The following is a 66,357-nucleotide window of genomic DNA, read 5'->3' as shown; positions in this document are numbered from 1 at the left end:
TATTTTTTTCGAATCCTGAGATAACTAATACCTAGGTATTTTTAAAAAATTTAAACCCAAAATAGAAGACTACATTATTCCCGAGGGCAGAAAGTCCCTTATAATGAACAAAAAGTTTCTTTTGTAATATATATTTAAAATTAAAAATAAGACTATTTTTTTTTCACCCCTGTGACTTATTAAAATAAATATTATAGAAGTTCTCAAGGACTTTCGACCATGGATAATACAGTAATATTTCTTTCTGCGTTTAAATTTTTTAAAAATACTTAAGGTTTTCTCAGTATTCGAAAAAAATGAACGCATTTAAAAATAATTCGAGCGAAATTTTTGCGCATATGCTCTCAGAAAGGCTTAAAATACTATAAATTTTTGTAATCAGTATTTCAATAGTTATTTATGATATAAGTGTTAAAAGTACACGTTTAAGGCACGCATGTGAAAGTTTGCAGAATGAGCGACAGCGAGTTCTGCAATTCACATGAGTGCCTTAAAAATGCACTTTTTAACACGCATGTCATGCAATATTTTTTCTACAAACGTAATTACCGGACAATATCTACAAAAACTTTTACTTGAACTTGACTGACATTCCATTTTTATATTTTTTTAACATTACATCAAAATTGCCTATACGATCAATACGAATTGCAGTGCCATAAAATTTTTAAAGCACTAGTGCCTTAAAGCAGCGCCGGATAAAGGGGCGGGCGAGCAGGGCGACCTCCCGGGGCGCCAGAATTTGGGGGCGCCAAATTTTGAGAGACGCTGATATATAAATATAATATTTACCCCCCTCCGTGGCTCAGTGGTAAGAGCGCCTGCCTTTGGATCGAAAAAATCCGAAAGGTTGTGGGTTCGAATCTCACCAGGGTCAGAAATTTTTCATTTATTATAAATTAATAAATGAATATAGTTTCTGTCCTCGTGGGATCGGTTCTCACCGGAGGGACCGCAGACGTTCGGATACAATTAGCGTCTCTTTGCAAAGACAATGACGTCGACATTGCAAAGTAACAAGCCACTTACTCAACACACACACTACTTACACATGACACTAGGTACCTAACTGTTCAAAATTACCGTACCTACCATGCCAATGGCCATTAGTTGTCGAGGCATTAGCTAAACAAAAAAAAATATAATATTTTTTACATTCACTATTTTTTTGGACTTTAAAGATTATCTTTGGGCTAAGATTACTCCTAAGACAATTAATATTAAATAATTGTAACAATAAGAAAACTATTTCTAGCTCACAAAAATTCTCTAATAAAAATAATGCAACCTAAAAATTGTTATGGCTTTTAAAGGTCATTTGTCAGGTAATACCTATCACTTTTATGGTATTACAATGTTATACATACATACTTAAAATACACGAAGATCAGATTTACGAAGTATCAACAAATTTATGAATAGTCAGTGATATTATTATACTGCTGCTTGTCATTATAGCCTCAATGGTTAAATAGTTTTGTCTTCCTGTTCTGTAAACTTTGCTTTATCAACATTGTCGTGTGTCCGTGGGTGTGTAATTTGAAATAAAAAAAAACAAACCAGGTATATCTATATGAATTAGAATTGACAAGTTCTTTTTCATAATATGAATATATAGAAATTTATTTCGAATACTTTGTACGCGTTAAGATGTTTCACTTTTTGCATAAAAACGGCACGAACGACGTATGAAAAAAAGGAATAATAGATTTTTGTATATATCATAAATTGAACGAGTAATTCCAAAATGATTTGTTATTTGAAATATCTCAGTGGCGTACTATGTTTTTCTTTAAAAAAATTCACACCATTTCAACAGTAGATATAAAATTATTAATTTTATGTCAAAAAATGCGCAATAATTACCTCTTAAAACACATCAAATTTCATTTGCATATCTGAACCGGTTTTAGAACAATAAAGAAATCGTCAGTTTGTAAAAAAATGTCAACACCCCATATCTCGGAAACGAAGTATTTGCTGACATACGCTTATAGAGCAAACTGTCATTATTTTTTCATATAGAATTACCCTTTAAAGTTTGTCGCATTTATTTAGAAACATCCTGTTTTTTCTTGACCACCCTGGATTTCCATAGTTTTTCCTGTATTATTTCACTTGACCGTTATTTTCAGTTCTTTCTGTTTTTCCAGTCCTGCAGGTTTCTTTTCTAATACTGCTTCGTCCATTTTATCTCTAAAAGATTTTCGGGGTCTGTCTCTCTTCCTTCTTCCTATCGGGCTCCAATCTGTTATTCTGCTTATCAACGATTTTGGTCTGCTCTTCTGCCATGTCCATACCAGGTTAATCTCTTTTGTTCTATGTTGTCTATTATCCCTTGAATTCATTACCATTATTTTCTTAATCTCTATGTTATTTATTCTATCCCTTCTACAGCTTCTACTTAGGCCGCGTTCAGAGTGGACGAGCAAAGAGCAAAGAGCAAAGCGGAGAAATCAAACTCATACTGGGAAATGGAGGTACACAGAGTGCTAGCAAAGAGCAAAGCGGCGAAACCAAACAAGTTTGATTTCTCCGCTCGCACTCTTTGGTCCATGTTGTGAGACCGCTCCCGTCTGAAAAAAATGTTGATTCGGTTTCTTTGTCAATTCCTATTCAAAAATGTCCCCTTTAAACAAATCTGAAGAGCACCGGGCGGAATTTTTGGGCAGAAATTGTTTAAACAATTTTATCTACTGTGTTATATTGTGTGTAAGTTTTTAGTTTGTGAAAACTGTCATTCTAGATAGCAGTGCGTGAAGTGTTTAAAGTGAGCGTGAAGTAACAATGTATTTTAAATGGGACTTACTTTTTCGCACTGTAACACACTTTCATATAATCAAATATCCTTAACTTTGGCGTTGTCATGGTGATGACATAATGAGCAATAAATTACGACAAAAGTTTTTACAGTTTTGTGGTTTGAAAGAAGTTAGAATTTTTAAATATCAAAGTTCTAAAAATTGTAGAATAGAAATGAATTCCAGTGACGAAGAGTTACAGTTTTTTTATTTGTTTATGGTAGAGTAGATAAAATATTGTATGAAACTGTGCGTGAAGTACTTTTTGCGAACTTACGCGATGTATAGCACTCGCGCCGCTGTCGCTCGTGCTCTAAATATCGCGTGCGTTCGCAAAAAGCATACTTCACGAACTGTTTCATAAATAACTATTTTTAAGCAAATACAAAAGATCACGTTTTTTGCTCCGGAACATATATTTTTAGGTTTTTGGGTTATTCTAAACAAAAAAGGTATATATCTTGTAATTTTTCCCAAAAATTAATAGTGTTCGAGTTATAGGCGATTTAAAATCTGAAAAATGCGAAAATACGCATTTTCGAGGCTTAAACATTCATATTTCAATTAGTATTTTTGAGGTTGCCAGATACTTAAATTGATGATTAAACATTCAGCTTCGATTCTGAAGAGTGATCGCGTCTAACCTTAATTTATACAGTTGCTTTTAATTGTTAAATATGCGTGTTTATCCGATATTTTTGCCGGTGCGGCGCGCTCTATTTCAAAAATCTCCTATTTCCTCCGAAAATTATTTTTTCTAGATTTTTTGGGACATTCCAAATAAAATAAGTTTCTTGACATTTTTCTCAAAAGTTAATAGTTTTAAAGTTATAAGTTAATAAAAAACTCATTTTTGGATTTTAAATCGCTTATAACTTTAAAACTGTTAACTTTTGAGTAAAATGTCAAGAAACTTATTTTATTTAGAAAATCCCAAAAAAACTAGAAAAAATAATTTTCGGAGGAAAATAGGAGATTTTTGAAATAGAGCGCGCAAAAAAATCGGATAAACACGCATATTTAACAATTAAAAAGCATCGGTATAAATTAAGGTTAGACGCGATCACTCTTCAGAGTCTTGAAGCTCAATGTTTAAACTTCAATTTAAGTATCTGGCAACCTCAAAAATACTAATTTAAATATGAGTTTTTAGGCCTCGAAAATGAGTATTTTCGCATTTTTCAGATTTTAAATTGCCTATAACTCGAAAACTATCAATTTTTGAGAACATTTACAAGATACCTTTGTTGTTTAGAATGACCCACAAAACTTAAAAATATATGTTCTAGAGCAAAAAACGTGATGTTTTGAATTTGTTAAAAAAAATTGTTTAAACAATTTCTGCCCAAAAATTCCGCCCGGCACCCTTCAGATTTGTTTAAAGGAAATTTTAAAATATTTTTAAATAGGAATCCACAAAGAGACCGAATCGGAAATTTTTTCAGACGGGAGCGGTCTCACTGCATGGACTACTGTGAGAGTAAAGTATCCATACTGCCGAGTGGAAAAGAACTAAACTCTCGTCTAGCGTAACTACCCGCTATTAGCACTTCTTTGCTCTTTGCTCTTTGCTCGTCCACTCTGAACGTGCACTTTGCCCTTTGCTCTTTGCTCGTTGCTCTTTGCTATTTGCTCTTTGCTCTTTGCTCTTTGCTCGTCCACTCTGAACGCGGCCTTAGGTATTCGATCTCTGTTGCTCTTATTTTGCATTTGGTTTTCGTATTTTTTATTCAATTTTCACACCCATTATTCAGAATACTTTTTGTCATGGTGTTATATTATATTCTTCTTTTTCTTTTTATACTGATGTTCTTATCCCACAGTACCGGGTTTAATTTTAGTATGCAGCATATTGTTTGTCCTAGTAACTCGATACCTAAAACCATAGCTTGGTTCTATAGGTATCGAGTCATAGAGATAATAAAAAGCTCATGAGATAATAAAAAAAAATAATGAATGATTTTATTTGAATTTGCATAGATGATTGTAAGGCCAAGGATATCACAACGGCTCTAAAAGGAAGAGAAAAAATAAAGATGTACAAGCTCGCGTTTGCAAAGAATATCCGCATGCTATTTTATGCCACTCCCTCAATTTAGTTATTGGGGATGCAGCTATATCTTGCGCACAATCAACATGTTTTTGGTCTTGTAGAAGATTTATACACATTAAATGATATAATTGAGTCAGATTAAATAAATTATTAGACGAATTTTTTACTAAGCAACAACATTTTTGTTTAATTTAGTAGTATTTTGTATTTTGACAACGACACCCGATTTGGGCGTCGAAACGATAATAAAATTATTTTTTTCAATTTAATTGTGGCTTATTTTCCATCTAAATAGGTATTTATACACATTTTTTACTGGTTGTTGATAATGTGCATTTATCTTTTACCTCGCTTCTTCGTCGCTTGAACTTAAAATGTGCTCGCTATGCTATGCCCTATGTTGGATAAGTTATAAGTAATAACTATCCTACTATTTTTTAAATAAATATATTTTTACATAGTTCTTTATGGTAAAATTTTGATTTTTTCCTATTTTTTTATATTTGCAGTAAATTTGTATATTCTTATATGAAGGGGCGCCAAATTTTATTTTGCCAGGGGCGCTCAGAACCCTAAAACCGGCCCTGCCTTAAAGTAGCATTTTTAACGCAGGTATGGAGTTCTAAAAATTGCATTTTTAACACGGTTGTAGAAAAAAGCCTTTAAATGAGGTGTCACATGATGTACTTACTTTCCTATTTAAAAAAATCAAAGTTGTGCCTGTCACCTGAAGAAGAACTCTCCACTCGAACGCTCACTGTCCACGCTGCGCTCAAAAGCCACCTCCTGGCCGCCCACGAGGGACGCAGGCTCGCCTGTCGTTGTACAATGGTTTCTAGGGAGACTGGTCGAGAGCAAAGCACGGACAGTACACGTAAATGTCTATGGAACCAACAACAATCCATCAAAACTTTCTTCTCTGTTGACTTTTAGCCTTCTGGACACCACCGTCCGGCATAACCAAGGAAAAACACCAGGACACGACACTTGCCCCAGTGTGTTTTTCGGACTGTTTGCTTTTACTGCCACACAAAACATTCACGACAAACCCTGAAGAGGACAAAATCCTAAACGGGGACACACATTGAACGCATTTCTTCTTAGCATTTTATCTAAACAAGCAAATCAAACAATGTAGTAGTAGTGAAGAAGAGGGATCGCGTAAAGTTCGAAACATTGACGCTATAATATACTATGATTATTTTAAAAATCGACCTATCCGAGCGTTTTTCTTATGTGCTAAAAATAAATAAGTTAATAAGGGGGGTAAAACTTATTCCAGCGAACTGTATTTGTAACAACCAAGGTAGGGATGGCGGTTGTTGAACAAAAAACCGGTTTTCGGTTATACCGGTTTTTTACTTACGGTTTAACCTGGCGGTTATAACTGGTCAAAAAAAGCGGTTGTTCCAAAAACCATTTTTCGGTTTTTTTTAATCAGAAGCAAATACTCGATAGGTTAGGATAATGTTAATATAATGTTATATGTTACATACATTTATATTGCAATTCAGTTTGCTCAATTTTTCTCCCGAAAAATTCCCCAACCAATTCAACCTATAAAAATTTTCCCATGTGCTTTCAAATTACCCTAAAAATGGGCGAAAGTACCCCAATCTGGCATCTCTGATTCGTCGCTTGTTGTAGACGGCGTCGGTGTATATTGCGTTGTCAATTGGGATATTCCCAAAACTCCCAAAAGTGATGATCCTACCGATCTACCGACATGTCCCTAGGATCTATCGAGTTTAAAAAAATATCCAAATGACATATTTTAACAGGAAACATAAGAGGAAACAGTAGCGATCAACAGGTAGCGAAAACGCGTTCCAAGATTGCGGCTGTAATTTTGAATATTTTTTCGAGATATGTGGCACACGTATTCGTAATATAATAAAGAATGGCGGTACAGAGCCCAATTTAAAAAATATATTAATATGTGGAAATTACTCTGTAATTAAATACAATATTAAAAAAACGAGCCTGTACCGCCACTAAGAAGAACAAAAAAATACACTTTCTTCAAATAAACTTTTTTATCCGATGCCTAGATTTTATGTCATTTTGGAACTACTAAAATTTTTTATTTCATTAGTAGTTCCAAAATGACACAAAATCTAACCCGTGTTGAGCTGCCCCCCCCCCACTTTCAAAAATTAAAAAACAAATAGCCCTGATTTATGAGCTATTTATGAGCTCTCATATTCCGCAAACTAAAAATTTTGAGCTCGTTCCACTGAGCAGGACTTTAATACCCTAGTGGGGGGGGGGGGGGCTGATTAAAAATAGGAATATTGAATCGGTTTTTGCGGCAGAATTACGAGCTATTTATGAGCTCTTGAAATTATATAGTTTCGATTTTTGAGCTCATCCCCTTCACCCCCAAACAACCCTTTAATTGATTTAATTTAAGAGAAAGATGCTGAGAAAACTTAAAATATATCGTATTGCGGATATAATTCCTATAGCTTATATACTCTAAGAATAAACTATTATATCAAGAGCATTTCGATTATTGAGCTACAACCCCTTCGCAAGAAAACCACCCTATCTTCCCGGCTTAAGAGAAAGTTGTACTTAAAATGCGTTAAACTAATTATTTGGCGACTACATATCATTTAATAATTTATAAGCTTCCAAATTACGCGCATTTAGATCAGTAAATTGCAATTTATTTTGTATAGTGCAGTCACTGAAGGTAAAAATCAACGATTACCTTCAATTTCGGTGAACCTTCATCGATATTTACGAAAATTGGTCACTGGTTAGAGGATACGTCAAGAAAAAAAGGTGACATGGTACCGCCTTGCGCCTTTACCCTGAGGGTGGATACTGCCCCTTCTCGGGGGTGAAAATTATTTTATAAAAAATAACTGCACAAATCAATAAAAGAACAAATTAAAGGCAAAATTTATTATATAAAGTTAATAAAATAAGTCAATACTTTTTAAGTTATTAAAGATCAAAGATTTTAATTATTTGTGAAAAAAATGCATGTTTTGAAGAGGTTTTTTGTAAATCACTGAAAAACTGTAAGTTTTTACAAAAAAATTTAATAGTAGTTTAATTCGTATAGCTTATATTCTAAGAATAAACTCTTAAATCACACGCCTTTCGATTATTGAACTACAACCCCTTCGCAAGAAAACCATCCCATATTCCCGGCTTAAGAGAGGGTTGTACTTAAAATAATTTAAATTGATTATCTGTCGACTATATATTGTTTAATAATTTATGAGCTCGCAAAATATACGCATCTCAATTATTGAATTGCCATTTTCTTTCTATAGTGCAGTCACTGAAGGTAAAAATCAACTATGACCTTCGATTTCGGTAAATCTCCATTCATTTTCACGAAAATTGGTGAGCGGATTTTGATACTATAAACTTTTTCTGGATCTTATGTTTGATAGGTATTTCTAAGTACTTTGACAAGTATTTAGTACCTAAGTGTTATAAAATGCATCTCTTTCCCGTTATTTAAGCTTGAACCCTTAGATTTGAACAGTCGCGGAAAAAAATATACATTTAATTACCAATAACTTACTTTAAATTAACATTAAAGGGTTTTTCAAGTAAGCAATTTATTATATTTTTTATTAGCTTCAATTTTAGTTATGAAAACTTTTTTGTAAAAACTTACAGTTCTTGAGTCATTTATGAAAAATCGCTCTAAAGCATGCATTTTCTTTCCAAAAATTAAAATATTTGATCTTTAATAAATCAAAAAGTATTGATTTATTTTAATCACATTATATAACAAATTTTGCTTACAATTTGTCCCTCTCTCGATTTAAGGGGTTATTTTTAATAAAGTAATTTTCACTACCGAGAAGGGGTGACATATACCCCAGGTTAAAACCCCAAGTTGTTATTGTCAATTCGTGAAAATAAATGGAGATTTACCGAAATCGAAGGTAATAGTTGATTTTTACCTTCAGTGACTGCACTATAGAAAGAAAATGGAAATTCAATAATTGAGATGCATATATTTTGCAAGCTCATAAATTATTAAACGATATGTAGTCGCCAAATAATTAATTTAAATTATTTTAAGAACAACTCTCTCTTAAGCCGGGAATATTGGATGGGTTTCTTGCGAAGGGGTTGTAGGTCTATAATCGAAAGGCGCGTGATTTAAGAGTTTATTCTTAGAATATAAGATATACGAATTAAACTACTATTAACTTTTTTGTAAAAACTTACAGTTTTTCAGTGATTTACAAAAAACCTCTTCAAAACATGCATTTTTTCACAAATAATTAAAATCTTTGATCTTTAATAACTTAAAAGTATTGACTTATTTTATTAACTTTATATAATAAATTTTGCTTTTAATTTGTTCTTTTATTGATTTGTGCAGTCATTTTTTATAAAATAATTTTCACCCCCGAGAAGCGGCGGTATCCACCCTCAGGGTAAAGGCGCAAGGTGGTACCATGTCACCTTTGTTTCTTGACGTATCCTCTAACCACTGACCAATTTTCGTGAAAATCTATGAAGGTTTACCGAAATTGAAGGTAATCGTTGATTTTTACCTTCAGTGACTGCACTATACAAAATAAATTGCAATTTACTGATCTAAATGCGCGTAATTTGGAAGCTTATAAATTATTAAATGATATGTAGTCGCCAAATAATTAGTTTAATGCATTTTAAGTACAACTTTCTTTTAAGCCGGGAAGATAGGGTGGTTTTCTTGCGAAGGGGTTGTAGCTCAATAATCGAAATGCTCTTGATTTAATAGTTTATTCTTAGAGTATATAAGCTATAGGAATTATATCAGCAATACGATATATTTTAAGTTTTCTCAGCATCTTTCTCTTAAGTTAAATCAATTAAAGGGTTGTTTGGGGGTGAAGGGGATGAGCTCAAAAATCGAAACTATATAATTTCAAGAGCTCATAAATAGCTCGTAATTCTGCCTCAAAAACCGATTCAATATTCTTATTTTTAAGTAGTGGGGGGCTGACTCAGCCCCCCCACTAGGGTATTAAATTCCTGCTCAGTGGAACGAGCTCAAAATTTTTAATTTGCGGAATATGAGAGCTCATAAATAGCTCATAAATCAGGGCTATTTGTTTTTTAATTTTTGCAAGTGGGGGGGGGGCAGCTCAACACGGGTCAAAATCTAGGCATCTGATAAAAAAGTTTATTTGAAGAAAGTGTATTTTTTTGTTCTTCTTAATGGCGGTACAGACTCGTTTTTTTAATATTGTATTTATTTACAGAGTAATTTCCACATATTAATATATTTTTCAAATTGGGCTCTGTACCGCCATTCTTTATTATATTACAAATACGTGTGCCAAATATCTCGAAAAAATATTCAAAATTACAGCCTCAATCTTGGAACGCGTTTTGGCTACCTGTTGATCGCTACTGTATCACCTTAAAAATAAATTCGATAAACCAATTCATCATTTATTGCCATCAAAAAATTTCAGTAGGTAGTATTTTTTAACACGTTTGTATAATACCTTTCATTTCCTAAGAATTATGTATTATTTAAAAATTACATAATGGAGATTCCTAATCGTATTTCGGTATTCACATTTCATACAAGAGTCTCAAAGTACTCAAGTATAAACAATTTTTAGATGATTTTGGGAATATCGATTTCAAGCAGATCACTTACCTTTTTATGTAAATATTCATGTGTTTCATAAAAGCTGATGTGACACTTTCGTCCAGTTCTTTATTAGTAAATAAAAGTTGAATTATGGTTGTTTGGGTTAATAATTACTTCGCATGCTAAATGTGCAGTCACTCGAGCGCTTTGGGGACCTATTGGGTTGTGATTATTAGGTTCTAAAACCAAAAAAGTTAAGTAAAATTTTCCATTTTAGTGGGGACTTTCCATATTTTAATTTAATTTCCCATTTCCAACACCCGAATCCAAATCTGAAATAAAAAAAAGGAGTTCCTATTTAAGATTTTAAAGTAACCCCCCCACCCCGCCCCCCTCCACCTCCGTGGGGGTCGTGTTTGGTACCATTCGATAAATTTCAGAAAAAATATTCAGAAATTGTAGTGTATTACCTATAAGAAGTTACCGTTAAGCCGGGTCCAGACTATGTAACAAAACATGTTAAATAACAAAGTTTTGTAACTTGTTACAAAATTTTAAATAAACAAGTTTTAAAACACAGTGTTGTATAACATTTTTCTGGTTATATAGCATGTTTTATGTTATCCAACAGATGTCGGTAAACATCAAAGAAAGTTATAAAACCGCACCGCGACTGATCTACACCTAAAAACATGTTATTGAAACATTTCTCTGGCATAGTACCTACGCGAGCAGCAACCGTTGGAGTAATATCGCCTTGTTCATTCTGGAGTGATTGTGCTAGATTTTTCTTTGCTCTGTTCACGTAGGGTTATTTACGCGATGAAATTGTCGAAAGAACTGACTACTCATTTAATTGAGCTATTTCGTAAGTAACGAGTATTATGGGATTGCTATGGGATGAGCTACATTTATTGATTTAAAAAACAAATAAAAAACACGATGAATAGACTGAAATAGAAGTGAAAATAGATACAGAAACTGTAGTTAAAACTAATGCACGTACGCATATAACTCAAGCCAACAAAAGAAAAGCAGTAAGCGGAACCTTAACAGCAAATCGGTGCAAATCAACTCTAAATTTGACATAAATACTATTCTCTACAGAGCAGAGTGTTCAGACATAAAACCTGTAACATTCACTTCATTCGCTACACAGATGCAGACTGCTTCATCAGCTACTCAAACAAACACTCAATCATACAATATATCTGAGCCTTTCTATTCCGTCCACTACACCTACATCCGCTACTTCTCCAGCTACACCAATTCAAACAGACAGTGACACTCAATCATGAACAGGTGAAGACGATAATACTGAGGAATTAAATTTTACAGAAATGTTATACTTCCTCTCTGAAACAATGAGTAAAAAGTTTAAAAAATATACTTTGCTAATAATATAACTGTTAATCTTTCTCTTACTGGAATTGCATCTCGAAATGTCTTTCCTGCCTATTTTATGGCCGATTTCATTTATAAGAAATTCAAAATCAGAACTTTCTATTCTTAAGAAGTTTTTAAAACTGCCATCACATTTAATGTCTCCTGTCGATGGGTCTATGTTATCTCTTTCCAGATCAGCTAAAAGAGCTGTACCACTACCTATATTTTGCTCGAGCTGCTAATGAAGGACACATCCAAAATATTAATTTAACACGCCGGTGTCGCCTCCACAATATTACACAAGCTGCTGTTGCTATGAAGAGATCCTCCATACTTATATGACGCAATTTTATATACTACCTAACCTACCAGCTATCCATCTAAAATGCTGCAAAATTTATGCGCATGTTGTTGTTTTGTTTTTTGTTATATAGTCTGGATACTCATGCTATATTATAACAAGTTACATAACAAAGTTGTACAACAAATTTGTTGTACAACTTTGTTATTAGCATGTTTTGTTACATAGTCTAGACCCGGCTTTAAAAGTTCCCCGTTTCAGGAAAAAATATTGTCTAAGAGCGATAGCCTAGTGACCTAGTGGGTAGACCTCGGATCTCGGATTCGTAAAGCAGATGTTTCGATTTCAAATCCGGGGTGTGGATCTCCGATTTTTTTATTTATTGTTACTGCATTCATGTCTGTAGACAATGTTGCAATCTATTATGAGCACAATAAAAAAATATAGTAATAAAATAATAAATAAATATTTCAAAAAAAAACAAGAAAAAAAATACAATCACTGGAAGCGAAACTAAACAATACGGAAGAAATATAACCACTAGATTCGGAACTGGATATGGAACTGGATAATATTAGAAAACTGATATTATAATATGTAAGCACTACGAGCCTAGTAGGCCCATGGCTTGATGTACTATTCTTTTCCACTCCCTTTTGTCAGTCGCTTTTGTTTCCCAGTTCCTTAAGTTAATTCTTCTCATATCTTCTCTAACTCCATTACTCCATCGTGACCTCGGTCTTCCTCTTCGTCTTTTCCCTGCCAATGCACTAGATGGTACCATTCTGGGAATTCTAGATGGAATCATCCTCTGCACATGGCCCAACCATCTAAGTCTTTGCGCCTTAATTACTGCTAGTATGTTAGGATCTTGATAGAGCTCAGTTAGTTCCTTATTTGTTCTTCTTACCCATTGTCCATTTAAGTTTTTCCCACCGAAGATTTTGCGCAGTATTTTCCTCTCCCAAACTAATAACAACTCTTGATGTTTTTTTGTTGTGACCCATGTTTCAGAAGCATACGTTACTATCGGCCTTATTACGGTCTTGTAAGTTCTTAGTTTTGCTCTTCGTGATATATGTTTACTTCTTAACAACCCATTAAAAGCAAATATAGCGCGGTTGCCCGACATAATTCTCTTTTGTATTTTTTCTTCACAGTTAGGATCTCTTGTGAAGACAGTTCCTAAGTACTCAAATCTCCCAACTTCTTCGAATTTATACTGTGTTCCTTTCGCTGTTGTCATTGTTATGTATTGCCCCCGAACGAATTGCTTATTTGTTCATTCCATATACTTTGTTTTTGCTTCATTTATATACAATCCTTTGGTTGCTGCCCTCTCCTCGAGTTTCATGAGTGTTTCTATAAGTTCTATTTTGCTCCTAGCCAAGATTACCAAATCGTCTGCGAATGCAAGCACTGATGTTTTTTGTGGTAGATCAGACCTGTTCTATTAATGTTTGCTTCCTGTATAACCTTTTCTAGTAATATGCTAAACATTATAGACGATAATGGATCACCCTGTCGCAGTCCTGGTTTGACCTCAAAGCTTTCTGTTATAGTATTGTTTATCTTGACTTTATCATACTGATATATCATACTGATATTGTTTAAAAACACTAATAATATTGATATAAAATGTTAATCAATTTTATTTATTGTTATAAGAATCAAAGGTAAATATGATTAGGCGAATGAAGCCTTAGGTTTCGCAGTCAATATCCCAACCACACACACATGTTGCAATCTATTTCAATACGGTTTATAGTACAAACTATACATTTAATATCAAAATAGTGGGATATATTTTTTTAGTTGAGGACACTTGGTCACATTGCATTGTTTTAGGATAAGGTGAAATATCTTCAATAAATGGAAAAAAGCATGTATGTCATATATTATAATACTTTCTATACTCTTAATATGTAGTCTCGTATAAATTTGTAGTGACATGATTTTAAGTATAAGAACAAGAAGCTTGCAACAATTTTCAGAGAAAATAGAAAACTAAAACTATTTTAAAATGATTATTCGAAATAAAACATATGCACATATTCACTGTATTTGCCATCTAGTGGAATAACTGTAAAATTAAGTCAGTAAAAAAGGTACATTAAGTTTAATTAAATTAAGTAAATCATCTTGTATACTAAAATTAAGGTTGGAAAATTGTCGTTTCAAAATGAAAATCGACAGGGGCAACAGTACCTATACTAAAATACACTCTGTATAGATAATTATGTCAATGTTAGTAATACCGGATAGAGAATTGAATATCCTTTCAAATGAGCTAGCACACGCCCCTCTTCCCTATTTAAAAATAAGGGGTGGGGGAAATGGAAGGGAGGGGGTTGACAAATGACAGATATGTATGTACCGTAAAAACTGTGTTACCCTTAGATCAAAAGTCGGGCTTTTATATTTATATGTTAAGTTCAATATAAATTTCACATAACTGAACTATCACTGTATCCTCCATTTTGATTATTATTGTTCTCAACTAACGCTATTTTCAAAATTCTTGCTTTCCTATCCATCTTTAACGTAAATTATTAAAAAATATAAAACTATTTCTTTATTAACGCTAGTCTCCGATAAGGCTACCGTGATTTAATGCTGAGGTACTAAAATGTTATAAAATTAACAAACAGTACGAGCAAGAACAAAGAGTCCACATCCTTCTTATAACTACAAGTGACTGAAACATCGAAACAATAATAATTCTTACTGTGTTATACAGAAAAAGGCAGTAGAAACGATTAATCTCATATTTATCGACAACACTGTATGGTCCTCACTTGATGAGCTGTAAGGAAATATACACGTAAAGTTGTCCTCACTTTGTGCGCATAACGAAAAAGTATATACAGTCTCACTTTAATAGCTGCGTATAATGGCCTCACTTGGGTGGCAATATACTTGAACAATACGGGGCACATATACGTAATTTTTTTTGTGTATACTCGTCATTTTTTAATTGCTATTTACTTGTCAAGGTCACTGTGAAGAGTTGAAACGATTATGTCTACGTTTTCTACCGGTCCTCACTAAGTGCGCGTAATGTCAGGACCTCACTTTGATATCTGTGCATAAATATATACATACATACATACATACATACATACATACATACATACATACATACATACATACATACATACATACATACATACATACATACATACATACATACATACATACATACATACATACATACATACATACATACATACATACATACATACATACATACATACATACATACATACATACATACATACATACATACATACATACATACATACATACATACATACATACATACATACATACATACATACATACATACATACATACATACATACATACATACATACATACATACATACATACATACATACATACATACATACATACATACATACATACATACATACATACATACATACATACATACATACATACATACATACATACATACATACATACATACATACATACATACATACATACATACATACATACATACATACATACATACATACATACATACATACATACATACATACATACATACATACATATCGATGCCTCAGAAGCCAATAGGTGTAAGTCAGTAAATCTTTAAAATGAGATAATAAGATGTTTGTTAAAATAGTTGCAGAAAAATAAGGAGTCATTAGAAATAAGTAAACCGTCTTTATTTATGATAATATAAGTACTATATTTATAAATACAAAGAAGGAAACTAAAAAACTTTCATTATTTTTGAAAAATAACCACTTTTCACCAAAAATATTGACTTACGTGAAATGTCCACCGAAAATAAAAAAAATTAAATATTCTTATGACTTAACTTAAACAGCTACACTAAATAGAACAACCACTGAGTACATATTGTTTAATCGATGTATTCTTCTGCATCTGATAATAATTCTGAATCGTTTTCTCTTGCTGAGGCAGCTCTCGTTTGGTTTATTGTTGGCAACTTTCTGTAGAATGAGTGATAATGTGGTGGAATATATTTCAAGAGATCAAACATGTGTTTCTTCTTAATTTGCTTCACTGGTCTTCGCTCAGAATACAAAAGATCTTGAACTATATTAGACAAAATTTGAGGCCTTCCCTTTGATGCCGGTTTTGAAATATCAATTTCATCGAATTCAACCCATTCCTGCAATGTTTGTTCATAGAATATAGTTTGGTTTATTTTTGCTGAACCGTAACCATTTTATTTGTAACCACTTCACTTTTTGACCATTTATATCAATTTTTCTGTTGGTAATACGATCCTCCAATTTTTTTGTTGATAAAAACTCTTCCCTCTTCCTTTCAGCGACCAGAAACGGACTTTTGTTTTTAGAATTTTTTACAATATCCACCCAGTCACTTGGACCATAAATAAATTCTTTCTTTTTTGTTTTTTTTTTCAATCATACCAAAATCAGCATCATTTGGAAGATAGCTAGCTGTGTCCTGACACAAGAAATTTGTGATCAATATGATCAACTTTCATATCAGAGTCTTGCACAAGTTTGTGGAGAGTTAAGGATAATTTTATATTTCGATTCTGCCCTGTACAACAATAGGAATACATGATTATGTGTTTATGTTTAGATGCATTTTGCTTAAGGTGCTTTACAAGGCATGCTGCTATTTCCTGGGACCCTCTAGAACCCTCAGTTTCATTCCACATGTACATAAAACCCTTATTGTTATTAAAACTATGAACGCCCAGGTTGTAAACATACATGTTCAGTTTGTAATAAGCCAAATTTGTACACTCAATTTTGGAAAAGGAAGTGCCTTTTCTAGATCAAACGTAAAAACATAATTTTCTTCACTTGCCTTCAATTTATTTCCATTTAAGAAATTTCTTGCACTGTCTGCCTTCCGGAAATGTAGTTCCTTCTCGAATTTTGCTCTTCTTTTTTCTTCCTCAGACTGCCCAAAAGTTAACTTATTCTGTAGTGAATCACAAAGCTGACATGTATCCTTTGATGCAGGTTTAAATTGCAATTTGAGTAGAGTAGAAAGACGTGGTAGTACATCTTCTCTTTCACAGGAATTACGGCTTCTTGTACACACTTTTCTACATACATATTATACATTTTTTTAATAGTTAAGTCAGGTTGTAGGTATCTCCTGTTAGGTGTATCAGATCTTGTGTAATGGCTCTGATATGCCGGAAATAACTTTATATGCTCTTTTACTTTTGACACATCAATTTTATTGCTTGGTGCCCTACCCCCCCCCCTCTTGTCAATACACCCTGATGCTTCCGAACAGCAAGATATTTTATAGATTCGATGATCACTTACTTGAAATGTGTCCATAAAGAATTTTTTGCAGACACGTATAGACATGTTGGTTGTTGTTACGAAATATTTATACGATTTTGCTTTTGGAACCCTAGAGCAGTTCCTTGTACGGCGCTGCTTAATTTTCGTAGTGTGAACGAGTACTCGAAGGTAAATGTTTTGTTTAATATTATCACTCAATCCATAAAATGACTTAAAAATAATCTCCCTTTCTTCCGGTTTAACATTTTGAAAACAACGTCTTGTACAGTTACAATCCATGTTTTTGAATATTTTGGCGCTTACAATATTACCATTTCTATTTACATACTGTTTGCCACAACTTCGTTTAGACTTGTTAACTGTCCTTTTCCATTCATTCTCATTACGCTTCCGCTTTCTTCCTCGAACTATATCTTGCCCATTTTCTTCAACGTTTTCCAAATCATTTGCAACGTCCTCTTGGTTTGTTACATGTTCTTGAGAAGAATCTGAAAAAACGTTGAATTTATATCGAATTTTAATAATTCTAGAGCCACAGTAACGTCTAATGACGTTAATTAACGCATTTTTTCCCATCTCTGCAATGCAAATAATGCGTTAATTAACGGCATTAGACTTTACTGTGGCCCCAGCATAATAAATTAATCTAAAACTGTCAAATTTTAACTCAAGTACGTAACCACGTAACTTTACATAAAATTTTGACATTAGAATTTAATAAATAAATACTTACCATCATTAGAAGAACTTTCTTCACTTTCTAGTTCATATTCTGAACCACTATCGGATGAATATTCTGATGAATATCTGATGAATATTTATTTACTGCAGACATTTTTTTCTTTAAATTAGTACAATTCTTAGTAATTAATAGAGCTGTGAACCACAAATTATCTAAATACTTCAAAGGTCTTTTCAATCAAGCCGATAGATGGCGGTACCTGTTGTGCCGTCATATTAATTTTAATCTGACTTCTGAAAATATTAGAAAATTAATTTATTAATTATATAATAATGACTTACTTAATCTGGGCCCGGATTACGTACACTCGATACGCATCGTATCCGCCATGTTTTACTGTAGCGCCTTATGGGAAAACATGGCGGATACGATGCGTATCGAGTGTACGTAATCCGGGCCCTGACTTCTGAAAATATTAGAAATTTAATTTGAAGCCACATCATATACCGCCATCTATCAAAAAAATCTAAATTAGTGACGTATATGTATGAACAACTGAAACGTTCGACCATTTTATGTGTGTTACCTCTCCTAACTCATTTTTAGGGAGAATGTGACTTACACCGTTTGGCTTCTGAAGCATCCATATCCACAAACATTTTCCTTTTTTTAAATAAAAATTGACTCATATTTCTGAGCTTGGTAACTTTTGAACGGTATAACCAATATTCAAAATTTGACATGCGTTGCAAAGGTAATGATCGCTTCTATTAGAAGCCGCAAAGGTCGGAGTTAAATTTTTGAAGTTTTTGGGAGTTTTGGGGACGAGAACGAAAAACAGACTCTAAATGGGAAGGGCCATAAAATCCACATCCTTGGACCAAAATGGAAGGTTGACATATGAATGGGTGATTCTTTTCCTGAACTTTAAGGTGGGAGTGGGCCCAATTTTCAATTCAGTCAGATTTAGAAAATCGAAAATTTCGTGTATATATAGTGTCGCGTGTAGGGGGTGCAGGTGTGCGCAACTGGCGAGAACTGCCGTTCTCTGGTAATTGATTTAAATATTTATGTTTCAACTATTTCAACTCGTATAATAAATAGCCCGATCAAAAACAATCTGACCCAAAAGAAATAAAGGATGAAAATTTGGGAATAGCTAGTTGAAATTCTCTATTCTTAATTTATTATATAACAAAGAGTTTACAATTATACATCCCCTCTATTTTACAAAAATGGAAGGGAATACCTCCTTCTCGGGGGTGAAAAATATACATTCAAAATAAGTCCGGAATTAGATAAAATCACTAATTCTAAGCAGCTTTTGTTTTATAGAGTTTTCTCACTAAGTCAATACTTGTCGAGTTATTTGCGAGTGAATATGTTCATTTTTAACAAGGAAAAACATGTTTTTGGACGGTTTTTCGCAAATAACTCAAAAAGTAAGTATTTTATAAAAAAAAATATTCCTAACCAAAATATAGCTCATAAAAAATTTAAAAAAAAATTGTGTATGCACTCAGTCTGTAGACCCGGGAGAAGCAGAGTTGTAGTTATTTAAAAGTAGGTTCTTAATCGTCGGAGCACTTTCCGGGGAAAATTCATTATAACTTTTTAAAGTGTTTAAAAAAAGGTTTTTTTTTCAACTTCTATAATTAAAAGAAAGTGAGTTACACCCAAATATAGTTGGTCGCTTTTATATTTTGTTAAAAAAATCACGAAAACTACCCCCAACTGGCATCCCAAATAAAATTAATAGTTACCGCTTCACAAGTTACTTTGCTTGTGTATTCTTTATAATATAATCTGTACGTTTCATTGGTTCAAAGTGTTCGTTTTTGAAAAAATTTGTTTTAAAATAAAAAAACCTAATTTTGAAAAAAATTCGGTTTTTTTTCAAATTAACTTAAAAATTTTTAGTAATACCAAAAATCTCAAAGAGTAATAAAATGTACGTTTTGCTTTTCTGAATATTTTTGATTTTTTGTTTTCCTGATAGACAAAAATTGGTACAAAGTAACTCGTGAGGTGGTAACGATTAATTTTATTTGGGATGATAATCAGGGGGTGATTTTCAAGATTTTTTTACCAAAAAATAAAAGCGACTAAAAACATCTTGAGCATTACTCACTTACGTTTAATGTTAGAAGTTTTTAAAAAAAGTTGTAGTGAGTTTTCCTCAAAAGTAAACCGTTATTCGGTTATCTCACGTTGAAATATTCGATTTAAAATTTGACGAAGAACCTACTTCTCATTAGCTAGAACTCGACTTCAATGGATCAGGAGACTTCAGGCATGCAATTCCGGCTTATTTTGAATGTATATTTTCACCCCCGAGAAGGGGGAATTCCCCTTCATTTTTGTAAAATGAAGGGGGATTACATTTTTGTAAAATGGAGCGGATACAGAATTGTGAACTTTTTCCTATAATAATAGACAATTTCAACTACCTATTCCCAAATTTTCATCCTTTCTTAATCTTTTTGGTGATTTTCGTAAAGTTTTGTGTTCCTTGTTCGGGCTATAACTGCTAATTTATATTTACATTTTTTAGATTCACAAAACAATTCAATATTGCAATGAACCCTCTGGAGTTGTATCAGTTATTTGTAAGTATATTTGGTCTATGTCTTGGCGCCCTTGGGATTGCGAATTTGGTTAGTATTTTTTTGTAAATAAATATACTTAGTCTCACAATAAAACACTGAAAACTTTTGTTTTCTATATTTCCACAAAATTTATTATTTACAACTATGTGACTACAGTGTTGCGGCAGAGTGCCTTTCTCAAGTGATATAATTTACAATGTGTTTGCCTTTTTAAGTCTCTAACTGAAGAGGTTGAGGAGTGGGTAGCTGTTTGTCTTGAGTTGGTCATTCAGAATTAAATCTGTATTTTTCAGTTTATTAATTTCCATAGATTCTAAAAAAGATAGCTTAAGCCCTTTATTTTGGATATGCAGAATTTGAAACTCTTGAAAGAATGATTATGATCTAGAAGGTGAAGTACGTATGTAGAAGTGTCTGTTTTTCTATTGTTGAAAGCCCTTTTGCGTTCTGCTATCCGTTTGTCAACAGTTCTGCCAGTTTGACCGATGTACGTTTTCGGACAGTCACCACAAGTTAGTTTGTACACACCACTCTGTAGTTGCTTTCTCTTTCAGCTTTTATTGTTCTTAATATATTTGCTTAAGTTGTTGTTAGTTCTGAAAGCTGGTATTATTCCTTTCTTTTTTATGTATCTGGCTATTTTTGTTGTTCTCTTGCCAGTATATGTGAGAGAGCAGAAGGTACTGGGTTCTTTCTGTGGTGGTGGATACACTAATTTCAGGGCTTTCTTATGGAGTTTTTGATTTAAAATTTTGTTAACTGTTTGTTCGTTATAGCCGTTATTTACTGCTATTTGTTTAATGATGTTTAGTTCTATCTCGAAGTTATTTTTTGTCATGGGAATTTCTGTCAGTCTATGTATCATGCTATGGTAGGCTGCTAATTTGTGTTGTGTAGGATGGGTTGATGAATTGTGTATAGTTGTGTCAGTATGGTTAGGTTTATGATATACGGAGAACTCATGTTTGTTGTGTAGTCTGGTAATCGTGACATCTAGAAAGTTTATGGTTCATAAATATATCTGATAATAATGGGCTTACAGGATTACCCATAATAAGTCCTGCACTATTGTTTGTGTATATTTGATTATTGAATTCAAAATAGTCTTGATTTATGCAGTGTCGGATTTAGGGTACTTGCGGCCCTAGGCGAAATTACCCCGGGCGGCCCCCGATAACCTCAAGATTATGTAATTAAAGCATAAAACACATTTCATATTAATACATACCGTTTGCTTTAATTTTACTTTTTAAAATTGGTAGGTACAACGTACAGAGCATACCATAAATGCATAGAAATTCCACTAATGTTCTATTTGAATACGGTACATAAATAGATTGAAATGTTGTATTCGCTAATTAAATAATCTTGGTTTACAAATTTGGCTAAAACCCCAAAACAGCTCTACCAACAATTTATATATTTATAAAAACTATATAATTCAAAAAGTTACCAAACAGCTGTTATTTGAAAAATTATTAATAAGTATTGCTAAAATTATTATATTATTTAGTATTGCAGTTACTTATTAAAATTAAATATCATGTGTTTCTTTCGGGTGAAAAGTACAGGTGACAACAAAAGACTAAAAGAAGCCGAGTTGAAAAGACATTATAAGTAAAAGAACAAGCAAAATAATATGAACTGTAATAGTAATAGGATACGGTACTGAAAATTAAAAATATTAAGGATACAACAAATAAACTTCGAGATCGGTCAATTCTAACATTATTCTCTTATACTGAAAAATGTCAATGTCATGTTCTTAATTTGGATAAAGTTGGATTAGTGATTAACATTGATACTCACTCCACTCCATACTCATAATAGATCTCATATCTAAACTCTAAACACTCTAGCTTTTTTGGCTGCAAAATTTTTAATCAAATCGTTAAAGTCTAAGGCTTAAAAAAGCTCAGCATTTGAAACAAAACTAGCCAAACTGGACAATCTAGAATCTTCGTCAGAAGTCGAGTTCCTCAAGTAGTTTTTGATTATTTTTAACACGCTGAATGATCTTTCTCCAGATGCATTAGATGTCATCATGCATAGTAGAATGCGCAAAGCCGTGTCCATAGTCGAAAATAATGTTGTTAACTGTTTTTCACGAATGAGTTTCAGATACTCCAAAAGTGTATTCCTCGGAGCATTGGTAAATTGGTAATCTTGTTATCATGAGGTTCTCTTTCTTCATCAAATATACTTTCAACAAAGCCTTTGAACTGTACCTACACACTCTTCTCCAAAGTCGCCGTCTATGTCGATTCGATACATTTTAGCCCAAATAGAAGCTTTCCCACTGATTTCTTCATTGGAAATTGACGATAAGTTGTTTAAAATTCCAAATTCTTCATTAAGGCTGAAATAAACTTCGGTTCTTTCTTTCAATTCTGAATAAAGCCTGTTAATTACAACATTGGACATTGAATGTATTAATCTTTAAGTCTTCTTTGCCATTAAAGTGAGGTTCAGTATATTCATCTTCTTTGTCTTCGCCAGGGGAAGCTTTTATTTTAGAGCGTCTGTTTTTTTAAGAATATAGGTTTCATTTTTAGACAACTTTTTTTTTATAGAAATCAATGTTGTTTCTAAGACTCAAATCCTTTAGGGATTTGTATATGTTGCAAGTCACACTCAAGTCTGTAGCAGTCTTTTGCAATATTTTGGTACTCTTGTCAAAACTTTGTAAAATATCGTACCACGTGTATAGTAGAACAGCATTCTCTAATTTTAAAAATTGTTTACTGATTCTATTAGCTTCAGCTCGGCTCACATTTGTTTCCCCTGTATCGGCTGATATTTTTTTAATTGCATCGTAGTAGCTCCAATAGCTTTTACAGCATGCCATTTGGCAGCTCATCTTGTAACGTTTATTTTTTTTGGAAGGAGTTTCTTATCGTTATTGCTATTTTTGACAATGTTGTGACAATTTTTTTACCAAAAAAGTCTTTTTTACAAAACGCTGCGGCCCCTTTTTGCTTGCGGCCCTAGGCCGCGGCCTAGTCGGCCTAGTGTTAAATCCGGCACAGGATTTATGCAAATTTCAAGGAGGTGTAAAATTTCAGATGCAATGATCAGATTTGTACTATTATGGTCTAAAATATTGTTAACTAAAACAAAAGTTTCTGTAAGAGGAACACTAGGAAAAAGATTTTTTACGTCAAATGAAATTAGTCTGGAGTTGTTGGGCAATTGAAAATGTTGTATTTAATTAACTAGTTCTAGTGTATTTCTGCCCAACAACTCCAGACTAATTTCATTTGACGTAAAAAATCTTTTTCCTAGTGTTCCTCCTACAGAAACTTTTGTTTTAGTTAAAAATCTTTTAGACCATAATAGTACAAATCCGATCATTGCATCTAAAATTTTACACCTCCTTGAAATTTGCATAAATCAAGACTATTTTGAATTCAATAATCAAATATACACAAACAATAGTGCAGGACTTATTATGGGTAATCCTCTAAGCAAATTACTATCAGATATATTTATGAACCAACTTGCAACAACAAGTTCTAAACATCCCGTATTTAAACAGTTCTTATATTGGTGGAGATACGTGGATGATATACTAGTATGCTTTACAGGAACTAACAGACAACTTGACCAATTTCTATCATACATTAATTCACTTCATAGTAATATTGAGTTTACAATAGAAACAGAACAGAACCACTCCATAAACTTTCTAGATGTAGCGATTACCAGACTACACAACAAACATGAGTTCTCCGTATATCATAAACCTACCCATACTGACACAACTATACACAATTCATCATCCCATCCTACACAGCACAAATTAGCAGCCTACCATAGCATGATACATAGACTGACAGAAATTCCCATGACAAAAAATAACTTCGAGATAGAACTAAACATCATTAAACAAATAGCAGTAAACAACGGCTATAACGAACAAACAGTTAACAAAATTTTAAATCAAAAACTCCATAAGAAAGCCCTGAAATTAGTGTATCCACCACCACAGAAAGAACCCAGTACCTTCTGCTCTCTCACATATACTGGCAAGATAACAACAAAAATAGCCAGATACATAAAAAAGAAAGGAACAATACCAGCTTTCAGAACTAACAACAACTTAAGCAAATATATTAAGAACAATAAAAGCCGAAAGAGAAAGCAACTACAGAGTGGTGTGTACAAACTAACTTGTGGTGACTGTCCGAAAACGTACATCGGTCAAACTGGCAGAACTTTTGACAAACGGATAGCAGAACACAAAAGGGCTTTCAACAATAGAAAAACAGACACTTCTACATACGCACTTCACCTTCTAGATCATAATCATTCTTTCAATGAAGTGTTTCAAATTCTGCATATCCAAAATAAAGGCCTTAAGCTATCTTTTTTAGAATCTATGGAAAATAATAAACTGAAAAATACAGATATAATTCTGAATGACCAACTCGAGACAAACAGCTCCCCACTCCTCAACCTCTTCAGTTATAGACTTAAAAAGGCAAACACATTGTAAATTATATCACTTGAGAAAGGCACTCTGCCGAAACAGCTGTAGTCACATAGTTGTTATAATAAATTTTGTGAAAGTATCGAAAACAAAAGTTTTCAGTGTTTAATTGTGAGATAAAATTTAGTCGTTCATTTACCTCCGTGACTAGCACGCGGACTCAAAATCTACAGCGAATTTGTTTATTCAAATTTATTTTAATTTTCCCTGCCTATTATGTTCTTTTAATACAATTTTTTTCTTTAAGTACCATCTTTGCGACGAAGGTTGGCAATCATCATGGGTATTTTGACCTTCGAGGCAGCTGCTCTGAAGAGTTATCTTGAACTGCAACCAAACCACCCTCTCAGATTGTTCAACCAGGAAACGCGTCTCCTTTCTACGTTTCTCCTACCCTCTATTTTTCCTTGAATTATGAGTCTTAAGATGATATACCTATCTTTTGCCTCTTATCACATGTCCCAGATATTGCAATTTCCTTTCTTTTATTACGTTTTCAATTTCCCCCTCTCTGCCTATTCTCCTTAACACTTCTATATTCGTGACTCTATTTACCCTTGAAATCCTTAACACTCTTCTAAATATCCACATTTCAAACGCGTTAAGTCGATTTATTGCATTTCGATTTAATGTCCATGATTCTGCTCCATAGTAATTCACACTGTGTGATACAAATTACATTATCTAATTTTAGGAGTTAGCAGGTACAGTTGCTGAGCAAGGAATAAATTTTGTTTATTTATACGGATTTTCACTGCAGCTATTCATAGATTGTTTTTTTGGAACATACCTTTACCACCAAGTAAGTTGAGTACCGATGTAAACATAATATGTAAATATTATTTCATGATTATTATGAAAACACAATTTCGTCATCATAAAGTTTGCCGTTTAGTCCTTCTTCTTCTTTCGTTGTTTCTTTTTTCTCTTATTATATACGGTACAAAGAGATTTATTTATTTATATTTATTTATTTATTTATATTTATAGCACTATACAAAAGACCTGGCCTCTTGTGACTACTCCAGGTCGTTTCCTGATGGGATTACAGTAGTTTATCTTTACATTATTATTACTTTAAGAATTTTCTATATTTGACTAATTAACAACAAGAATAAAAAACCGCTAAACGCCGTAAAAATGAGTGGAGCATAAAATATTCCAGCTACAAAAGATCTGATATGAATGTTACGTGGCGCGAAAATGGATTTCCATTTGATGCAAAACAAAATTTTAGTTTTATTTTAAAATATTTTTCCATAATATTTGCTAAATTTGAGGTAAACGCGCCACAAAAGAGTAACTTTGATACAGTTTGAATTTTGAAACTCTTTTGTGGCGCGTTTACTTTAAATTTAGCAAATATTATGGAAAAATATTTTAAAATAAAAATAAAATTTTGTTTTGCATCAAATGAAAATCCATTTTCGCGCCACGTAACATTCATATTAGATCTTTTGTAGCTGGAATATTTTATGCGCCACTCATTTTTACGGCTTTTGGCGGTTTTTTATTCTTGTATCAGGAGTTTTTCAAAGGTATTTATAAATTAAATGTATGAAGTTGAATGCAATGTTCCTCTATTACACGTCAAGCTTTATAAATTGTCACCTTTGTTGCATTATCTCCCAAATGATCTAGTGCCCATCGAATGTACACTAGATTTTTTTCTATTCGAAAAAATATATTGAGATGGCCGGTAAATGAAGTCGGATTGCCCGTTGCCAGAACAAATTTAGCGTCGTAACCACTACAACTACATAAACCATTTGGGGAATAATCGTTAATTGGATTATAATTTTGTATCTTAATAACTTCTAAACGGCTTAACCGATTTTGATCAGTATACATGAGTTTGAAACGTATTAACCAGTAGTATCTGATGGATCTAAGGTCAAGTATGATAACTGAAGCTATTACAGGAATTATTGAGCTTTCGGAACCATTTTTCCCACAGGAAATAGATTTTATCATATATATGAAGCCTATAACCTAAAAATTCGAATTTTCCCGGATATGAGGTATACATCGTTAGATTCGTCTTGAGTCTTTCTACAAACGCTAAGTTATTGGCGCAATTCGTACGTTGAAATGTTGAGTAATTGTCGAAAAACCAAAATTTTCAAAGTTTAGTTTTTCAGTTTTTCGGCTATACTGAGCCGTGTATATGTCTGATCCTGACGGCTTGGCCACCATTTGAAAGCTTAAGTCAACACTATTGATTTGATGTATTTGCAGTTCTCCTGCTTCTTCGTGATCCGAATATATATACCCCCAAAAAATATGCCGTTTTGTACCTACCAAGTCCTATAGCTGGCTTATGGGTCGTCAAAAGTAACAAACTACACCGGTTATAAATCGGCCCTGACGCCCTCTTTAAACACAGAGAAAAATATCAAATCGGTTTAACTTTCAAACACACATACATACATATCCACAAACATTTTCCCTTTTTTAAATAAAAATTGAGTCACATTTCTAAGCTCTACAACTTTTGAATGGTATAACTAATTTTCAAAATTAGACATGTGTTGGAAAGGTAATGATCAGTTCTATTAGAAGCCGCAAAGGTTGGACAAATTTTTAAACTTTTTGAGAGTTTTGGTGACGAGAACGAAAAAGAGGCCCTAAATAGGAAGGGCCGTAAAATCTACACCCTTGGACCAAAATCGATGGTTGACATATAAATGGGTGAGCCTTTTCTGAACTTTAAGATGGGAGTTGGCCCAATTTTCAATTCAGTCAGATTTAGAACATCGAAAATTTTGTGTATATATAGTGTCGCGTGTAGGGTGGTGTGGGTGTGCGCCACTGGCGAGAACTGCCGTTTTCTGGTAATGTTCAAAATTAGACATGCGTTGGAAAGGTAATGATTAGTACTGTTAGAAGCCGCAAAAGTTGGACTTAAATTTTCGAAGCTTTTGGGAGTTTTGGGGACCAGAACGAAACACAAACTCTAAATAGGAAGGGCCGTAAAATCGACACCCTTGGACCAAAATGGATGGTTGACATATGAATGGGTGAGTCTTTTTCTGAACTTGAAGATGGGAGTTGGCAATATTTTCAATTCAGTCAGATTTAGAAAATTGAAAATTTCGTATATGTATATAATAGTGTCGCGTGTAGGGGGTGTATTTCTGCGCCACTGGCGAGAACTGCCGTTATCTGGTAATCTTTCCGATATAAAACTAACAGCTTCGATAACTAATAAATCGAAAACTATTAATTTTATCAAAAAAATGTATAATGAACATTTTTTGCTTATAATTAATATTTTTACCAGCATTTGCGGTCAAAATATAAAAAAAAAATTCCACCCTCGAGATGAGGTGGCAACCACCCCATGGTAAAAGCGTCTTTCGGCATCATATAGATTTTGATCCTTGGACTATCCACTACTAATTGTCAAATTTTTAAGCAAATCGATCCATTCTGTATAAATTGCGAAGTGAAAAATTTCCGTTCCTGGACTAATTATACTTTTGGAGCTCTATAACTTCTGAACGGCTTACCTGATGTTGATCACTAAACATGAATTTGAAACGTATTGACAAGTAGTATCTGATGCATCCAATATCGAGTATGATAACTGAACGTATTACAGTAATTATTGAGCTTGAAAAACCGTTTTTTCCCATAAGAAATAGATTTGATCATACTTATGAAGCCTATAACTTAAAAATTCGAATTTTCCCAGATATAAGGTATACACCGTTAGACGCGTCCTGAGTCCTTCTACAAACGCTCAGTTATTGGCGAAATTCGTAGGTTGAAATTTTGAGTAATTGTCGAAAAACCAAATCTTTCAAAGTTTAATTTTTCAGTTCTTTGGCTATGGTGAGCACTGCGTATATCTCAGCTTGATGGCTTAAGCGCCATTTGAAAGCTTAACTCAACCCTATTGATTTGGTGTATTTGCGGTTTTCCTGTCTTAAAAATTAGACCGGTTCTGAATCGGCCCTCACACCCTCTTGAAACACAGAAAAAAAAATTCAGATGGGTTTAAATTTTCCACACACATACATACAAACATACATACATAGCCACAAACATTTTCCATTTTTTAAATAAAAATTGAGTCATATTTCTGAGCTCGATAACTTTTAAATGGTATAACCAATTTTCAAAATTAAACATGCGTTGGAAAGGTAATGATCTATGCTATCAGAAGCCGCAAAGGTTGGGCTTAAATTTTTAAAATTTTTGGGAGTTTTGGGGACGAGAACGAAAAACAGGCTTTAAATGGGAAGGGCCTTAAATCCACACCCTTGGACCAAAATGGAGAAGTAACATATGGATGGACGAGTCTTTTCCTAAACTTTAAGATGGGATTTGGCCCAATTTTCAATTCAGTCAGGTTTAGAAAATCGAAAATTTCGTGTATATATAGTGTCGCTTGTAGGGGTGTTGTGCGCCACTGGTGAGAACTGCCGTTCTCTGTGGATAGCCCTAATCTACTACTAATTATGAAAACTACAAATTGTAAACAATTCTAATAAACAATTCTAATGAAGAAATAATAACAAAAGATATTGGTACAAAGAGATTTATTTATTTATTTTTATTTATTTATTATTTATACATATGACCTGGCCTCTAGTGACTAATCCAGGTCGTTTTTTCCTGATGGGATTACAGATATTTTTTTTATATTTTTACATTTTTTACTCAACTATTAAATCTATTTTTACAATTAACAATTTGCCATAATCTATTAATTACGTTTAACAAACAAATTTAAATAAACAATTTAAAATATTTTTGGTACTATCAACTCCCTTCTAAGTTATAAAAACAGTCCCTCTATTTTCAGAAGAGAGTTGGTAGTTTTTTTTTTGTTTCATGAATTATGTATTGAATTATTATTTTTATTTATTTATTATATATTGAATTATTATTATTATAATTGTAAATATCTATTTTTGAATTTATATTTTATTTTATTTATTTTAACTTTATCTTACTCAACTTCTTCAGGGTTGGCTTATTGGTTGTCTTCTTCTGTTATTATAGATTTCTTGTTGTTTTTTAGATATTATTTGTGTGAAATTGTTTAATATTTCAAAATATTCTTCATTTTGTAATATATCTCTTATTTCAATTCTTTCTAATCTTCTTCTCATTCCTCTATGTTCTTCATTTTCTATAGTATTTTCACAATGTAACACTATATGTTCTGGTGTACCTAGTTCTCCACATTCACAATATGTATCATCTTTTAAGTTAAATCTTTCCAAATATGTTGGGTACGGTCCATGTCCTGTTAAAAAGTGTATTAAACCTTGTTTTGGATTAAAATAATTTGGAATGTTTTCTAATATTGGTATAAAATTGTATAAACGTCTAGATTTTGTTGAATTTTCCCATTGATTTTGTCTTTTTCTATTTATTATTTCTTTTAATTCTCTGTTATGTCTTATATCTAATCCTATTATTTGTATTATTTTTTCATATTTTTCTTTTTTTAGCCAATAATTACATGCTCTTTTTTGTGTTTCTAAATGCATTGGCATTACTCCAGTTAAAACTGTGAGTGCCTGTGTTGCAGTTGTTCCAAATGCTCCCGTCATTCTTACAAGAAATCCTCTCTGTGCTCTATTTAATTTTTCTGCATTTTTTTTATTTATTAATCTATGTGCCCATACACTTGAACCGTACCCTACAATTGATGCAAGTATTGTACTTAGGTATATTCTCATCTGTCGGAACGAAATTCTATATTCCTTCTGTGCTAGACTAGCAATGCTATGCATGATCTTTGTTGCCTTGGAAGAGATATTGGAAACGTCTTTTTTGAGACCGCCTGTTGCTAGATCAGACTAGATGGCGCTCTTGTATACAGTGGGTGATCAAATTATTAGAGCCACCTAACAAAATTCAATGTTTAAGGAAAGGGTATATAATTGAGTTGTATAATATTTTAAAGCGTTTGTTTCCATTTAACTATCTTGTTACAATTTATGAAAGTGCAATAAATAGTCTGGCAATCGTGACAACACCTGTGCGTGCCAATGCGTGACCCAGATGCCATTGTATGTCAGGGATTCCCAGCCTAGCTTGCAACTCGTATGAATATCTATTATTTTGTAATCTTGTATTCTGACAGTCCTATATTATTTTTTGTGACTTTCGTAAACATTTCACGTTCGTTACACTAGTGGTACCAGTACCAGAACATTTTGGGAAAAGCCAAAGGCGACACACGAAGGAAAATAGCAGAAATAAAAACTTTATTATTCAACACAAATCACCCCAAAAAAGCATAGCATCCATTTCTAAAGTTTCAAAGGCAACTGTGGTCCGTATAAAGAAAAAACTTACATACCATTATTAAACAAAAAGTAAAATTTGAGGTGGCTCTAACAGGAAATCAATAGGATCGCCCACTATATTTCACTGAAATTGTAAATTTACGGGACACATTATTTCCCTCCTGGGTATGGATTCGTATTCTACTCTGGTGGCTGATGACGCCGAGAGACAGAAACATTCATGTATCACCCTATTGAATACCAATTCATAACCAGAAAGAACACGATGTGTGGCTGTTTTACCAATTATTTAAATAATTATTTATTTGGGATTTTACAACACAGCGTAGGCAGCGCTCTTTACGAAGCCATAATGCACCATTTTGTGCGGTACAAGAGATATAGGAACTATCTTTTTCGAGACGGCCTGTTGCACAGACATCAGAGTAAATGGAGCTCTTGTAGCTGTAGATTCACTGAAATTGTGAATTTCTAGGACATATTGGTTTCTTTCTGATTATGGATTCGTATTCTACTTGGGTGGCTGATGACACGGAGAGACAGAAACATGCATGTATCACGCTATTGAACACTAATTTATAACCAGAAGGAAAAATATGCATGTTCGTTTTGTAGCAATTATTTACTTATTTTAGAAGAAAATACCAAAAACTGAATCTTGTTTTTAGGCTAGTCTTCTACCAGATGCTATATTTCATAGCAATTGGAGAATGTTGGAGGATAAAGAATTAAAAAAAGATTTTGCATTTCTGTTACAAAATTCTCAAAGGATACCACAGTTTAACGCTTATAATCTCTATGATATGCACATGTATTCTTATGTTAAGGTAAGTAGTCCAAGAAGATACAGCGGGATTCTCCCTCTCTATCAGCCATAATTGAGTTAGGCAATCTTCGGAATTTCGTTGTTTCTATAAGACAACAGTTAAACGAGGCATTTTAAAAATATATCAGAATAAAGGAAAATGCTGAATATCCTGCACGTTTACCAGATTTGTCTTCATTGAATTTTTTGGTATTACTTAAAATTATTCATAGATACAGTTTTATTCATGAATTAATCTAACCGAATTACACTCGAGCGCTTAAAATTGCCGATTTGTATCGGCCTCGTCAAAATTTTACATTAGATACAGAGCTAAAAGTTTATTTTAATTTTCTTAAATGTGACAGTTTCCAAAACTAAAAAACTCGTTGTACCTAAACAGAAACAAAATCCTTAAAAATATTATCAGTATAACAATGTAAATAGATTATTGGCAATTTAATAATAATCTGATTGGAAAGAATTAAAGAATTAGATTGGAAATTAAAATCATTAAAAAATAATCGGGTATAATATCACAAGAGGGTGAGAATAAATTGAAAATAATGCGGCCAAACTTTATAAAAGAAAGAAAGAGACATGGATCTCAGATCAGATGCAAGAGATTGAAACAAATAATAGAGACAACAAAAAGTTGTTTGAATATATAAAACAACAATATAATGGTAACAAAGTGACCAGCAAAATAAGCAAAAAAGATTGGGAAAATCATTTTAAAAATATAAATACAAGCAACCAAGCAATCGACACAGAAGAAGAAGATATAACAGATAACCGAGATGAAGAAGAAGATGCACTTACCTACCAAGAATTTATAGAAGTAGTAAAACAACTAAAATCTGACAAAACTCCAGGACCAGATGAGATTAACAATGAACTTATTGCAAATGGAGGAGATGACCTTCTAAACCGTATATATAAATTAATGGTCAGTATATGGGAAAAGGAATACATGCCTGAAGAATGGAAGAAAGGACTCATTATACCAGTTTTTAAAAAAGGAGACCCAACGCTCTGCAGCAATTATAGAGCAATTACGCTATTAAATACAACATATAAGATCATGACAACAATTATAAGAAATCGGCTAACCAGATACACAGAAAAAAACTTAGGACCATATCAACAGGGATTTAGAAAAGGGAGATCAACAATTGATGCAATCCACGTTTTAACGCAAACAATCGAAAAAAGTTACGAACATGGCATAGAATTGCACATATTGTTTATTGATTTCCAGCAGGCTTTCAACAGCATCTACAGAAAACAGCTATTAAAAGAAATGAAAAATATGAATATACCTGCAAAATTAATAAGATTGACCAGAATGACAATGATGGACACAACAGCAAAGGTCAAAACAGTGGATGGTGAAACGAAGAATATCAACATAGAACACGGGGTAAGACAAGGTGACAGCCTATCGACAACGCTCTTTAATATAGCCTTGGAGGGAGTAATTAAAAACACGGGACTAACAAAAAAGACAATAATCCAAAGTTCTACACAAATAATAGGGTATGCAGACGACCTAGGGTTGATAGCCCGTGACAAGAGAAGTCTAGAAGATGCACTGCTAACATTGACAAGAGAGGCAAAAATCAGGGGGTTAATAATTAATCAGAAAAAAACAAAATACTTAATAAGTACGAGAAATCAAGACCAAGTAAATAGAATAAAAGAGATAAGAATAAGTGATAATGTATTCCAAAGGGTTGACTGCTTTAAATACTTAGGAGTGATAGTAGATGGTCAAAACAGAAGAAGCATAGAGATAAATGAAAGAGTTAAAGCAGGGAATAGGGCATTCTGGAAATACCACAAGTTACTTAAAGATAAAAACCTAAGCAAGAAAACAAAGACAAAGATATATAGAGCGGCAATTAGACCAGTCATCACTTATGGAGCAGAAGCAATGTGCCTTACAAAAAAAGATGAAGAAAAACTGAGAATAATAGAAAGAAAAATTATTAGAAGAATACATGGCCCAATCAAAACAGATCGGAGAAATGCGAGTTCTGATGAATCACGAAATAAGAAATCTAATGGAAGGAGAAGATATAGTGAGATTCATTAAAGCACAAAGGCTAAAATGGTTTGGCCACATCCAACGAAGAGAAGCAGATGCACTAATTAGGCAGATAACAAATTGGACGCCAGTAATAAACAGACCTAGAGGAAGACCGAAAATAAGATGGGAAGACCAACTGCGAGAGGATATATCCAATATAGAAATTACAGGCTGGAGAGAAAAAATACAGAATAGGAAAGAATGGAAACAGATTACAGAAAAAGCAAAAAAACACGAAAATCTATAAAGGATAATGAAGAGGAATTATGCGGACCAATCCACCGCATGAAATGGATTAAAAGAGCTCATGAACCTAAGCGACCTATACTCTATACTAGAGTGACCGGTCTATATATATATATATTAATGTGATATTCAAAGATCGGTGTGCTCAAAGCAATTGATTAGATAATTAACTAATTAATTAAATTTAATTTTAATGATGCACTTATGATTTAATCACACTATTTAATGCTCTAATCTCAGGGTTTTATATTCTCGTGCTTCAATATCTCCTTTGCTTTACATATGATAAATAAGGTCAAAGATTAACGGAATAAAACACATATATGGTACAAAAGCACCTATTGAAATAAATTCACCCTCAAAATATCCTCTAAAAATAATATCTCCTATTCTGATTATTGAAATAACCCTACCACTATCTAAAGTACTTATTGAAATTTGCGTTATGAATAATTCTACAAAAAAAATAAAACTGTCTCTCGGATGATGAGTTGTCCAAATTCTTGTCTCTGGTCGCCTACAATTTACTCTTAGCAGCCCCCTATGTAGTCAGCAATCTCGCAACAAATTATTGCAAGCCTATTGTCATTAATGACCCCCTACAGATGCACGTATCTTTCAAAAAACAATGCTAGCCTTTTCTCCTCTCGATAAACTGAATCTATTTCTCGTTCCGGCATGCAACGGTGACTCTTGGAATATAAGTAGAACAATATAACTTACAATGCTTTACGTGATGAGCCTCCGTCAGGACACTTATTTCAACAAACTCACAACTATTCACTTATCTGCCTTACTACTTCAGGAGACTCTTAGAGATCACCACTAGTCGACTTAACGATCATTTAACAACTGACTCTTCTTCCACCCTCTAACATTTCGCTAAACTCCCATTCTTCATACCTAGCCCCTCCTTTTTCCTTCTTCACCAATCCGAGTTCCTCAATTTTATCCCCATCTACCTTTCAGATAACAAACACCAATTTTCCCTACCATTAGAAATTTCCTAAAACTAATTACATGCCAATCGGTTTTTTTTTCCTTTCTTAATATCTAAACAAAGATTACATTCATTTAAATTTCTAAATACAATTATTCCCTCGCCGCAAAAGTCCATTTGGGAAACCCGGTCTCATTTTCCAAACACATAACCACTTTCTTATCATACTAACTGTACAAAGAAAATACTTAATCCCTATTTAAATTTTGTTTACCTACGGCCATCCAAAGATAATTGACTTTCATTTCTTCGAAATGAATTTTGGTATATTTTTATTATATGTTTTAACTTTTCTAAAATATTAAGATCGAAACCATATTAATTCAAATTTTACATATCTTAACAATATATATATATATATATATATATATATATATATATATATATATATATATATATATATATATAATATCACAAGAGGGTGAGAATAAATTGAAAATAATGCGACAGTTTTTCGAAAATTTGTTGTCTGGCAATAGACACGAGAGCCCGCAGGGCTCGAGTGGCTAGAGGAAAGGCACCAAATTTGAGACACTTTTTTGAAAAAACAAATATAAAACAGAATATTCTAAAGTTTTTAAAACATTTATTCCAAAAACTTAAATTTAATGTTTCTACAACACAACAAAAAATAAATAAAGCGAATAAGACATATATTTTTGCAAAAAAAATACATTTAATTTTTTTGCGACATTTAATATTAAAAATAAAAGGTCGCCTAATTTGAGATAGCCAGGTATCCAAATTTGAGACAGGTACCCCAATTTGAGATACTATTCAAAAAAGCCCTTTCCTTCGCAGAAAAGGCAAATGAACATGCTCGACTTTATTTCTCCACAGTCTTCATGTGCCCACCTGCCACATTGCCCATCGTTCTCCATATTTATCGTCGGAAAATTTTCCGGTGCAAAATAGATATTCCGCTTCGTTTTCTCCACGTTCGTCGGACGATAAATCAGCTAATGGAAAGTCTTCGCTGCTATCTGAACTTGAACGCGAAGAAACTTTCCGTTTTCTTCTTGATGTTTTGCCTTTTGATGTAGAAGGTTGACCTACATCTTCGTGCACTGCTGTTTCTTCTTCGGACGTTGCTGTTTTTTCTGATCTAACACTTTTTGTTGAATTATTTTTTTTTGAGCTAATAGTTCGTCACTTTCGTTTTGTGTTTCCAAGTGCTTTTGAATTCCAAATTCAAAGTCCCTAAAAGTATGGCGACAAATAGGGACTAGTCCCGTTTTTCGGAAACCATTGCAAGATATTTCCATCGTCGCAGCTTTGTTATATGCTTTACAAAAAATACTGGCAATGGTATAAGCCGACACAACACTCAACTGATTTTCTCTAAGCCAGTTTTCTATTTCTTGTGCGTAGTAAGTTTTCAGCGGTGCCATAAAAGCAACATCCAACGGTGCATTTTATGTGTAGAATGTGGTGGGAGGCAAATAATCGTCACATGTTTCTGTTTGGCCATTAGAGCATATTAGAGCAACGTTTCTCGTATGAGAATAGTGGCCATCAAGGACCAGAAGAACAGGGTCTGCAGCTAAAGGTTTAGTGAATTTTATGAAGTGTTGTAGCCATCTAGTGAAAATATCGGCCTGTACCCAACCTGACACATGGCATTCTGCGACTGCTCCAGTGGGAGCTCCTAGCATCAACTCTGTTTTCATATTTTTTCTAGGGAAGATTAAAAATGGTTGTACGAAAACTCCTGCAGCATTCATACATGTAATAACAGTAATCAGCTTGCTCCTTTCTGCTGAAACAGATGTTTGTGCTGAACAATTGTAATACCTGTTTCGTCTACATTGAATATAAGTTGTGCAGGGTTAGTAAGCTTAAGATGTTCTGGTTCATACAGGTCAAAGAACTTGGATACATTTTCATGAGTAAACGATTTTACTCGAGCAGATGACATTCCCTGAGGAGTACGAATTGAAAGCGTCGGATGCCTTTTCAGAAAGAGTCTCAACCATTTCTTTCCGGCTGATTTTTTGACAACGCTAAATGGATGTGGTATTAGTTTCGTATTGCAAGTTGAAATGCCAGTCGTTTTATATCACACGCTCTTAGCCCGAAATAACGTTGCTCCATAGTTAGGGCATACTCAAGTCGGCGGCCAATGGATATCCCGACTAGTTCTTCTGGAATCTTGTCTGATTTCACATATCGTTCTAAGGTACCTTTTGGTACTCCAAAAACTTTTGAGGCCTTCAAATAGCCCATCTCTCTATTTCTTACTGTATTTACAGCCCGTATCATATCATTTGCATTCCATTTTTTATTTTTTGGCGGCATCTACAAACAAAAAAATACATAAAAATAAAAATTTTGCACGGTGTCCTAATTTGAGACACTCTCAAATTTGGAACCTACAGGTATTTCAAATTAGGATTTTTCCGTCAAAAAATAAAACGGATTTTTGTTGGTTATGCATGCCAAACAATTACCCTTTAATTTGCATAAAATGTATTAACTAATATTAAACTACCAAAAAAATTACTGGAGTAAATGTAATCATGTGTATGATTGTATTGTAAGTTTTTATAAATTCTGAAAAACTTCGTGTATGGTGTAAATCAAATTAACGTCGACAAAACAACAACGATCACTTCTAAGAGCCAACTAAAAGCAGATCTACTACTAACTTTACAGAATGATCAGTTTTCAATATTTTCACTAGATGTCAACCCATAGTACACATATATACGACGGTGTCTCAAATTAAGCGCCTGTCTCAAATTTGGTGCCTTTCCTCTATTGCCCAATGACAACAAATTTGAGTAAAAATGAAGCATTATTTTCTTATTTATTCTTACTCTCGTGTGATCTTCGTAAGATTATTTTTTAATACATATATTATGGATATTTTCTTAAATGTGACAGTTGTCAAAACTAGGAAACTGGTTGCCATTAAACATAAACAATCTACTTAAAAAAAATCTATCGGTAATTTTCTACAGTAGATAATTCTCAGTATAATTTTAATCTGATTGGACAGAATTAAACACGTGATCAGATATCTTACTATACGTTTGGAAGTTAAAATCATCAAACAATAATCAGGTATAATATCACAAGAGAGTGAGAATAAATTGAAAAGAATGCGACAGTTTTCCGAAAATTTGTTGTCTGACAATAGACACGAGAGCCCGCAAGGCTCGAGTGGCTATTGCCCAATGACAACAAATTTGATTAAAAATGAAGTATTATTTTCTTATTTATTCTTACTGTCGTGTGATATTCGTAAGATTATTTTTTAATGCGTATATTATGGATATTTTCTTAAATGTGACAGTTGTCAAACTGGGAAACTGGTTGCCATTAAACTGAAACAATCTATTTAAAAAAATTCTATCGGTAATTTTCTACAGTAGATAATTCTCAGTATAATTTTAATATGATTGGACAGAATTAAACACGTGATCAAATATCTTACTATACGATTGGAAGTTAAATTCATCAAAAAATAATCACTTTAATTTTTATTTCTGTAGCTTTCTATTGGTCAGAATCTCCTATGAATGAAATAATCGCGCTAATTTCATTAAAACATGAACACAATAAGATAAATTTGAAATAAATTAGTAAATATTATCTAAATATTATTTTATTGCATGTAATATAATATATTTTTTTTCTACAACCACTATTCAAAGTGCACTTTTCTGCACGGTTTTATATTAGCAAACTTGATATTTTCTCACAGTATAAGATATTTGACATTAGTGTGCAGAAAAGTGACGTTTCTGTGCCGCAAAGTGACGTTTCTGTGCCGCAAAGTTCTTTTCTGCACAGTTGACTACCTCATTCTGAGTAACGTTATATTCTGTTTACATCCGTGGACTACCGCATTCTGAGTAACGTTATACAGTAGAACCCCGCAAATCCGAACCCCGCAAATCCGAACTTTCGGCAAATCCGAACCAACGGAAAGTGAAAAAAATTCTAAAAATTCAAAATAAAAATTTAAAAGCATGTTTATTATATGTACACAGAACCAGAAAATTTAACAATGTAAAATTAATAGGAATTTGGACATGTGAAATTTATTAAAAATAAATACACATAGTACATACTTATAAAAACTTAAACACGATCAATAAAGGAATGTGCATAATACGCATTTCCCATGGTATACTATGAACGAAAACATTGAAAAAGATAAGAAACATGAGAAACATAGTGTAATCAATATCCAGATTACAAATTAAATGAATCATTACATGGCCGAATTTCCATGTCCCGTGACGAAACAAAACTACTGGCGTTAGTGATTTAATATTTCAGTGATCTAAAGATTTTTCAGCTTTAGAATATTGGAGGATTGGAGGCATAAACGTGCGGATAAAGTTTCATAAAGGGATCGGTGGTAGACCATATCTTTTAAAAATCATCTTCCTTAGCTTCTTAGGCTAACTTTCGGATAATCCGAACTTTTCGGAATCCGAACAGGCTGTCCCCCCAATTAGTTCGGATTTGCGGGGTTCTACTGTATTCTGTTTACATCCGTGGTTAAACTTTAGACAAATATATAACCTATAAGAAAATTATTATATTTAACTATAGCATAGAAACTAAATTATGGATGTTACAACTGTTTTATTTTACAATTTTATTCTTATTAAACATTTTATAATTATCAAATAACCAATAAGGATTTAGCAACCTGTGCAAGAGACGTCGAATGAAGTAGGTTTTGTGTAAATCCGTGACTGCATAAATATAATGTCAATAATGTGTAATAATTGTTTAAATTTAAACAAATTAAGGCAGTGCATTAATTTTTTAACTGATTTCTGTGCAATTTATTTAGGTATAAGGAATTTAAATTGATTAGTAGGTATTCATTAAATACAGTTTAAAATTTATCACATAGGTACCTATTATAATTAATCGTCGTTTGGAAATTGTGATTTTTATTTTTAGGAAAAACTGTGCTTGTAGAAAAAGTATAGTGTGAAACACGTGCAGAAAGGTAATTTCTCACTCGTTTGAATTGCGGCACTCGCTTGCGCTCGTACCGCAACTTTTCAAACTCGTGAGAAATTAGTACCTTTCTGCACTTGTTGCACAATATACTATTATGCACGAAAGTAAATGAAAATTTACTTTCACGCACGTCGTGCGGGAAAGTGCAACTTTCGGAAACGAAATGTGTGCGTGAAAGTGGCTCTTTTAGCACGGCCGTAGAAAAATAACTATTTCACAAACGCATTTTATTTTTAGGTTATAAAAGTAGCCTTCTCGTTTTATACCATTTTATCAAAACTAAAATAAGAAAACAAGGATGTGCAACGAATAAGCAATTTTAGGTTATTTGGTTGTATTTGTAATTGGTGTTCAATAAAAATTATTTAACAGTACCTCTTTTTTTATTTAATTAACAGTCTAGTTGTTTATTTAAGGGGATAGGCGCAAAATTTTGGAACAACGCATTTTAAATATTTATACCTATTTATTTTTTTCGAATCCTGAGAAAACTAATGAGTATTGCTGAAAATTTTAAACGCAGAATGAAACATTACATTATTACCGAGGGCAAAAGTCCCTGAAAACTTCTCTAATGTTTATTTTATTAAGTTGCAAGAGTGAAAAAATAAAAAGAAAATTTAGTGTGATTTTGAACTTCAAATGTCTCATTCAAAAGAAACATTTTGTTTATTCTGTGACTCTCGACCCTCGCTAATAATACAATCTTTTAATCTGCGTTTAAATTTTTCAAAAATATTTATTAGTTTTCTCAGAATTCGAAAAAATGAATGCATTTAAAAAGCATTGGTCCGAAATTTTGCACCTATGCTCTTAAGACTTAATAATCTTCTTCTTCTTCCTTCTTGTATGTAGGCTTTAAAGCCTGTTTCTTCTTCAATATTAGCCTCCTAAATTGTTTAAATTATCGCACCATTTTTTCTTGGTCTGCCAATACTTTTTCGTCAATTTGGTGACTCATCACGTGCTCTTCGTATTATCCTATCCTCTGTGATTCTACGAATGTGTTCGTTCCACTCCAGTTTCCGTTTTGTCACCCATCCAACAGCTTTTCCCTGATATTCGTGGAAGTATTTTCATATCTGTTGTTTCTAGTAGTCGTCTCGTTTTAGATGTGTCAGGTCTTGTCTCCGCCGTGTATGTCAATATAGGTCTAATTGCTGTTTTATAGATTATTGCTTTTGTGTCTTGTCTTAGGCGTTTGTACTTCCAGATTGTGTCATTAAGTTATCCCGCCCATTTACTTGCTTTTAAGGTTTATTGTCGTACTTCCTCTTCAACAGCTCCGTAACTGATATCTATTCCCAGATTTCCAAACTTCGCTTCCTACTTTATTATTTTCCCATCAAATTCGATTTTAAATCGTAGTGGATATTAAGATGTTGTCATACATTTTGTTTTTTCTGCTGATATTACGTTTGTTCTAGCAAATACTCAAAGTAGTCAGAAACCGTCAGCAAACAGTTGGTCAGTGAGAGAACATAATACAGTCACCAGTGCTATCCCCTCTATTCGCGCTGGTCCGCTATTCGCTGATGGTTTCAAACCGGTTGAAACTGATGCTAGAACAAACCTATTATTATATTGTATTTCTTAGCTGTTGTACTGAATATGTGTGTTTGTGTTAATCTTTGGAGATCGTGTTCTGTCTCGGCGATTAATGCGGCGTCGTCTGCATAACATAATATTTGGATTTCTTTGTTCCCCATTCTGTATCCATGACCTTTACGTACTGCTTCTATTATTTCGTACATTATTATATATTAAAGAGAAGTTGGCTTAACGAGTCATCTTGTATGAATCCGCTTTCTGTGTTAGTTTTCCATTTATCTTTACCTGTATTCGATTATGGAACTAGATGTTTTCGATGGTTTGTATAATATTTATTGGTATGTATATACTATAGAGTAAGGGTAAGTCGTCTTCGACTTAGATGCGATCGCAAGCCTTCGTCAGGTCTATAAACATGGATATGCTGGTTTATTGTACTCGATGGCCTTTTCTGTGATTTGTCTCAGTCCAAATAAGGCGTCTACGCAGGATATTCCGGATATGAATCCTTGTTGTTAGTTTATTGATTGTGTTGGTTAGGACTTTTGTGGTTAGCTTAAGTGCGGTGTTCAGTAGATTTATACCTCTATAATTGTTGGGGTCTTCTTTGTCTAGTTTCTTGAACATTGATATCACTACGCTGTTTTTCGATGAGCAACTCTGCCGGTCCCAAGCGCGGAAAAAGGAGGGTTGATGGGCCAGGTTAGCATCCTACCTATTGTAAAAGAGGACAAGGCTCAAAGAACCGATATAAGCCTCTGAACCCGACGGAACCTAACTTGCGGTACCACGCAAAGAAAAGGAAAACGAAAAGAAAAAATAAAAGTTAATAATCAGCTGCAGAAAATATGTATACAGGGTGGTGAATCGTAAAACGGGCCGTAGGAAACTCAATGTAAAATTCTAAACTGTTGAATTCCTGCTTCCCTAATTATTTCACATCAAAAGTCATTAGAACTTATTTGTAAAGTATTGCAATATGTAGTAAAAACAAAAGTTGCAATTATTCTACGATTTAAACACATTCCAAAATTTTGAAAAATATAATGTATTTACCGCAGTAGGTATGTGTGGGCATGTTAGGCCACACGTTACTATTTAACTGACAGTGTGCACATTATTGTTAAAAGAAAATATCTTTATTATTAATACATTATCCTTAACTGAGGGTATCTTATCAACTTTATTACGTTTTAAACAATAAATGATAAAATAAATAAAAAATTGACAGTTCAAATTGCTAATATAATAATTTCATTGTCACCAAATGCAACCTTATACACAATATTGCACTGTGTGTGGCATAACTTTGGCGTATTACTCTGAAAATTATATTATATTTTTACAAAATTTTGAAAAATTATTGTTCGTAGAACAATTTTAACAGTTGTTTTAAATACAGATTTCAATCCTCTACAAATAGTTTCTGATGACTTTTGATGTAAAATAAATAGGGAAGCAGGAATTCAACAGTTTAGAATTTTACATTGAGTTTCCTATGGCTCGTTTTCCAATTCACCACCCGGTATATGTTCTTGTTATAGAGGTCCAATCTAGTCAAGCTGTGTATATAATAATAATAATAATAATAAAATTTCCTGTGGGAGTTTTTTGTCAGTTCTTCTATCAGGAGCGGCCCCCTGCGAATGGGGGATGCTTTCTGGGTATCCGTAGCGCCAATACTCAGAGAGTAGCCGGAATACTTGCCGTGGAACAAAAACTGACACCTGGCAGTAGGTATAAAATGCACACCCATGAGGATGGAGATTAATAATTTATGTTTAGGATCGCTGCCTGGGGATCGCCAGGGCACGTCTGGGCCGGCGCTGGATGTAACAGCATGCGAAACGTCGGTGGCAGGGTGTTGAGGAGGCGGGCCCCTGTCATACAATCAGCTACAGCCCAACCACAACCACAACCACAAGCGAGCCAAACAACAACAAGAGCTCCACCCTCCGAAGGTGCTGCACTGGAACATCAGCCGGCGTTCACTCGAGCGGGACGACCGAGGCAGCGCATGAAATGGACTGTGTCCATTAATAAAAACATTTTGCGCTTCTACTACAAGGTAACAAACCTCGGTTAAGAAACAATCGACTACCGACAACAGCTGTATGCTGAATTTTGCAGGACATACCCAGATATTCAAGTATCGGAGCAACGAGTATCAGACCAATACCGGGTAATTATAAGAAACAAATTTATCCCAGAGACTAGACGCAATACCTTCAGAAGCGAAGTCGAACGGGAGATTCATAACGATGTTGTAATTGAAGATCAAGTCTCTGTTGAAGTTCATGAACAGATTCCTGAGCTTGCCATACAAGAAACTCAACCTGACGATACAGAGCAGGAAAACAACGAGTTACGTGATAACCTAGTAAGCGAAATGGCACGTGCGGTACAGGAGTTTAATGGAACAAACTCACTTAGCAGACCACCGCTACCACGAATAAACTCTTGTAAGAAACTAAGGGCTCTGTTACAAATTGTGAACACTGAAGTCCTACACAATTATGTCGTAGAAGCCCACACATTAGAATATTTGCACATGCTAATCTACTGTGCAGCAACAGCAATTGCTAATGTAATGGGCGTTAAGATCAGAACAAGACGGGTACTAACACCGAAAGAACTTGTAACAGAATTGCACCCTGGGAAAAAAGACTGCTCGGAAAGATTGAATTAATACGTAAGGATATTGGTATAGTCACATAATACATACGAGGTGTAACAAGTAGAAAAGTCATCAGGAGAGCTGAAGAAATAATGCTGAGTACAACACAGCCCATCAGTGTCTGGATACATTAAAACAAAAACTCTTTATTCAGGGCGACAAAGGAGGTACAAAGTTAGTAACAACCGCAAAAGCGACAATACTCTTTTTGAGAGTTCTGAGAAGGCGTTCTATCGAAAACTTAATTCCACTGTAGAACGTGTCGATAAGACTTACCCATGCCAAGAAGAAATTCATGAGTTTTGGGGAAATCAACTTTTCACACCAGCTGCTTTTAACAACAATGCTGGATGGATAGAAGATACGACACAGAACTGCCAACACTACATTACCACCCTTCACGAACCGTCCACTACTGAAGAAGTCTTAAATATCATCAAAGAGTTTCATAACTGGAAATCTCCTGGACCAGATGGAGTTCAAAACTTTTGGCTCAAGAAGTTTTGGAGTGTTCATGAATGCTTATCAACATTAGTTAATCATGTTATTTCTAATCCGCAGGATATACCAGCATTCCTAACTCACGGTACCACTTATTTAATACCGAAGGATCAAAATAACACCCAAGATCCAGCCAAATACCGCCCAATTACTTGTCTTCCAACTTTGTATAAATTGGTCACATCCTGTGTAGCCCGCCGCATCTACCAACACTGTGCTCTGCACAATATCATAGAGCCTCAACAGAAAGGATTCGCTAAGGGTTCCATGGGTTGCAAGGAACAACTCTTCATCGACTCAGTCATTTCTAACCAGGCATATTCCAAAAAGAGGAATCTTTTGGCCTTTGATTCAGTGACTCATGAATGGCTTATAGATATAATGAGAATATATAAAGTCGATGATAATATAGTGACCTTTTTAGAGCATATAATTACGGAGTGGAAAACTAGAATTCACCTTCAAATACCTGGTGAAATTAACATCGAAACTGAAAATATCGCAATCAGCAGGGGCCTGTTTCAAGGAGATTCGCTGAGTCCTCTGTGGTTCTGTCTAGCTATGAACCCACTATCTCAGCTATTGAACTCCACAGACGCAGGTTTTAGTATCAAAAATAACAACAATGTGGTGGCGAAGCTTAATCATTTATTGTATATGGATGATTTGAAATTAATGGCTTCGACTCGAAACCAACTCGATGAGATGCTAAAAACTGTAGAAATTTTTTCTAATGATATTAGTATGCACTTCGGACTAGACAAGTGCCGTATTTTAAATATAGTCAGTGGAAAAGTACAGCCCGGAGGATTCGATATGCAAAATGGCCAGAACATCGAGGCCATGGCTGAAAAAGATATGTATAAATAAAATCAATGGAAAAATCCCAATAGTTGGCTGTATACCATAGTTTAAAAACCTATACAGAAGTAAAAACTTCAAATTGTATCTTGGTATAAAATAGTTTATTTAAAACTTCTAAAAGTCATCCACATGGATTGCAAAACGTTTTCGTTCTGAACAGAACATCTTCAGTGCATTCCGCAAAGTAGTTGTAACTAGCACACCAATGAAGGTGGTAACTTCAAAATATATGGCTTACATTATACCTTAAGATAAAATATTATGACTACAAGTCGATGTTACTAGATTAAAATATGTATGTGCCTAAAGAGCAACATGCTTCCCTGCTCGAAAAAACTAGGTACTTGCCATTTGAATTAGCACAGACCAACTCTGTTTTTCGAGCTTTTTCTAGTTTTTTCGAGCAGGGAAGCATGTTGCTCTTTAGGCACATACATATTTTAATCTAGTAACATCGACTTGTAGTCATAATATTTTATCATAAGGTATAATGTAAGCCATATATTTTGAAGTTACCATCTTCATTGGTGTGCTAGTTACAACTACTTTGCGGAATGCACTGAAGATGTTCTGTTCAGAACGAAAACGTTTTGCAATCCATGTGGATGACTTTTAGAAGTTTTAAATAAACTATTTTATACCAAAATACAATTTGAAGTTTTTACTTCTGTATAGATATGTATAAATATCTTGGAGTAAAGCAAGCGCGGAAAATTGACCATAACCAAATGAAAACAGAGATACCTACAGAGTTTATACGAAGGGTAAAACAGCTGCTTCGCTCACATCTTAACAGTAGAAATTTGTTTAAGGCACTAAACACCTACGCATGTTCCGCGCTTAGCTACTCATTTGGCATTGTTAAGTGGACAAAACGGACATAGAAAATCTTCAGCGAAAAGTAAGAACACACCTCACAAAGGCACAAAAACACCATCCCAAAAGTGTAGTGGAAAGAACGACATTACCACGGAATTTAGGAGGAAGAGGACTTATGGATATAGGTGAGCAATTAGACAAACAAATTTCTAACTTAAGAACTTATTTTCAGATGCAGGCCGAGACATCTACTCTACATCGCGCTATTTGCGCAGTAGATGACACAACACCGATCAAACTGAGGGAACGAGAAATGCGCATAAACCACCTCACTAAAGACGAAAAAAATGCGCACCTGGATGGGTAAACCTCTACACGGGCGACATCCCAATGAGGTCAGCCAAGACTATGTCGACAATACAGCGTCGAACTATTGGTTGACATCAGGAAGGATGTTCCCTGAAACGGAGGGATCAATACTGGCCATTCAGGATCAGGTTATACCAACCAGAAATTACCTGAAATATATCGTCGAAGACCCTCAGGTTAAAAACGACAGATACCTATATGGATGTCAAGTCCAAGAAACCATCCAACATATTACCGGGGGCTACCAGGCATTTGCTGCAACTGAATACAAGGAACGGCATAACTCAGTTTAAAAGATCCTTCATCAAGAGATAGCTATCAAACTGGGACTTCTCCAAACGGACCATCACCCATATTATCAATACGTCCCTGAGAGTATGCTTGAGGATGGCAACTACAAGCTATACTGGGACCGCACTGTGCTCACAGACCAAACAGTGGCACATAATAGACCAGATCTCATACTAGTTAATAAATTAACAAAACAAACAACACTAATTGATGTGGCGATACTTAACAAAAATAATCTTCGTAGTAAATTTACTGAAAAGATCGCCAAGTACAGAGATCTGGAAATTCAAATACGAAGGCAATGGAGAATGCAAAGTACCCAGACGATACCGATTATTATGTCTACTACTGGAGTCATTCCAAAGACCCTTCTCGAAAGCATAAAAAAGGTGGGTCTGAATGAACATCTTTATAAGACCATGCAGAAAGCTGTACTACTCGCGACGGCCAGAAGTGTACGAAAATTTTTGGGAGACACACCTGCATTCCAAGTCACGTAGGGCTCGATAACACGGAAAGAGTCCCACCAGAGCTCAATCCTTTTGATACCGTAGGTATCTGGGATGAGTCAATTTTCCCCTTAGAGGGAGTGTGAGCCGTATGGCTAAATCTGGAAATTTATTATACTTAAATACATAAAGTTTTGACAAAAAGAAATGTATAAAGCCAGTCAAAGATACAAGTTTAAAATGATGACATTTACATAAAAGTAAAAAAACCATAATGAGCAAGTGCACTACTTACATAAGTTTATATAGGTACATTTAGATATGTTAGTTCCATGTACTATTCATAAATATATTATATATATTCATAAATATATAGTCCAAGCTGTATCGTCGCGCGTCGGTCGCCCCCGTTAGGTAAATTATTCTAATTCGTTTTTTTGCATAAACTTACCCAAAAAAAGCTCCTTATAACAAATCCACAGGGTGCCGGGAGGTGCCGCAGTCGGAAAATTGTTTAAACAATTTTTTAAACAAATTCAAAAAATCAATTTTTTCAATCAACTATTTTCAATGGAAAATAAACCACAATTTTACCAACAAAATTATTTTATTAACGTTTCGGCGCCCAAGTCGGGTGTCGTTGTCTAAATAAAAAATAATACTTATCAGTATTACATATTTTGTATTTTGACCACTTATCAGTATTATTTTGTATTTTCACAACGACACCCCACTTGGGCGTCGAAACGTTAATAAAATCATTTTTTTTTGGTAAAATTGTGGCTTATTTCCCATTGAAAGTAGTTGATTATAAAAATGCCACAAGGAAATAGCTTCAGAACAACATCAATTTTTTCACTTTGTACAATTTTTTTTAGATTATATGGGTCATTCTGAGCAAAAAGGGTCGAAAAAAGGTTGTGATTTTCTCTAAAATTAATTGTTGTCGAGTTATACGCGATTTAAATTTAAAAAGTGCGAAAATGGTCATTTTTAAGGCTTAATAACTCGATTAAAAGTTATTATTATGAAAGTCAGAAAGCGACCAAATCAAGATATATACTCTCCTTCAAAATCCTGAAGAAATTTTTGTCATTATTTTATTACAAAGATGTTAATTTTAATTATTAACAATTAGCGCTATGTAATAATTTTTAATCGATTTATTAAACCTTGAAAATGGCCATATTCGCATTTTTCAAATTTTAAATCGCGTATAAATCAACAACAATCAATTTTAGAGAAAAATCACAAGAGACCTTTTTTGCTCAGAATGACTCAATCTAAATAAAAAATTATTTTTGCGAATTTGTTTAAAAAATTGTTTAAACAATTTTTGTGGACTTGTGGATTTGGTTTAAGGACCTATTTTTGAGTAAGTATGTGTAAACAAATCTAATCGAAATAATTTCGCTAACGGGGCTACGATACAGCCTTGACTATAGCGCTAATTTTAGAGAAAAATAACAAGAGACGTTTTTTGGTCAAAATGACCCAAGTTATCAAAAAAAAATTATTCGAAATGAAAAAATTATTTTTGTGAAATTGTTTAAAAAAAATATTTAAACAATTTTTCGACCACGGCACCGCCTGGCACCATGTGGAATTGTTATAAGGACCTCTTTCTGAGTAAGTTTGTGCAAAAAAATCGAATCGGAATAATTTTGCTAACGGGGGCGACGGTACAGCCCCATCTAATAGGTGGACCAAAAAAACCTTGGAGTGGAGACCGAGAACGGATAGACGAAACTCTGGAAGACCACCCACAAGATAGACTTACGACTTAAAGAGATTTTTTACTAACTGGATTGCAGCAGCGCAAAATAGATCTGAATGGAAGTTTTTCGAGGAGGCCTTTGTTCAGCAGTGGACGACTATGGGCTGATGACGAAACAGATCGATGCAGATCGACCTTATATCGGATTCTCTACTATTATTATATTTTCAGTTTGAGTTCTACTTTTAAATAATATATTATAGGAATAACTTATTATTTTGCCGGTATAATTGAATCGGTGGGTTCGAAAACCGTCCAAAATTTGACATTTTAAAGTAAAATAGCCATTTTGTTTAACACTTTTCCCTTCCTTCATTGAGCCTAAAAACCGTACTACAAACTTAGCCGTTAACGTACCACAGCTGATTGTAGTGCTGCGTGAGGAGAAAAACCGTACATGTCCGGGACTTGTACGGGTTTGGACTTGTACGGTTTTTCACCTTAACAATAAAATAGTGGTCAGTTGGATATTGACACGCTTAAAACCCTTAAAGGACGGACTTTTGTTTTTATTAAAAAACTGAAAAAAAGTTCGTGATTTATGTTTTATTTTGAACAAATATTAAAATTATAATAAAAAAATTAAACAATTTAAGTATTTTTTATAAAAAAAAAAGAAGATTGCCATATGGCAACCGTAGTCCTTCCTACTACCTATATTATAATTATAATAAAAATAAAACATTACTAAAACTATGAAAATAATGAACAATAAAATCTATGAATAACAATAAAACCTATAAATTATTTAGTGTGAAATTGTACCGGGTGTCCCAATAAGAATGGCCCTCGGCTATATCTCAGGAACCGTTTATAGTAGAGCTTTGAAATAAAAAATTTTATAACAAAAGTTGCCTCAGGAAAAGCCTGGAAATTATTTTCATAATTGTGGGACCACCGCTAGAGGGCGTAATTGAATATCAAAAATTAAAAAATCTAAATTTTACAAAATTTTCCTAATGAAGGGGCACTGGAAATCCGATCGTCGTATTCTTCATAAAATTCTAAGCATACTTGATTTGACAAGTTTAGGTCTACCTTTGGAAATAAGAGGTGGGGGTGAGTGGGAACCTTGTTATGAAAAACTGGCTGTGAGTCCGGTTCTGCTTAATCAAATTTTGCAAATTTGGTCTTGTTGAAGATAGATCTTTTTCATCAATGTAAAAGTTATGATTTCGAACCAACTTACTGAGTAATATGCCAGCTAGAAGGCGTTATTTAATTTTTTTCAGAAATCTAGTGTTCCTTGGAAAATATTAAATACAAACATGCATTTTTAATACCATATTACAAAATTAGACAAAATTAGCAACAGAATAGCGAAAACCGCATGTTTATTACCTTTTTTCTATCTCGAGATATCTTACAAAACGTGTAAATTTAAAAACATAATTGTTACTGTCACCGGTAAACGAAATAATTCATTAAAAGTAGTGTGCTATGGAAACAACAAAGAAACATTTTCCAGCTCTCAACGTATATTAGGTCTTTTCAACGCTTCTCATTTGTTTCGAGCCTCGTTCATATCTCGTATATTAATATTATACACGGATTATACGGCATATGACAGAGGCTCGAAACAAATGAGAAGAGTTGAAAAGCCGTATTACAAAGAAATAAAAACAACTATTTAGTGATGACATAAACATTCAAATTTTTGCCCATCATTTTCGTTGCAAATATTTACTCTTTCAAGAGTAGATTGAACAGCAGTCTCAATTTCTGCTCTCGATATGCTTTGAATGGCGTTTAGTATTCTCTGGATAATGTATTCTAGAGTAGTGTATGATGGGCAACAATTTGAATATTTAGGTCGTCACTAAGTAGTTCTTTTTGTTCTGTGTTTTATTTAATTTTAATAGTATTGCTTCTCTTTATATTCTTGTTTTAATTAATTATATTTTTATACGTTGACATCTGGAAAATGTTATTTTGTTTTTTTCCACAGCACACTACTTTTCATTAACTTAGTTTACCGGTGATAGTAACAGTTATGTATAAAATTTACACGTTTCTCGAGATATCTTGAGATAGAAAAAAGGTATCGACATGCGGTTTTCGCTATTCTATTGCTAATTTAATCTAATTTTATAAAGTATGATTAAAAATGCATACTTGTATTTAATATTTTTCAAAGAAAACTAGATTTCTGAAAAAAATTAAATAACGCCTCCCAGCTGGCTTATTACTTATTAGAATGGTTCAGAATTATCACGCTTACATTGAAGAAAAATATCTGTCTTCAACAAGACCCAGTTTTCAAAATTTGATTTAGCAGAACCGGACTTACAGCCATTTTTTCATAACAAGGTTCCCACTCACCCCCACCTCTTATTTGCAAAGATAGAGTTAAACTTGTTAAATCAAATATGCGCAGAATTTGATGAGGAATACAATAATCGGATTTCCAGTGCCCCTTTATTAGGAAAATTTTGTAAAATTTAGATTTTTTTATTTTTGATATTCAATTACGCCCTCTAGCGGTGGACCCACAATTATGAAAATAATTTCCAGGCTTTTCCTGAGGCAACTTTTGTTATAAAATTTTTTATTTCAAAGCTCTACTATAAACGGTTCCTGAGATATGGCCGAGAGCCATTCTTATTGGGACACCCGGTACATTGCACGCTAAGCATAAGCCAACGTTACATTTAGAGCACATCGTTCTCATTATAGATTTGCACGGTTTATTTGCACATTTCTTTTTCTTATTTTCCGGAGTAGATACCAGAAAATGTCTAAAATTATCATACCTAATATCATCACTAACTCTACTATTAGTGCTGGACGATAAGCTTAATGATGGTCGACCTAAAGTTTTAGGTGGATCTCTAAACTTACTAGAAGCTACTTTTACAATGTCACGTCTAAATTGTAGCTGTTTACAGTTGTGGCCAGACTGCTTGTACATAATCCACGCATTTTGTATTGATACATCAATAAGCCAAGAAAAATGCACCACCACCATATTTTACCCCTTATACTTATTCTATACCTGGCTGTATTTTCGTCCATGAGATCTGTCCCTCCCATTGCTAAATTGTATTTACCGATAACATATGGTCTAGGAATTAAAATATTTTTCTTTTCTTTTCGGGAAAACCTTTTTACTTTCTGTAGCGTGTACGTTTCAACGAACAACAAGTATTCCATTTTCTTTATCAAGAGCAGAGTCATGTTCACCTCGATTCACTTTTGTCATCTGGGTTTTATTTTTCAGAGGGCAGTTTTTTGGGATACGATTTTCCCTTATCGTTCAAATTCCGCCGTAACCTTCATCTTTTAAAAATTTTAGTAAAGACAAACTAGTGAATAAATTATCAAAATACAGTGAGTAACGCAGGTGTTTCTTATGTGGGGGTAAGTCATTTAGCATCGATACGAGTGGTGCGGCAGCCTTACCGAATATTTTTTGATAATCTTCATTGGAGTTCGGATCATTACTTTGATATATATTGAAATTGACCAAATAACCAGATTTTGTATTTATACACCAGACTTTGTACCCAAAGCGGATGGGTTTTCCCCTTATAAATTGTTTACAAGAGTGTTTACCGAAATATTTTATTATCGACTCATCGTAATTTAGCTCCCTTTCTGGAATAAAATGGTCTAAAAATGTCTTTCGCAGATTTTCTATTATAGGTCGCAACTTCGACATCTTATCTGTTTTCTCAAGCTTACTATTATCAGCGCAGTGAAGAAAACGAAAAATTGTTAAAAATCGGTCTCGTCGCATCATTTCTGAAACACATTTATTTATCATGTCAGATTCCATGTCCCAGTAGTAGTTTTTGCCCAATAATTCGTTATATCCAGTTATGATCAAAATTATTATAAGACATTTCATTTCGTTGATCGTAATTTGGGGATCTGCTAAATATTTAAAATGTGCATACCTCGTGGATTCTGTAACCAGTAGTTCGATTAATTCTTCATCAATAAACTTTTCGAAAAGTTCAAAGGGCGTGCAGTTACTGTATACTTCGTAGCTGGATGCTGGAAATGGCCTAGCAGTTGCTTCCATCTCCCTCTTTGTCCCAGTTTACCTAAAAGTAAATAAAACTTTATCACCTATCTTTTTCGTAAAAATACAAAATATACCTTGGTCGGGTCTATTTTCTCCACTGCAAAATCCTTTTCGTTCGAATTGCGAACCCGAAGCTCGGCTGGAGCTGGTAACTGGCTTGCTGGTAAATTATCTACCATACCACCATTATCCTCATCGGCAGAATCTTCATCGGTCAATTCATTTGTGTCTGGTGGTTCAATGTAGATTCCCTCCACATCTAAATCGTCCGCGTACGCCATTTGTAACGCCTCTTCAAGAGTAAAGCCTCTTCTAAAATAAAATAAAAACATTTAATAATTGGTACTGAAAGAGACTCTGGTTGCTATATGGCAATTTCAGTTTTTCCCGTCCTAAAATATTTACACACTAAAAGAAAATAACGAACTAATGCAACATTATTAAAATCTACTCTATTCTTATAAATAAAATCGTATACTAAACAAAAAATAATTTATATTAGGTATTAAAAAGTTACTTACACAAATCTGATGTCCATTTTTTTGCACCAACAAAAATCGGATATATACACAACGATGTTAATCAAACAAGCACTAACCTGAGACTGAACTTTCAGTACTACGTTAAAATATACTTATTTTGCTATTCAGAACAGCATGCGCCATCTGCGTTTTAATAGAGAAACCTACTGAAAAAATGGTTTAGATCACTGCTTACAATGGTTGCCATATGGCAACCATAGTCTTTTAAGGGTTAACGTTCACTTCGTGTGTATGTGTATTGTACAAAATAGCTTGATATTTGCGAATTTCCAAAAATTTCAAGTAAAATTATATTATTCAGTGATAGTGAAGAAGTTACTGATACCACTAGTGATGGCAGAAAAAGAAAAAGGTGTGTTGCTAGTTGGGAAAACGAAAACTTCAATCTTAAATTTGGGAGACCACAAATTGATGTATGTTCGGAATGTGAAAGACATGGAACGAGACTTATGGCCCGGTTCACCAACGACAAATAGTAGTTTATTCTACGAATAAAGTTATTCGACCAATAAACTGACATTTCTCCATTTTGGACTTCAAGGCTTATTTTAGTTATTTATTTAATAAATACTTATTATTCAAATAAATTGGCAAGATAATGTCGCTATAAATATTTTTAAGAAAGTTAGCCACTTTTACTTTAAATTATCAGTAGTAATTGCACAAGAGCTCTAAAATTCTATATTAATTTTAGAGCTCGAGTGCAATTTGTTGCGATTATTTCATGAATAAAACTATTTAAAACCACAATTTTATTGTAATTTGTTTATGTAAGTACAAATTAGTACAATTAAACACACAGTTGTTATAAATATGTACTTGACGGTTGAAAGTCATCACTTTTATAATTTTTAAAACATTTGTCATTAATGCCACTGAATGCATTTTTTCGTAGCAACGAAGGGCATCTGACGTAATATGCTTGACGACGGGCAATTATCAGCAGTAATTGCACAAGAGCTCTGAAATTATTGAATTTTTCCCGAGTGACACTTTGACAGTTTTAATTTGTCAAAGTGTCACGAGAGCAAAAATTCTATATTAATTTCAGAGGTCGAGTGCAATTTGTTGCGATTATTTCATGAATAAAACTGTTCAAAACCAAAATTTTATTGTAATTTATTTATGTAAGTACCATTAAACACACAGTTTTTATAAATATTTGACGATTGAAAGTCATCACTTTTATAATTTTTAAAACATTCATTGTCATTAATGTCACTGAATGTATTTTTTCCTAGCAACGAAGGGCATCTGACGTAATATACTTAACGACGGGAGATTATCAAAAATTATCGATTTAATTCAGATTTCTGTAGCTTTCTATTGGTCAGAATCTCCTATGAATGAAATAATCAAAAAAGTTATCAGTAGTAATTGCACAAGAGCTCTAAAATTATTGAATTTTTCCCGAGTGACACTTTGACAGTTTTAATTTCACGAGCCGTAGGCGAGTGAAATTATGTCAAAGTGTCACGAGGACCAAAATTCTATATTAATTTTAGAGATCGAGTGCAATTTGTTGCGATTATTTCATGAATAAACCTGTTCAAAACCAAAATTTTATTGTAATTTATTTATGTAAGTACAAATTAGTACATTAAACACACAGTTGTTATAAATATGTATTTGACGGTTGAAAGTCATCACTTTTATAATTTTTAAAACATTTGTCATTAATGTCACTGAATGTATTTTTTCGTAGCAACGAAGGGCATCTGACGTAATATGCTTGACGACGGTCAAGTATCAGTTTAATTTAGATTTCTGTAGCTTTCGATTGGTCAAAATCTCCTATGAATGAAATAATCAGTTTAATTTAGATTTCTGTAGCTTTCTATTGGTCAGAATCTCCTATGAATGAAATAATCAAAATTATACTGAAACAAAATATAAATATAAACGTCTAATGACGTCTAATAAATTTTATTCAACGAATAACTGTTCATTGATTTATTTGTTGTTGGTGAAACCGGACCTTAGAGATGTTAATCTTAATGATAACGCAAAGAGAGCAGTTGCAGCGGAACTAATGGTTCATAAAAGGCTAGCTAAGAAGTTTTATAATAAAATTAAATACGTGCAAACCCTGTGTACTGGAAGACCAGAAGTGATGGAATTAGCTTTTGATTATATGTGGAACATGCCATTACCGCACATTCCAGTCCAGGAAATCTTTTATTTTAGACAGCTCTGGGTATTCGCATCCCAAATACATAACCTCAAAGAGAATACTGGTCTTTTTTATACCTACCAGGAAGGTCAAGGTCAGAAGGGACCTAATAAAGTGTGCACATTCCTTAATGACTACATTATGAAACATATACCCCCCTGAAATCACTGAACTGCATTTGTTTTCTGATGGATGTGCAGGGGAGAACTAAAACCAAACAATGGTTCGTTTCCTCTTAGCATTACAGGCAACCAAGAGATTCAACAAAGTATATCATTATTTTCCAATAAGAGGCCTTTAGTTCGTGCCTTGTGACCGCGATTTTGGTTGTGCACAACGGAATTTCAGAAAACATGATCGAATTTATACTCCAGAATAATACGAGGACCTAATAAGGACTTCCAGAACAAGGCAGCCATTTACTTTGAAGCAAATCCAATACACTGATATTACTGATTTTAAGTACTGGTGGCCCGATTACTGTAAAAAAACGTGTGGCTCTCGAGTTACTAGTTCCAACAAAGATACATTTGCTGTGTCAAACTATAGGGAGTTCCGGTATAACAGTTCAAATCCGGAATGTGTTAAAACGTGGGAATACCTATATAGGTGGTTTGCACTCCCATACTTTTAAATTGCTCAAAGAACATAAGAACACTCCACCTTTGCCCACTAGTAAGGCGTATAAAGAACCCGTTCCAATGAATGAAAAAAAATCCTGGACATCGAGAAGGTAATGAGGTGAAGCATTGGAATTGAGGTGCACATCACATCATGGAAAACCACAAATTCTAAAAATAATGATTAAGTGATTGAGATAAAAGTTTTGATATTATGTATTGAATAAATGTTAAATAAATCAAGAAATGTTTACCTTTTTCTCTTAGTATATTATAGGGTTGAGTTCAAAAACCATACAAGTCCATTCTTCAGTTTGATCTGTAATTGGTAGTCCATTTTATTTTCTGAAAAACTACCATTAAAAACACATTGCAAAGCAAGAGACCTAAAACTTTTTTATGCATGCCAATAGTCTATGTTGAGTAGTTTCAATGTTAAAAGGTTTTTATTGATTTTCTCGAAACGCAGATTTTGGACATGTACGGTTTTCGAACTCACCGATTCAATTATTTTTTTAACAAAGTTCGGCGCAAGTGTAAGACGCTTTTACTAACTAATATTTTACATATAAAGCTTTTTTAAAGCTTAGCACCTAAATCACTTAATCAGCTTTCAAACCCCTCAACCCTTTCAAACAAGGTGTCTTTAATTAATAATTTTAAAGAATTTGGCTGGAATTATAAGCTAATATAATGTACCTACAACGTTTGTAACGGTCGTTAAGAGTTCTTATTTAAGGGGGAGAGCCCAATATACTGATTGAGCGATAAAAGGGACGATTACTACGAAGATAAAAACTTTTAAAAGCAACAAAAGTAGCTAGGAATCAGTTCAAAGACAATTGAACGAAAATTTAATTTGGGAAAATATCGGTGAGAATGTCGATGAGGGCTAAAAAAATTCGTGACAACAGTAAAAGAAATCTGTGTGAGAAATTTACAAGGCAGGTCACAGCTAAAAACGCAGGCTTGGATGACAGAAGGAATATTGCATTTGATGGAACAATGGCGACTAGCGAAAAACAACGAAACACTTTATAACAGCATACAAAAAGAAATTCGACGTAAAATACGAGAAGCAAAGAGTCAACTTCTAGCCAAACAGTCTCATGACATTGAAGAACTTGACAACAGATACGACACGTTTAACATGTATAAAAAAGTGAAAGAAGCGGCTGGTATCTTTAATAAGAAACAAACTGCATTGCTACAGGATGAACATGGTCATTGATTAATAACTACATGGTGGGTGGTTTATAATCAAAGACATGGTAAAGTAATATTTGAAGTAGAGAACAAACTTAAAGAATGGAAAAATTACGTACGAACCTATTCGAAGACGATAGGAGTAGTTCACCTCCCGATATTACTAACTGTGACGGACCCCTAATAACACGCTCTGAGGTAATAAAAGCCATAAAATCATCAAAAGGTGGCAGAGCGACTGGTCCTGATGAAATTCCAACTGAAATATACAAGCTTATAAATGACAGCAATGTTTTAGAGGCTATAACTTCGTTTTTCAATACCATTTATACCAGCGGACAACTACCTAATGGTTGGTCTAATTCACTGTTTATATCTCTACCTAAGAAGACAACAGCAAAAACCTGTGCTGTTTGTAGAACCATCAGTTTGTTAAACCATTTATCGAAAAATTTTGTGAAGGTAATACATGGTTGTGGGGTGTAGGGTTGTGTTGCAGAGGTAGTACCTTTTATCGGAACGACCACATCGAGTGTCATAGACAGGAGATGGTTCTTGATAACTGGTCCTCGCAAGACACCTAACTCTCACTTATGGCTCCACGTGCCACACCCCGGGCAACTGCATTGGTCTGCAGGCTAAACTAAGTGAGGGTAACCAGATATGGTGAAACTGTAACGTCTGTACCCAGAGTGGGCGGTTACAAACGGCGTCTGACCCAGAGTGGGCGGCCGAAACTCAAGCCAAGAAATGGCATGAAGGAAGGCAACGTAATACCACCTTCATTACTTATTATCCCAAGAGAATCACAATGACGTCATTTAATTATAAAATTTCCGGAGTTATAAACAGTTCCCCAATCGGATCTCCGGGGGGAACGCAGTTAAATGATAAAAGCCTAACCCAATTAAACTTACGAATTAAAATGAAGATCGGAACATGGAACGTGCAAAGTTTGTATGAAGCTGGGAAGCTGACTAACGTAATCCAAGAAGTAAAGAGATTGAAGATAGATGTCTTGGGGATAGCAGAAACATGGTGGCCAAATGTAGGAAGGTGTGCTGTCGAAGGGACAGTTATGTACTATTCTGGAAACCAGGATAGAAACCACAGAAAGGGAGTAGGTATAATAATCACGAGCAAATTATCTGCATCGGTAATACAGTTCTTCCCACTCTCAGACCGTATGGCCTTACTCAAACTGAAAGCCAGTCCAGTCAATATCAACATAATTCAGGTTTATGCCCCAACATAGGACTCAACAGAAGAAGATATAGAAATGTTCTACGCAGAACTTAAACAACTGCTTAGTAACGTGAAGAGACATGAAGTAAACCTCATAATGGGCGACTTTAATGCCAAGATAGGGAGAGGCAGAGACGACGATTTAATAGGCCCGTACGGCCTGGGAGAGAGAAATGACCGAGGCGAACGACTATATCAATTTTGCCAAGAGGAAGATATGAAAATATCTAATACCTGGTTCAAGCTACCACCTAGACGATTATATACATGGAAAGCCCCAGCGGACCGCCCCGAGAGTATAGTTCGAAACCAGATCGATTACATAATGGTTAACAAAAGATTTGGATCATCAATAACTAGAACTTGTACATACCCTGGCGCCGATGTTCCATCAGACCATGTCCTTCTCTTAGCAGAAATAAAAATAAAAATCACTAATATGAGGAGACCTAAACCAGAACCAACAATAGACTATGCTAAACTTAAAGATGAGAATACCAGAAGAGAATTAAGTATGAAATTAAACAAGGAACTAACAAAGAATACAAAAGTAGAACTAGAAAGAGAAGTTAATTTGGATAACACATGGAGAGCCATAGAGGAAACAATGACGGATACAGTTAAAAAAGAATTAGGTTATAAACAAAAACTACAAAAGAAAAGTTGGATGACTGAAGAAATCCTGGCAATGTTCGAAGAAAGAAGAAAACATAAAAACCAAGGGAACCGAGACAAATATCGAGAACAACAACAACGCATAAGAAGAGAGATAAGAACGGCAAAAAATAAGTGGCTAAAGAAACAGTGTGAGGAAATGGAACAGTTACAAAAACTACATGATGACCACAACCTACATAAGAAACTAAAGGAGGTAGCTGGAATATACAGAAAAAAGAAATTTTCTAACTTAGAAAATGAACAAGGAAAAATGGCACAAGATGATAGAGAGAGGAAACTCATATGGGAAAAATACATCAAAAATCTCTTTGCAGACGAGAGGCCTGAGATAGAAGTCGTTCAGGAACAAGTGATAGATATTAACAACCTATCTGGTCCCGAGATCACAATTGAAGAAATTACTAGAGCAATAAATACCTCGAAAGACGGGAAAGCAGTTGGACCTGATAAAATTCCTGTTGAGTTACTCAGATTGTTAGATGAAGAGGGAATTACGATACTCCAAAAATTTTTCAACCAAATCTATAAAAAAGGAAAATTTCCTGTCCAATGGCTTGTATCTACCTTTATCCCTTTGCCAAAAAAGAACAACGCAACAAAGTGTCAAGAGCACCGACTGATAAGTCTGATGAGCCATTCTTTAAAAATATTCCTCAAAGTTCTTCACTACAGAATCTCCACAAAATGCGATAAGGTTATTGGTTGCTCACAATTTGGATTTCGAAAAGGCCTGGGTACCAGGGAAGCACTAGTTGCAACCCAAGTGCTAGCTCAGAACTGCTACGATCAAAGGAAAGATGTAATGATGTGCTTTATAGATTATGAAAAAGCCTTCGATCGAGTACAACATCATAAACTCGTACATATACTGAAACAACTCGACATAGATCAAAAAGACATTCGTTGCATAGAGGCTCTTTACTGGAATCAAACAGCTGTCGTCAAGGTGGACAATGAAACAACGCAAGCTCAAAAAATTCTCAGAGGGGTAAGACAGGGATGCATTCTCTCCCCACTACTGTTCAATCTATATTCAGAAAGTATCTTCCAGGAAGCTCTTGAGGAATGCGAAAGCGGCATCAAAGTGAATGGTACCTGGGTCAATAATATACGATATGCGGATGATTCGGTCTTAATAGCAGACAATATAGAAGACCTCCAAAACCTTCTTAATAAAATTGGAGAGCATAGCGAGAACATGGGACTTAGCATCAACATAAAAAAGACAAAGTTCCTTATAATCAGCCGTCAATTATGTCAACATCAAAATGCAAGACTAGCATATAACAACCAAGATGTAGAGCGCGTAAGAAAGTTTAAGTACCTGGGAACCTGGCTATGTGAAGACTGAATGTCGGATATGGAAATTAAATGTCGGATAGAAAGAGCCAGAAGTGCATTCATGAAATTCAGAAACGTCTTTACGAACTCTGACTTTGACCTAAACCTAAGATTAAGATTCACAAAATGCTATATATGGTCGGTGCTCCTATATGGCATGGAAGGATGGACTTTAAAAATAAACACAATGAATAAGCTAGAGGCATTTGAGATGTGGATCTATCGACGAATCCTTAAAGTTCCCTGGACCGCAAGAATAACAAATGAAGAAATCCTGAGAATAATTGGTACAGAACGACAACTGATGTGCACAATTAAACAGAGAAAAACGGCATACCTGGGACACATAATTAGAAATGAAAGATATCAGTTTCTGCAAACCTTAATTGAAGGAAAGATCGAAGGAAGAAGGGGAGTGGGCAGGAAGAAAATGTCATGGCTCCGTAATGTCAAACAATGGACAGGACTAAAAAACATAGGAGACCTAATACATACTGCAAGGGATAGAGAAAAATGGTCAAACGTGATCGCGAACATCCATTAGTGGATTGCATAAGAAGAAGAAGAAGAATACATGGTTGTATCTACAATAAATTCGAGGAATACCTGGATGACACAGAGTTTGGTTTCCGTAACGGGTTTGGAACGAGAGAGGCACTGTTTGGAATGAACTTACTTGCTCAAAGAAGTCGAGATATATCTGTAGACATATAATGTTGTTTTATTGACTTCCAAAAGGCATTTGATCGTGTTAAGCACCCTATATTAATCGAAGCTTTGAAAGACATTGGCTTGGATGGCAGAGATGTTCGAATAATTGCAAATTTGTATTGGAATCAAACAACATCAGTTCCAGTAGATGGTGTGGAATCACAGGCTCTTAATATTAAAAGAGGAGTACGGCAGGGATGCCTCTTTCCACTCCTGCTTTTCAACGTGTTACAGTACAGTACGTCAATAAGATACAGTACTCCTAGATTCTACTCAAGAAGATCTGCAAACACTACTTGATAGTGTCGTTGAGAGTTGTAGGGAGGCAGGTCTGGATCTGAACATACGGAAAACCAAAATACTCGTAATAAGTAAACAACAGCATATAACACCGTCTATACATGTAAATATGTAATACCAAACTTGAGCAAGTTAAAAAAAATCGTTTTCCTCGGGCAGCAATTAAATTGTAATGCAAAAAGTCACGGAGAAATAAGATCTAGGATAGAGTAGGCTAGAGCCGCTTTTAGAAGGATGTCCAAGGTGTTATGTAACAGAGACCTAAAATTGGCATTGAGGATCCACCTACTTCACTGCTACGTGTTCTCGGTCTTACTTTACGGTGTCGAGTCCTGGACTGTGAATAAAATCGCCTTGAGGCTTTCGAAATGTGGTGCTATAGAAAAATTTTAAAAGTTTCCTGGGTGGAGAAAATTCGAAACTCCGCAATACTAGAACGTCTCAGCAAGAATACTGAGATCATAAAAAGCATCAAGCAGAGAAAGCTGGAGTATTTCGGCCATGTAATGAGAGGTCCCAAATATAGGTTGCTACAAAATATCATCCAAGGAAAAATAGCAGGCAAACGCAGTCCAGAACGAAGAAGAATCTCATGGTTGAAGAACTTGCGAGATTGGTATTGTGTTGACACAAGCATGCTATTTAGGGTGGCAGTGAATAAAATTAAGATAGCTATGATGGTAACCAACGTTCTGAAAGGACATGGTACATGAAGAAGAAAAGTAGCTTATTAGTTCAGGAAAATAAGCAAGAAAGTACCCTCCTTTATGACACTGACCCCTAGAGGCAACCAACAGTTGTTTTGACTAGATTTCATCATTCGGTTTATACTTGTCCACTGCTGAACGTAGGCCTCCCGTAGTTCACTCCACAACTTCCTGTCCTGAGCCGCTTGCATCCAATTTTGGCGTATCCGCTTCAGGTCATCTGCCCATCTCGTTAGTGGCCGTCCTCAGCTTCGAAAGGCTGGGTCTCTACTCGAGAATACGTTTGGTTCATCTGCCGAAAGGACTATTTGGCATATTGACTAGATGGGACCTCTATAACAAGAACATATATATTTTCTGCAGTAGATTATTAAGTTTTAATTTTTACTTCTCGTTTTCATTTTCTTTCCGTGGTTCGTCATCTTAGGTTCCGTCGGGTTCCGAGGCTTTATATCGGGTCTTTGAGCCTTGATTTCTTTTACAGTGGATAGGGTGCTAACCTGGCCCATTAACCCTCCTCTTTTTTCCGGGCTTGGGACCGGCTGTGAGCGTGAACGAGGCTTCTGAGCTACTCAATCCACCCAGTTTTCGCGCTCATATACCCCAGGCAGAGTTGCTCATGGAGAAACAGCATAATGATACCAATGTTCAAGAAAGGAGACAAAGAAGACCCCAACAATTATAGAGATATAAATCTACTGAACACCTCATCACTGACAAAGGCTTCCGATCGCATCCAAGTGGAAGACGTCTTACACTTACTCTATAGAAGAAACATACCAATCAATATTATACAAACCATCGAAAACATCTACATCCATAATCGAATACAGGCAAAGCCCACTTCTCTTTAATATAATAATGGACGAAATAATAGAAGCAGTACGTAAAGGTCATTGTTAGGAATGGGGAACAAAGAAATCCAAATATTGTGTTATGCAGACGACGCCGCTTTAATGGTCAAGACAGAAGACGATCTCCAAAGATTAACACACATATTCAATACAACAGCTAAGAAATACAATATGATAATATCAGTAGAAAAAACCAAATGTATGACAACATCTAAATACCCACTACGATATAAAATCGAAATTTATGGGAAATAATAAAGCAGGAAGCAAAGTTTAGATATATGGAAATAGATATAACCAGTTACGGATATGTTGAAGAGGAAGTACGACAACAAAGCTTAAAAGCAAATAAACGGGCGGGATCACTTAATGACACAATCTGAAAGAACAAACGTCTTAAGACAAGACACAAAAGCGAGAATCTTTAAAGCAGCAATTAGACCTATATTGACATACACGGCGGAGACAAGACATGACACATCTAAAACGAGACGACTACTAGAAACAACAGAGATGAAAATACTTCGACGGATATCAGGGAAAAGTCTGTTGGATAGGGAGAGAAGCGAAAGCATAAGAAGATCATGCAATGTAGAAGATATAAATGGATGGGTGACAAAACTGAAACATGAGTCGAACAAACTCATTAGTAGAATGGTAGAGGATAGGATAGTACGAATAGCACGAGATAGAAATTCACCAAATGGACGAAGAAGTATTGGCAGACCAAGAAAAAGATGGTGCGATAATTTAAACAATTTAGGAGGCTAATATTGGAGAAGAAACAGGCTTTAAAGCCTACATACAAGAAGGAAGAAGAAGAAGAAGATTATTAAGTCTTAAGAGCATAGGTGCAAAATTTCGGACCGATGCTTTTTAAATGCATTCATTTTTTTTTCGAATCCTGAGAAAACTAATAAATATTTTTGAAAAATTTTAACGCAGATTGAAAAATTGTATTACTAGCGAGGGCCCAAAGTCACTTAGAATAAACAAAAAGTCTCTTTTGAATGAGATATTTGAACTTAAAAATCACACTAAGTTTTCTTTTTTTTTTCACCCTTGTAACTAGAGAACACCCTTCTAACTTTAGAGAAGTTTTCAGGGACTTTCAGCCCTCGGTAATAATGTAATGTTTCATTTTGTGTTTAAAATTTTCAGCGATACTCATTAGTTTTCTCAGGATTCGAAAAAATTAAAATGTACATTTAAAATGCGTTGGTCCAAAATTTTGAGCATATCCCCTTAAATAAACAACTAGACTGTTAATTAAATAAAAAAGAGGTACTGTTAAATAATTTTTATTGAACACCAATTACAAATACAACTAAATAACCTAAAGGTGCTTATTCGTTGCACATCCTTCTTTTCTTATTTTAGTTTTGATAAAATGGTATAAAACGAGAAGGCTACTTTTATAACCTAAAAATAAAATGCGTTTGTGAAATAGTTATTTTCCTAACTAGTGCGGAAAGTCATACTTTTCCGCACGCAATTGCAGTTTGCCGAACGACGCGAAACGGAGTTCGGCAAGCAGTCGACTGCGGAAAACAGACTTTCCGCAAGAGTTGGAACAATATTTTTTCTACTAGCGTTTAAAAAATGACCAAATCTTAATCAATTAATTGAATTAAAAAATAACGCAAATAAGTTATAATAATCCCGAACAAAGTCAATGCTGTGCCTAAATACCTGTTATGCAGTAATGAATGGTGTATATAAATACAGGTTTTAATATTTTAAAGTCATAGCAACTATGTCAAACAAAGCAATTATTGTCAAAAAGAACGTCACACGTAATGAATCAAACAAATTTTGTGTTTTTCACTTGGTAAAAAATTCTCCTGATTATTTTTTAATGATTTTAATTTCCAATTGTGTCGTAAGATTTTTCATTACGTATTTAATTCTGTCCAATCAGATCATTATTATACTGTGATATTTTGTATTTACATTATTATACTGATAATATTTTTAATTATTTGGTTTCTGTTTAGGTACAACGAGTTTTTTTTAAGTTTTGGAAACTTACCTTTAAGAAAATTA

General features: G+C 34.0%; 1 protein-coding gene across 1 annotated transcript; it reads left to right on the top strand.

Annotated features, from left to right (window-relative positions):
• The first annotated feature begins 20,677 nt into the window (after nt 1–20,677).
• On the top strand, nt 20,678–40,894 carry LOC126883769 (odorant receptor 2a-like). The gene is made up of 4 exons (XM_050649434.1): nt 20,678–20,707; nt 25,894–26,001; nt 32,140–32,298; nt 40,844–40,894. Exons 1-4 carry the CDS (start codon nt 20,678–20,680, stop codon nt 40,892–40,894), a joined length of 348 nt encoding a protein of 115 aa, XP_050505391.1.
• The last annotated feature ends 25,463 nt before the right edge of the window (nt 40,895–66,357 follow it).

This window comes from Diabrotica virgifera, chromosome 4 (genome assembly GCF_917563875.1).
Source record: "Diabrotica virgifera virgifera chromosome 4, PGI_DIABVI_V3a".
NCBI lineage: Eukaryota > Metazoa > Arthropoda > Insecta > Coleoptera > Chrysomelidae > Diabrotica > Diabrotica virgifera.
Note: the sequence above shows the minus strand (reverse complement) of the source record. Positions and strands in the feature narration are given on the sequence as shown.

Bases quoted from the DNA above. Each gene is read 5' to 3' on its own strand.
- LOC126883769 (XM_050649434.1), top strand. From the start codon at position 20,678: ATGAACCCTCTGGAGTTGTATCAGTTATTT. The intron at 20,708-25,893 runs GTAAGTATATTT...ATCTAATTTTAG, and splicing joins TGGAGTTGTATCAGTTATTT to GAGTTAGCAGGTACAGTTGC. The intron at 26,002-32,139 runs GTAAGTTGAGTA...TCTTGTTTTTAG, and splicing joins GAACATACCTTTACCACCAA to GCTAGTCTTCTACCAGATGC.